The sequence below is a fragment of the Manis pentadactyla genome, chromosome 10, assembly GCF_030020395.1.
Source record: "Manis pentadactyla isolate mManPen7 chromosome 10, mManPen7.hap1, whole genome shotgun sequence".
Taxonomy (NCBI): domain Eukaryota; kingdom Metazoa; phylum Chordata; class Mammalia; order Pholidota; family Manidae; genus Manis; species Manis pentadactyla.
Genome location: NC_080028.1, coordinates 31,316,658 through 31,388,746, shown reverse-complemented (window position 1 = coordinate 31,388,746; position 72,089 = coordinate 31,316,658). Strand labels below are relative to the sequence as shown.

The window sequence follows — 72,089 nt, the reverse complement described above, 5'->3', positions numbered from 1 at the left end:
GTAACAGCTTGGTAGGGTGATAGCTGGAACCTAGAATTATGTGTATAAATGTGTTATCACTGTGTTGTACACTTGAAACTAATGTAATGTAATACTGTGCGTCAACTACCCTTCAATAAAAAATAATTATCTAAAAAAAAAATAAATAAAGGCAGTTAGGGTATTTAAATCTAGAAGGAGGAAAATAAATCTTTTTCCTCTACCCTTTTAAGTTCATGACTGAGATCCCTGTTAACAGAAGACAGAACAAGAGAGAAGTGTATAAATTTATTTAATTTAAGTTTTATGTGACATAGGAGCCTTCATAAGGAAATGAAGATCCAAAGAAACAGTTAAAATTGAGTGGGTTTTTTTCCAGCTCTATTGAGATATAATTGGCATATAATATTGTGTAAGTTTAACCTGTACTACATATTGATTTGATTCAGTTACATACTGTGATATGCTGGGTAACACCTCCAGCAATGGGGAATGTTATCGAAAGGGTACACACCTGAGTGTTTTTATGGAAAGACTGGAAGGTCATGGGAAGATGTGATAGGACAAAGGTGAGCAGAGTTGTAGTAAAGGGCAGCAGGGGGATGATTTAGCAAGGCCTGTTGGGATTCCTCCCTGTGTCCCTTCATCTTCAGAGATAAGGATGCCCCTTGCCTCCAGGTATAGGGAGGTTGTCTCTCCTAGGAGAATTTTATGATTTTCTTCAGGGGAAGATCAGAAAATCAGTCCTTCCTGCACATGCCAGTCCTCACATTCCCTCGGCATGCAATGTGCACTGTGCCAGCATGCTGCCCTTAGGGATAGCGTTTATCCTCAGCCATAGCCTCAGCACAAGTTCCAAAAGACCTACTTAATGGAATCATTTGAGGCTCTTACAAATTTCAGCTAGTTTAGTTAATGAGTTTCCAGCTGGGCTTCCAGCTGTGGCTCCAGAGAACAAAGGACACTGGCTTCCCGGTCCCCTGGGCTGCTAGGCTCAGCCAGCCAGTCCCTGACTGCCCATTCTCTCTGTGCCCTTCTGAAGGGTTGGGTGTGTGACTCATTCACTTCATGATTCTCCTATGACAGCATTTAGAAGCAGAGAGGAAATTAAGTCAAGAGATGCCTGTGTGTTTGGGCCCATGATCATGGGAGAGAAGAGAAGCTCTCACACCTTTTGTTGAGGACTGGGTAATCCTGTGCATAACTAGTAGGAGCGAAAGGCAGGACCAGGGCGGAGCTCAGAAAATGTGAGGCTTGAAGGTTCCACCTGTAATACTATCCAGCTCTGGAGCAGTCAGGTTTCTGCTCTCCCTGTGACTTCCAACCAGAAAAAAAAAAAACAGATTGGCTGTCCTGTGACCAGGCTACAGAAATATTGGTTCCCTTGGGCATGAGGACCATCCCAGACCCGATGAGATTGTGCCATGAAAAGACTAGAGCAACAGGAGAACTTCTGAGTCATAAAAGCCTGGAACTCAGTAACATCTACAATGATTGCTCTGAAGTTTCTCCTCTCTTTGCTGGTCCCTGTCTTTCCCTCTCCTAATCCAGCCTTCTTTTCCTGTCTTTCCCTCAATGTTTTATCCGCTAGAGACTGAGCTGAAGTAGGGATCACATTTTGCCTCAGAGGGGCCTTTGTGCTCAGTTACTTGGGAAGAAAATATTTATGTTGAGCACCTGGATTGGACACAGCTGGCATCCTGGACTCAAGGCTTGCATGGCTGGGCTCAGCAGTGCAGTGAAACCTGGGACCAGCAGGTGGAAGCATAAAGGTCAGGGTTGATGGGGAGGGTATCCCAGCATAGATAGCTGGCAGGAGAGCTACACCAGAGTAGATCAGAGTAGACCAGAAAATACACCAGAGTGGACAGCAGATCGGTAAATCTCTTCTAAATGCTAAACCCCATATACCATAGAAAGCACATTCATTTGCATTGCTAACTTCTCTTGACCCCAGCAAATCCTGATGATGCGAAACACACACAGAGAGAGGTGCAGGAGTCCAAACACGTTTGAGGAAAAACATCTGATTCAAAAAGTTCTTTTGCAGTTCTATCCTACTTTCAACCCTTCTCTGCCATCCAGGTCCCTGTGCAGACATCCAGGGTCTCTTTGCCACTTTATACTGAATATCCAAATTCTTTCCCCACCTGCACCTGGTTATGCATATTCAGTGAATTGTGGAAACCCTGGACCTCTCTCTCTCCTCATTCTCAGTAATCCAGCAAGCTCACCATTTGTGCAATGAACTACTATTTTAAAGTTAAATATATGTGAGGATAACAAGACTTCAGGCACCTCGTGTTACGTATGTCCTCTCCTCCAAGGAATGACCCCAGATACCTGTCCCCTTTCACAGAATATGACAATATTATATGCCAAGCTCCTGAGCCCAAATTCCAACTCTAATTCTTACCATCTCCATGACCTTGAGAAAGTTGTCTAACTTTTCTGTGTCTTAGTTCCTCTTCTATAAAAATATCCTATGTCAGGGCTGTTTCATAAACAAATAGAAGCACAGTACACAGAATGCCTCCTATTGCTGAGTCACATGGACACTTATTCCAGGACCAAAGCTTTAAGGATTTGGATCCTTACATAACAGTTTTCTGATACCCTCTATACAGGTTGGCATGTTCTCAGGTACAGAGCTAGAAACACAAATAAACATTCAGGTCAGGTATGGGGAATCAATTGAAGCAATTATATACCTAATTCATTCAGAACATTTCAAATACTTGGAGAATTTTTCAAATTCTAGGAGAGAATGATAGAAATGAACTATTGCTGTTTGTTGTGATAGTTATTTTGCTAGTGAAGACTGATAAAGTATTCACTTTGAAAGGACTTGACAATCTCAGAGAGAAAAGAGGCTCCTTACAATAGGTTTTTTTCCCAGCAAGCCACTCTTGTTGCTGAATCAGTTAGTTTGGGCCATCCTAAACTGTAGACTTGCCTACTGGATAGGCTAAGATGCAATCTGCATCTAAATTCTAAGTGAGACTCTCTATCTGGGAATCTTTGTGAAGGTTTAGAGTTAAAAGAGGAGAAAAGATCTCCACTCTTCTGTCCAAGTAAAGGAAATGACAAGGATGGGAAATTAGCTCATTTTTTTCTGGATTAATGTATTGTCCCAACTCCTTTGTGCGATACCAACACCAAACTCTGGTGTCAGAACAAAGCTAGAGAATAAAAGGCAGACTGAGAGTTCAAGGAACTGGTCAGAAGAATGAAGTTGCCAAGCAAGGGAAGTTTCATTAAAAAGGCATAACTGACATGTATGGGCCCATATCAAGTTTCAAATTGAACAGGAGGAAAAAAATCTGGAAAGATTAGTCATCCATGGATACTGGACAAGAGTGATTTGAAGTCTAGGAGAGAAAGGGGCTTGCATACGTAAGTATATGCAAGGCTGTCTTTTCTAAGCTCAGCTTAAAACAGCAGGCAATACATGAATGAACAATCAGAGGTATGTATGGGTAGATGGAAGAATGATCAAATAAATGAATGGAAGAATAAATTAATGGAAAGAATGTATTAAAGAGTGGCTGAATAATAAACTAAATAAATTTATGTTCAGAAAAATGAATGAATGAATGAACAAGTGAATGTCATGAGTTTTAACAGCATTTCTGCTACATTCTGAAATGGGCTAGTAGGTATAGAATATGTTAAATATACTATCAGTTGTTGAAAACCGAGACAGTCTGTACACCACATGCAAACCCATATTCATACACACACACCATTTCTTTGTTGCCTTCTTAGTGCTGAATCCTTATCAAACTCATCTGAAGACTTTGCTAAAGAAGGTTAGTGAAACAGTCTGTTCAACTTCATTGCTTTCTTTTTGATCCAACCAAAAGTGATAGAGGATCCACATACGTGCTTCTCACCTGGCTGAATGGTATGGCATGAAGATACAAAGTAATTTAGAGCATAATCACCTCATCAAAGATCTGTAGTGTCATTCTTTGGGGGAAAAAGGAAAAGAAAGAAGCAGGTGATAAATATTCTAACCAATAACTGCAAAAACAAGACAGTGATTGAGCAATGGCATGAAATGAAGCAGTGCTTACGGTGAGCTAATGAGTTAGCACAGAGTGGAAGTATGTCAGCTGAGGTTCTCCTGGAAGCAACACTGTGGTAGAAGTGGATTACATGAGGTTTTTGGGGGAGGGTCCTGTGCACCATAAAGGGGAATGAATGAGGATTGGGTGAGAAAAGACCTCAGACCATGATCCACGTGACTCTGGTGACGGGAAGGAGGGAAGAAAAGCAGAATTGTCTTCGAAGGCTTCTGATCTGATAAAGATTGGTCCAACCCAGTGGGGGCTCTGGAGCAATGCTCCCCCACTGCAGAGAAGGCAGAGGTGGCCAGGACGCAGTACCCAAAGGTTTCTTAGTCACTGACTGCCTGGAGAGCCTGGCCTCTGCTACAGCTGTGGTTGATCTCAGAGGAGCTGCATCTGTGCAGCTGAATGAGAGGTTCTTTCTTCAAGGTAGACCCCAGCGGAGCACCTCAGGGCTGCCACAGGAGAAGAGCTAGTGTTCTTAAAAAACACATAAGAAATGTGGGTGTTGGGGGGCACAGGTGCCAGATGCAAACACAATAATGAAGACACTGGTGAAATCCTGGAGTTTCACTCACTCTGGTGAGGCAAGATACATATATGTAATTCTAGATTTGAAAAATTAGAATACAGTGATCTACCCAGAACGTTTTGTCAAAATTCAATGAGAAAATATCAGATTTTTAGGGTGTGTAAGGCATATCAGGCCCTCAGTAAAAAAGCTGCTTTTTAAAAAATATTAGGTATTATGGGAGTTCAGAGAAGCAACTGATAACAGACGATCTCAGAACGAGGTCAAAATTAAGGTAGAAATAACATAATAAATAGGGTTTAGATTAGTTACCTGAAAGGCAGAGCATTTCAAATAGAATAGATACTCAAGTAAAATGTACTCCTGTCGTGTGTTTAGAGGCGGGCAAACCCATTGGCTCACAGCATTGCAACCAAGAGAGTAGAGGATAGCCTAATGTAAAGCTGTTGAGATGCCATGTGTGAAGGAGGATGTAAGGGCCAAGCCTTAAATAAAAGCCACTGTATGGAAGAAAGACCTGGTGTCTCAGGTCTAACAGAGTCTAGGTGTACTAACTATGGACTGGGACTAGATATGTAATTTATGATATCCATCTTTTAATTTGCAAAATGGAGTCAGCAGTTTATTCTTTTATCCTTCTCCACACACACACACACACACACACACACACACACACACACACACACACCACACACACTCACTCACTCACTCACTCACTCACTCACTCACTCACTCACTCACTCACTCATCTTTTAATTTTGTCCCAGAGGGTCAAACTGACAAGATTTTTAATGTGTAGCACAATAAAGAAAGACAAAATGACATAAATAAGCAGTTCGGAATCTTAGGAGGGTTTTGAAATGGGGGAAGAACAGATTGGAAAACAGAGGAAAGAAGACAAATGTTGAAATAGCTTCCTAGCAACTCTGCCACAATGTACAACACATGTTGATGACGTGGTGCTCAGGTGAAGGAGATAGAATAAGTTAGTCACGGACAAGGTCTGGACAAATTAGCACATTTTTTCATTGGTCTTTAAAGTAGAAAATCAGCCATATGGAAATATAGTGAGTTTGAAACAGAGCACTAGAAGGGGAAGGCAGGCTTCTACTTAGTCAATGAGGGCATATGGGAAATCTCAGTTATTGGAGTATGTACATAAAAGTGGATGCTACCTCTGCAATCAGATGCAGTCCAGATGAGATTCAAGTCCATTCCTATATTTAATCCTAGGAAACATTCTAAATGGCCTTGAGGAGCCACCTCACCATCACTGAGTTCCTCCTCCTTGGGCTGTGTGCGGACCCCAAAGTCCTGGTACTGTTCTGAGAGCTCTTCCTGGGCATCTGCCTACCAACCATGATAGGCAGCCTGATGGCGTGATGATGTCCAGGATGGATCCCCGCCTTCTCACACCTGGGTACGTTTTCCTGAGTTACCTCTCTTCCCTGGATCTTTGCTTCTCTTCAATCACAATGCCCCAGCTTCAGGAGAACCTCTTCTAAAGGAAAATCACTTCAAAAGAGGGATGCCTGACTCAAAGCTTCCTTGCGCTTGACATCGGATGGACAGATATCTTCCTGCTCTCTGCCATGACTTATGACCCCTGTGCTGCCCTCTGCCAGCCTCTGCTCTATGGCCAGGTGACGAGCAGCCAGCTGTGTGTGAATCAGGTGTGGCCTTCATGGGGCCTCGGTTTTCTGCACACAGTTATTAACATCCCCCCCCCTGTGAACTTGAACTTCTGTGAGGCCCATACCACCTCTCACTACAGCTGTGAGCTGCTGGCCTTCCTCCCTTTGTCCTGCTTTGATATCTCCACAACGTCACTGTGCTGGTTGGCTCCACATGCTGCATGGCTTTGGTACATTCTTCCTGATATCCTACAACCACACTGTGTCCACCATTCTGAGTATCAGCTCCACGATGGGCAGAAACAGGCCTTCTCCCCTGCTCCTACCACCTCTCTGCAATGAGCTTCTCCTGTGGATCTGCTTTCCCCCATCATCTCATGCCAACCTCAGTTCACCACTGGAGCTCACCTTCTCCATACAATTCTGTGGTCACTCCCCTAGTAAATGCCCTCAACTTCAGCCGGAAAAACCATAAGTGAAGGCAGCCTGAGAATAACCTTGGGGAAATGCCTGCAGCGGCACAGGGAGCCGGCCGCAGAGATGAGAAGCTGGGAAAGAACCGCAGGCCCCAGGTATCCGGTGAGTTGACACTAAAATCTGCCTGATGATCCACTGTTGTATATGCTGAAAGACACCACAGAAAAGCTTCAGAAAAAAGCACAAAGATTCTTTGAGGGTGGGGTCAGGATAGGAGAGAGTGGCTCAGATTAAATCCTGCTCAAAGGCAGATCAACAAAATTGATAGCCAATATGGCCAAAAATTTTATTTCGTCAAAATTTATTCCTCTATTATTTCACTGACACTGAGTAAAAGTGTGTGTATAATGAAAAATTTTAAAGAATTAAGTGTACTTAGAGGCACTGAAAATCATAAGATTTTACCAAAGGGTTGATTCTCAAGGAAAGAAAAGTTATAGACGTGGGGGTTTGACTGTTGGCTGGGAAGCCCTTGCACATAGACAAAAGTGCAAAAATTCTGGAGAGAACAATGGTCAGTGAGTGACTTGGGTGACACTAAGAACTTTTTTCTGTTACTTGGGAGTTTGAACATGAGTGAAAATGTCACTCATTCTAGAGTAAGACAGGAAAATGTAGCCGTCCCCAACAATCCACTTCCTTTAAACATTGTTTTTTTCCACTCGAGAGTGCAAGGGTTCCCAGTCAATTGTTTTTGAGTAATTTCCTTTTTATGTGTTTGACCATGGGTTTATGTGCAGAACATGCTATATAAGTCACCAAATTTGTATTTTCTGAGAAAATTTTCTAGACTATTTATGATTTTCATTAAAATTGATTGTGTTTTAAAATATAACTTGCATGCTCAAAATAGACTTACCATTTGACCCAGGAATTCCACTCCTAGGAATTTACCCTAAGAGTGCAGCAGCCCAGTTTGAAAAAGACAGACACACCCCTATGTTTATTGCAGCACTATTTACAATAGCCAAGAATTGGAAGCAACCTAAGTGTCCATCAGTAGATGAATGGATAAAGAAGATGTGGTACATATACACAATGGAATATTATTCAGCCATAAGAAGAAAACAAATCCTACCATTTGCAACAACATGGATGGAGCTAGAGGGTATTGTGCTCAGTGAAATAAGCCAAGTGGAGAAAGAGAAATACCAAATGATTTCACTCATCTGTGGAGTATAAGAACAAAGGAAAAACTGAAGGAACAAAACAGCATCAGAATCACAGGACCCAAGAATAGACTAACAGGTATCAAAGGGAAAGGGACTGGGGAGGATGGGTGGGTACGGAGGGATAAGGGGGGGGGAGAAGAAAGGGGGTATTATGATTAGCATGCATAATGGGGGGGATGGGAGAAAGGGGAGGGCTGTACAACACAGAGAAGACAAGTAGTGATTCTACAACATTTTGCTATGCTGATGGACAGTGACTGTAATGGGGTTTGTGGGGGGGAGATCTGGTATAGGGGAGAGCCTAGTAAACATAATATTCTTCATGTAATTGTAGATTAATGATAACAAAAAAAAAGAGAAAGAAAAGGGGGATTACTCTCTGATAGGATAAAACTAACTGCAAATCAATGATTAATGCATGCTTTACATGTCCTTAATTTTGATCATTTAAAGGGTGTCAGATGATCAGCTATGGAAGTACATTTTTCTGATAATATTCCTTTCTCTTAAAAAAAAAAGCAGTTCATGTGTGGTGATCTCCAATAAGTTCTTCACAATGGTATAAAGGTCATATCAAAGTGTGGGCAAAGGGTTTGTTTGTGTTTATACAGAGGATCAAAGCCTAATTTGGCTACCCAGAAAACGAATTAAGATACGATATGAAGAAGAACTTCCAACATCAACATCCTCTGGAAGAGTCATTCCAGAAGATGATCATCAAAAAACTTCAACAAAGATCCTGGTGCTGTTGCAGTTGTAGCTGCAGTCATCCCACCGGTTCCTGGACTTGCCATTGGAATGCAGAAGGAGATATCTAAGCTGGCCTGTGCATACAGTAAAACAACAAACTTGACTGGATCTATACTGTTGGAACTCAACCAAGAATCAGGAGAAGTGCAAGTTGCAGTGCTCCAAAATCGTGTGACTATAGACTATCTACTGTTAAAAGAACATATGGGATGTGAACAGTCCCCAGGAATGGGTTGTTTTAATTTGTCTGATTTTTCTCAAACTATTCAAATTCAGTTAGACAATATCCATCATATCATTGATAAGTTTTCACAAATGCCTAGGGTGCCTAACTGGTTTTCTTGGTTTCACTGGATATGGCTGGTAATTGTAGGTCTGCTTTTGCTATGTAGCTGTATTCCTATTATGTTGATGTGTATATGCAATTTAATTAGTAGTTTAAAACCTACACATGCTTATGTTACTCTACAAGAAGATATGTCAAAGAAATAATCAATCTTCCCAGGTTTTCTTCCATCTGCTACTTCTATAGCTTTTCTTCTTCCTTCCTAATTACAACCCTTTAGTAGAATTCGTGCCTCATATCGAAATTACCAAGTATCATAATTCTTCCAAGTGGTAAAGATACCTCAAGACAAATGCTGGGCATAGAAGCCACAGGGCATAAATCTGCAAAGAAGTAAAAAGCTAACCTTTTCAAACGATATTGCTTCTCTCTCACTTACCAATTTTACATTTCCCTGTACGGCCCCGGAAGATGACTGGTTAGCCAGAGACGGGAAAGATTCCTCAAGGGAGGAACAACCTAAGACAGGCACAGTCGCAGGGGGTCCATCAGGTGAAAAATTGGGGATAACAGAGGTAAGGCTTAGAACCTCACCCCCCCTGTTTTGAGAGAAATCTTCTCCATCCATGGATGTTTTGCTGCCCTTGTCTAGCTTGGATTAATACTTAGTCTATAGGCATACACCTGATCATCTACATTTACCCTCTTACAGCACTAAATTATGTTTTCTACCTTTATCTTGCATCTACCTATGACTTCAGCATTTTATTAAAAAAAAAATAATAATAAGGGAGAAATGTGGGATTCACATATAAATCAAGTATAAAAATCAAACGAATAATCGTATTTGACCTGATTGTTTATAGTTCATGATGCGTGATCAAAACCGAAAGTTTCTGTGATATGACTGCCCTTGTACTGTTCACCATATAAGAACTTATTCACTATGTAAGAACTTGTTCACCATGTAAGAACCTGTTCGTTATGCTTCAGAAGATTGGAGACTGTTGAGAGTTAGGCTTGGGGTTGATTAACGATTGTGCATTGAGTCCCCTATACAGAATTTTATTGTTGTGAACAACCATTTGATCAATAAATATGAGAGATGCCCTCTCAAAAAAAATATAACTTGCACACTTTCAATGTTATTTTCTGTATAGCAATAATGACAATAATAGTGAATGTAAAGGATTAATAGATTTAAAACATTAAGTTCCATTTTTATTTTTTCATATGTAAAATATACACACTGAAACATGCACTAATTCATAACACATCTTTATATCCAATTTTTAAGAGTTATAATAAGAAAGTATATATACTAAATGGTGATGATTATAAAAAAAGAATTCCACCTTTCATATTTTGATGTATTTTCTTCCAACATTTGATGTACATAAGGATTTTAATGTAATCTTCCATTTGTTGAGCAGTCCCAACTCTATTGGATAGATGTATGAAACTATTTTGGGTTTTCACCATTTAATTTAACTGGGCTTTGTATTCTCCATTTCCAATTTTAAAAGACATACTAGGTAGGTCCTTAACATTTTGATCACTGCTTAGTGAATATGTATTCTAGTTTAAGACATATATTCCTGAAGTCTTGCTCCTCTCCTTCCCCAAATGCAGATTTCAGCTGGGATCTCACTATTTTGAAGAGGCTTATTATGGCCCAGAGACATACCCTCTACCACCTCTTCAAGGCCTGGTTCCTTCAATTTGGGACCCCAACAAGGAGACAGAGGGAACAAAGCAAGTGACTTGACTCAGAGATGCAGAGGAAAGATCAGCAAATCTACTGAACCAGGTGTTCAACAAAGGAATGATATCTCAGTCTCTTCTGTTTGCAGGCAGCCTCTGTTTTTGTGAGTGCTTCTCTAGGACCCTGTTCATGTACATGTATTCATGTATTCTAGTACCCTAATCTTTACAAAAGTAAAGAAATCCTTCCTTCCCCAATGAGAAGAGAAGGAAATGGCCTCCCACCACAAATACTAAATTCCCAGTGAGACCAATAAAATGAACCCCCTCCACCATTTGTTCTAATCCCAAACATTTTATACAGGTAGGAAAGGAGGGGTTTGATAGTAACTAATGGTAACATCATAGCTTCTGCTAACTCTTACTACACTGTGAAAAGTGTGTCTAATGCCTTAATTAGTAGACATTATCAAATGTAGGGTGTTTATGTTGTGGGAATTTAAACTGGTTCAGCCATTATGGAAAACAATATGGAGTTTCCTCAAAAAATTAGAAATAGATATACTATACAATCCAGCAATTCTACTTCTGGGTATATACCCAAAGGAAATGAAAACAGGGTATCAAAGAGAAATGTGGAATCCAAGGTTTATTGCAACATTATTCACAATAGCTAAGATATGGAAACAACCTGAGCACCCACTAACAGATGAATGGGTAAGGAAGGTGTGGTATATATACAATGGGACATTATTCAGCCATGAGAAAGAAGGACATCCTGCCTTTGTAACAACATGGATGGATCTTAAGTACCTTATGCTAAGTGAGATAGGTCAGAGAAAGGTAAGTCCTGTATGATATGACTTATAACTGGAATATAAAAAGCCAAACTCAGAAGAACAGAGTAACGTAGTAGTTACCAGGCATTGGGGTAGAGGGAGGATAGGAGAGATGTTGCTTAAGGGCACAACCTGCAACAAGAAGTAAGTAGGCCTAGAGACTAATGCACAGTATAGTGAATAAGGACAACAATGCTGTGTTTTAATCATAAAACATGCAAAGACACTATAATTTAATTATTCCAACCATTAAAAAGAAATTATAATTATGTAACATGATAGAGGTGCTGATTATCAGTACAACAGCAATCATATTACACTATATAATGTATCAAATTAACATGTTGTACACCTTAAATTTACACAGTGTTATGTGTCAAATATATTTCAATTTTTGAGAAATGAGCTGGATAGAGAACAGATTGGTGGTTGTCAGAGGTCAGGGGGTGGAAAGTGGGTGAAAGGGGTGAAGGTGGTCAAAAGGTGCAAATTTCCAGTTATAAAATAAATAAGTCCTGGAGATGTAATGTACACATGGTGGCCACAGTTAATGATAATATATGGTATATTTGGAAGTTACTAAAAGAGTAGATGTTAATGTTCTCATCACAATGAAAAAAAAAACTGCAAGTATGTGTGGTGATGGATATTAACCACATTTATTGTGGTGATCTTTTGGCAATATATACAAATATCAAATCATGTTGTACTACTGAAACAAATGTTATATGTCACTTCTATATAAATTCTTTTAACTATGTTACTTGTATTCCAAATATTCAAGCCTGACACAAAAAGTGCAAGTCAATAAACAGAATCCAGGAGCAGATGACTTCACGGGTGAATTCTACCAAACATTTAAAGGAGAATTAGCATCAATTCTTCTCAAACTATTCCAAACAACAGAGGAGGAGAAAACACTTCCAAATTCATTTTGCAAGGTCAGCATTATCCAATACCAAAACCAGTCAAGGACAGTACAAGAAAATAAAATGACAGGTTATATCCCTAATGAACATAGATGGCAAATCCTCAACAAATATTAACAAATCAAATTCATCAATACAACAAGGGGATCATACACCATGATTAAGTGGGATTTTTTCTTGAGTTATAAGGATGGCTCAACACTTGCAAATCAATCAATCATCAGCATATTAACAAAATGAAGGACAAAAAAATCATATGATTATCTCAATAGATGCAGAAACAGCCTTGGACAAAATTCAACCTCCATCCATCATAAAAAACTCTCAACAAAGTGGGTATAGAGGCAATGTACCTCAAGCAATAAAGGGCACATATGACAAACCACAGCTAACATCATATTCAACAGTGAAAAGCTAAAAGCTTTTCCTCTAAGATCAGGAGCAATATAAGAATGCCCCGACTTGCCAGTCTTATTCACATAGTATTAGAAAACTTAGCCAGAGCAATTAGTTAAAAAAAAGAAATAAAAGGTATCCAATTTGGACAGAAGAGTTAAAACTGTTCCTGTTTTTTCCTCCTGGAAAAAAACATAGGCAGTAAGCAACTTGACATTGATCTCGGTGATGATTTTTTGGATTTGACACAAAAGCAAAAATAAACAATAGGGACTATAAAAAAGAACTAAAAGTCATATGTACAGAAAAGGAAACCATCAACAGAATTCAAGTCAGCCTACTGAATGGAGAAAGTATTTGCAACTCATATGATAATTATATAATGTATTATATATTGAGAACACTAAAGATTTCACCAAAAAAATAACCCTGTTGGAACTAATAAAATAATTCAGCAAATTTTTATGACATAAAATCAATATAAAAAATCAGTTGTATGGATATGCACTAATAACAAACTATCAAAAAGAGAAATTAAGAAAACAATCCCATTTACAATTGACTCCAAAAAGAATACAATGCCAAGGAATAAATTTAAATAGATGAAAGACCTGTACACTGAAAACTATAAGACTTTGATTAAATAAATTGAAGAAAACAAAGATACATGGAAAGAGAATCCATATTCATGGAGTTGAAGAATATCATTACAATGTCCATAATACCTAAAGCAATCTACAGATTCAGTGCAATCTCTATCACAATTTCACTGGCGTTTTTCAAGGAAATAGAGCAAACAATCCTAAAATTTGTATGGAACCACAAAAAATACTGAATAGCCAAAGCAATCTTGAGAAAGAAGAAAAAAGCCAGAAGCATCACTCTTCTTGATTCTAGACTACATTACAGAAACCTGAGAGATAAAAATGTATGATACTGGCATAAAAACAGACACATGCATCAGTGGAACAGAATAGAGAGCTCAGAAATAAATCCATGCATATATAGTCAATTAATTTACAACAAAAGGACCATGTATATACAATGCAGAGAGGACAGTCTCTTAAATAAATGTTTGGGAAAACCGGAAAGCCACATACAAAGGAATGGAAATGGAATGCTGTCGCCCACCATACACTACAGTGAGTTCAAAATGAATTATGGACTTAAATGTAACACATGAAATCATAAAACTCCTGGAAAAAAGTTATAGGCAGTAAGCAACTTGACACTGGTTTTAGGATGATTTTTTTGGATTTGACACAAAAGCAGAAAGAAAAAAGTGGAACTACAAAGCTGAAAAAACCTAAAAATCTTATGTACAGCAAAGGAAACCATCAATAGAATGACAAGTCAGCCTACTGAATGGGAGAAAATATTTGCAACTCATTTATCTGATAAGGGGTTAATATCCATAATATATAAAGAAGTCATACAAGTCAATAGCAAAAAAATAAACAGTCCAATTCAAAATGGGCAGAAGATGTGAATAGACATTTTCCAAGAAAGACATACACGTGAAAAAGCACTCAACAACACTAATCATCAGGGAAATGCATATCAAAGCTACAATGAGATAGCATTTCAGACATGTTAGAATGGCTATCATCAAGAAGACAAGCAATAACAAGGGTTGGCAAAGATGTGGGGAAAAGGGAATATTGTCTTCTGCTGGTGGACCTGCAAATTGGTTCAGCAACTATGGAAAACAGCATGAAGCTTCCTCCAAAAATTAAAAATAGAACTACTATATCATCTACCAATTCCACTTAAAGGTATATATTCAAAGAAAATAAAAACAGAATATCAAAGAAATATACATACTTCCATGCTTATTACAGCATTATTCACAATAATTAAGATATGGAAACAACCTAAGAGTCCATCAATGGATAAATGAATAAAGAAAATGTGATACACAATGGAATATTATTCAGCCATAGAAAGAAGGAAATTCTGACATGTGGACAACACAGATGAACCTCTAGGGCATTGTAGTATGTGAAATAAGACAATCAGGGAAAGACAAATATTGTATGATATCACTTACATGTGGAATCTAAAAAGCTCAACTCATAGAAACAGAGAGTAGATTGGTGGTTTCCAGATGCTGGGAGGTGCAAGAAATGGTGTAACCACTAGTCCCTTCTCTGTGTTCATGGATCTACTGCTCTTTTGTTCCTTCTGTTCTGCTTTGTTTTTATACTCTACAAATAAGTGGAATCTTTTTGTATTTGTCTTTCTCTGCCTGGCTTATTTTACTGAGCATAATACCCTCCAGATCCATCCATGTTGTTGCAAATGGGAGGATTTCTTTTCTTTTTCTGGCTGAACAATATTCCATTGTTTATACATACCACACCTTCTTTATCCATTCCTCTATTGATGGACACATAGGTTGCTTCCATATCTTGGCTATTGTAAATACTACAGCAATAAACATAGAGGTGCATGTATCTAAATCAGGGATCTTGTTTTCTTCAGGTAAATTGCTAGAGTGGAATTGCTAGATCAAATAGTATTTCTATTTTGAGTTTTTTGAGGAACTTCCATATTGTTTTCCACAGTGGTCTCACCAATTTCCATTCCCACCAGCAGTGTAGGAGGGTTCCCATTTTTCCTCACTCTCTCCAGCGCTTGCTATCTCTTGTTTTTTGGATAGGGGTCACCTGAAATGATGTGAGGTGATATCTCATTGTGGTTTTAATTTGCATTTCCCTGATGATTAGCAATGTGAGCATCTTTTTATGTGCCTGTTGGCCATCTGTATTTCTTCTTTGAAGGAGTGTCTGTTCAGGTCCTCCACCCTGAACAGTAAATTTATTTGGGCATCATGGCCATTTGATGTGTCACTTATATTTCAATAAAGCTGGACAAAAATTCCTTTCTTATTCATCCTTCCCCAGTCCCTACCAGCTTAATGGGAGTTTTCTTCTAGGCTTTAAACAAGTGCTTTAATTAAGGAATTTCAAATACTCCCTTGTGCCTCTTACTATTTAATTGGATTATGTGGTTTTTGGGTGTTGAGGTGTATAAGTTCTTTATGTATTTTGGATGTTAACCCCTTACCAGATATATCATTTACAAATATATTCTCCCATACTGTAGGATGCCTTTTTGTTCTCCTTATGGTATCCTTTGCTGTAGAGAAGCTTTTTAGTTTGATGTAGTCTCACTTGTACATTTTTAATTTTATTTCCCTTGCTAAGGAGATGTGTTCAGGAAAAAGTTACTCATGTTTATATTCAAGGGGTTTTTGCCTATATTTTCTTCTAAGAGTTTTATGGTTTCATGACTTACATTCAGGTCTTTGATCCATTTTGAGTTTACTTTTGTGTATGGGGTTAAACAATAATCCAGTTTCATTCTCTTACGTGTAGTTGTCCAGTTTTCCCAACACCAGTTGTTGAAGAGGTTGTCTTTTCCCCATTGCATATCCATGACTGCTTTATTGTTAATTGACCATGTATGCGTGAGTTTACATATGGGCTCTCAAGTCTGTTCCATTGGTCTATGGGTCTGTTCTTGTGCCAGTACCAAATTGTCTTCATTACTGTGGCTTTGTAGTAGAGCTTGAAGTCAGGGAATGTGATTTCCCCCAGCTTTGTTCTTCTTTCTCAGGATTGCTTTGGCTATTTTGTGGTTCCATACAAATTTTAGAACTATTTGTTCTAATTCATTGAAGAATGTTGTTGGTATTTTGACAGGGATTGCATTGAATCTGTAAATTGCTTTTGGCAGGGTGGTCATTTTGATGTGTTACTTATATTTCAATAAAGTTGGATAAAGATTCCTTTCTTATTTTTCCCTCCCCAGGCCCTACCAGCTTAATAAGAGTTTCCTTCTAGACTTTAAACAATTGCTTTAATTCAGGAATTTCAAATACTCCCCTGTGCCTCTTACTGTTTACCTTTGTAGTTAACTGGGAACTGTGTAATTAGTGGGCCCACAATTTGGCTTTGGGCTAGACTTCAGGGAATATGGGACATTGGCCCAGCTTCCCTGGGAGCCAAACTCATGGCCTCATATGCACAGATGGCCTCCTGACTGGTTCTGTCAGATTACTTTTTCTTTAAGTCATATTCTTAAAATAGTATTCAGAATCACAGGGGAAATAAATGAAAAGATGACAGATTACTGGATCTGAGGTAATATGAGGATGTTTTAATGAAATATGAGCCAGCAGAAAATAGCTTCTTTAGAGAAATTATTCTTGTCATTCCATGTAGTGGTCTGCATTGCAGAATGACACCACTCTAGGTTAAGGTATTCAGGAGATAATTTGATATTGTGGTTTTCCCAGTATTTCTGAAGCTCAGACTATTCTAATGACCCATAATTTTTGACAGTGAGAGAAAGCTATCTGCAATCAAGAGTCAGACTCCTGGGACATAGGTTCTCTTATGGGAGACTTTACCTGTGATGTGTCTACCTGAATGGGAAATCCAGAACCCACAGCAGATGCCTCCTCCAGGAAAAGCCAGGGCTATGGTAATATCCTCCCACATATCTGATATTTCCTTTTTTTTTCCTTGAAACTTCTATATTTGTTTTAGTTTTGCTGACTATCCTGTATCTTGGTCTCATGTCCTGGAACTTCCTGACACATCCCACCAGTGCTAGATCCTGAGGCTCCTGTTCAAACCATTCACCTTTCCTGTATTGTGCTGGAAACTTCCCACTCCCTGGTGGGCCATCTCCTTCCCCAGATAGGCCCCTGATGTCTCTGTTCCTGAAAACATTGCATTTGTGCCAGCTGCTTTGTACAGCTTCTGAGAAAGGTCTCTTTTCCCTCCCTCATAATCCTGAGGACAGAGGCATCTGACAGCCTGGGCAGAAATCCTCCTATGCATCAGGTTTCTAAATGATTGCAGAAGACCTACAGCTGGAATGGAATGAGGATTCAGAGGTAAATATTGGCTTGCTGAAGCTACTTATCTCACTGCCTGCATAAAACTTGTATTACTATTTTTTCTATTATTAAAACTACCTTCAGTTCTAGCCACCACTGTGACAATGTGAATATTATAAAAGAATAAGAGAGAGGGCAAACATGAGAATAATTTCAAGTGGGTCGAGTTGACCTTTGGTTCCCTCCTGCTTCCAGCACTGATATCCTCCTCCTTAGTTCAGATTTCTCCCTCTTGCATGTAGGATGGGGTCATTGCATCCACACATGGAGAAACCTCAGGCCACCTTGGAAATTGACCTTCCAAATACTCCTTTCACTCACTTATTCCTTCCAAATATATCCAACAACCAGTGTGGGCAAGGCTTTACAAGGAAACTTCTGAAGTCCTCTTTGTCACATCTTTTACCCTTTCAATCATCCCTTCTTTAATTTTAGTCTTTTGTTCTCACCCATGTGTAATTCTGACATCAGTTCCCCCATATGTCAGTATGAAATGAAGCCAATGTCTTTCATTCTAAGTAGTGAATGAAAGCTGAGATTTTTTTTCCAGCTTAAAAATGACAAACTTCCCTGATTAGAATATAATCTAGAATTGAATGGAAGACTTTGTGGACATTAAAGAAATCCCTGGAATCAGTCTGAGATTTCCTTAGTATGTGGTGAAAGTTTGAGTTCCTTCTTTGTGATACCCTCAAGATCATATGATAGAAATAGGTGCTGCCTTCATATGGACAAAATATGGATATCAGCACATGAAAGAAAAATATTCTTCATAAATGCTACACTGCTCTTGGATGAGACCCCGAACTCCCCAAAGACACTGTGGTCAGTTCTCCCTTGTGAGTGTCAGTGGGAAAGTGGAAGCAATTTTCAGGAGAGTCCTATCCACAAAAATTTGAAACTATCCAAATTCTTGAAGAGACTAAAACAAATGTATCATTTCACTTTGCTTGAGTAGATTCCAAGTAAAATGCTTGTTTTCAACAGTATTTACAATTTTACCCCTGCAGGATCCTCAAAAGTAATTCTTCAGGCGCTTACGGTTTACCACTACTGGATCTGGCTGAAGTCACACAAAGGTGAACACTGCCCTGTTTATCTAGGCATACAGGTAACCTAGACTTGGGTCTAAGATGAACTTGAGCCTGCATTGATGGATTTGTTAACAGGATCAGTTTTTTAACTACACTTGGTGAGGAAATAGCAGGACATGACGTGAGGCTGAAAGGTAACTAAGGTTTGGGTCAGTGGAATGAAGGAGAATGTCTGGAGAGAGGACCATGTAATCAAAGACACAAGTGAATAGGTCCTTCTAGTGCCAAAAGGGGCCAAAGGCTAAATACAGTTTACAGGCAGATGGGGAGGAACTCTGAATAAATCAGGCAGGTAAAGTGGTCTTTATTCCTTGGACCAGGCCTAGACATGGATAAGAATTAGGGAAAACTATGGAATTTATTTCCTAATACTACTGGTTCTCAACATGGCTCAATATCATATTTCTCAGGGATAAAAAGGGGATAGTTTCCATCCCTAAATGCATCACAAAATTGCTGTAATAACACGTGGGGTAGTAAGTGAGAAGGTGCTCTGTACACAAAAAAATTCTATTAAAGTTTAATATGGTGTTTAGGATATAAGAAGACTTAGATTGCTTTGAACAGGAAGAATGAAGAGAAGAGAAATGGCATAGAACAAGCACCTCATATATGTCACCTAATCATCTTTGAATATGACTGTGAGGATTTCTGAACTTCAGAGCACATGGTGAAAACTGAGTAACAATGTGTGTGAGTGGGCCAGCAACATTATTTATCCAGTAAATCCCTGTGAAACAGGAATTGAATTCTCCAAAGTATGTGAAGACTGTGACATAAATTGGCAACTAACAGGAAACGACAAAAACTTACTGAGATATAGTGAGGGCAGCTGTGAGATGTCTGAGCACTTCACCCAAACAGGGATGGATAAGTCAAGGTGAAACCCTAAAGGTGGGAACAGCGAGGCAACATCACCCTCTTTGTATTTTATTCCAAGGAAACATCCTCACAAATGGCCTTGAGGAACCACAGCACCATCTCTGAGTTTGTTCTCATGGGGCTGTCTTCAGACCCCCATGTCCAAGCCCTGCTCTTTGTGCTCTTCCTGGGGATTTACCTCCTGACCCTGATGGGGAACCTGACGCTGCTGCTGCTGATCAGGGCCGATTCCCACCTCCACACGCCCATGTACTTCTTCCTGAGCAATCTGTCCCTCCTGGACCTCTGCTTCTCTTCTGTCACTGTGCCAAAGCTGCTGAAGGACCTGCTGTCAGAGAAGAAAACCATCTCAGTGGAGGGCTGCCTGGCCCAGGTCTTCTTTGTGTTTCTCACTTCAGGGACTGAAGCCTGCCTGCTCTCAGTGATGGCCTATGACCGCTATGCTGCCATCTGCCACCCTCTACTCTACGGCCAGGTGATGAGCAACCAGCTCTGTGTGAGACTGGTGCTGGTCTCCTGGGGCCTGGCCTCTCTCAATGCACTTGTCATTGTGCTCTTGGGTGTTGACCTGGACTTCTGTGATGGCCATATCATCCACCACTACACCTGTGAGCTGCCTGCTCTTTTTCCCCTGTCTTGCTCTGATATCTCCATCACTAACATTATCCTGCTGTGCTCCAGCTTATTGCATGGGCTTGGAACCTTCCTCCCCATCTTCTTCTCCTACGCCCGTATTATTGCCACCATCCTGAGCATCAGCTCCACCACGGGCAGAAGCAAGGCCTTCTCCACCTGCTCCTCCCACCTTGTTGCTGTGATCCTGTTCTTTGGTTCAGGTTTTCTTTGTTATCTCATGCCTCCCTCTGGGTCCTCTTTGGATTTACTTCTCTCTGTACAGTACAGTGCTGTCACACCCATTTTGAATCCCCTCATCTACAGCCTAAAGAATGTGGAGGTAAAGGCAGCTGTGAAAAGGACATTGGGGAAATATCTATAAATCTGTAGGTGGTGAACAAAGACACAATTAATAGGCAAAATAGCAAAGATTGTGTTCTTTCACGTTTCCTCTTTTGTCCCTACCTCTTCCGACTGCAGTGTCAGATCATTTGGAAGAAAAATTTCCTAGAATGCCTACACACCCAATTCTGTTAGTCCAAGGTAGTAGCTCTTGATTTGGGCACTCTACATGGAAAGTCTATGCTCTGTTGGTTGGAAAAGAATGTGAGGACAATCTTCCATCAAGTGAATTGATAAGACACCATAATAATTATGGTGAAATGATACAAGAATCATCTCAGAAGACTCAGCACCTGACTATGAGACTTGCAAAAAGGACTGTAAACAAGGGAGGAATTTATTAAGTGGAAGTTAAGTTTTTCAAATTCAAACTACTTGTACATTTTTTTTACATCAAAATTTACTAAAAAAATCCTAAGTCAACAAAGAAAAATTAAAACTCTACATAACATATTATGAACACAAGAACACTATATAATCAAGTTATAAAATATTACCAGTGCAGCCATAAGTAGAAACAAAATCAATTCTTAAATGAATAGATTAATAAACAAGAAAAAGTTTAAGTTTCTGAATGCTTAAATCAAAGTATTAGAAAGGTAGCAGACCTAGCATAAATAAGGAGGATAAAGGAACTAAAAGCACAGAGCAATTAATTAGAAAACAGAAAACAGAATTAAGAAATAAAGCCAGTGTCTGGTTATTCAAAAAGTTCTATACAGTATAGATATGTAAAATATATTTAGTAAAAAAACAAATAAACTGATAATATAACTCTGATGTAAAGAATGAAAATTATAAGGAAATACTAAGATTCATCTCAATAAATTTAGAAAGTAGGATTTTGTTTCAGTTTAAAGAATATGTAACTCAATAATAAGAAAACTGAGCCATTATATGGTAAAATAAAAACTGCCACCCCCAAAACCAAAGAATTAGCCCAAAAGGGCAACAAACACTGGTAGTTTTTCAGCTGACTCTTTCCAAACTTTTATACCTTATGCTTTTTTTAGAGTACAGAATAATATGGAAAATTATCAATGTATTTCCTCAGCTAAAGTAACTCTGATTCAAAATCTGAAAAATTATCCTCTGATAATAGACAACAATTCTGAGCAAAATATTAATCCATTGTGTCCAAAAGTATACTGAAAGAATAATAATCTAAATAATAACCCATGATTAAGTAAACATTACTATTAGTTTGATCCTCAAATTAATAGGTTAAAATGAGAATAATCATGTGTACCCTAAAAGCTTCTTAATAGGCACAAAAGTAAAAGTCGACAAATACCTTGATCTCAAATATTTAATAAAAAATTAAAAAAATATCTTTATCTCAAATATTTAATAAAAAATTTTAATTATTATTTCTTTAAGTAAAACAGATTTAATGTTAATAATGTCAGCCAAATATTTCATGATTTAATATCAGGTTGGAGGAATTATAGTTAAACTAAGGAAAATAACACTATTACTCATATTACTTAACAAGATGATACAATTTCCCCCCAATGCAGTGAGGTGAGATTAAAATATGATATTTAAATTTGGAAGGGAAGGATCTACAAATATTTGGAGGTTACAATGATTATCTTCTCAAAAATCTAAGAAATCCCTGCTAGAAATGAGAAGTTATATGTCTTCCAAGAGAGTTTAGTAAGGAAAAAGTTTTTAAATATTCCTACAATCAGCAGTTTTCAATATACCAACAACAATAGCTAAACAAAAATATGTATGTTGTAGAAAAAATCCATATGCTATGGCAAATCAATATAAAAACCTCAGATTAAATTTAAAAAGCACTCACCACCATAGGAACAAAGCAACAAAACTGAACTAAGTGACACTAAAGGTGCCTGAATCAGTGGGGAATGTATTCATTAGGCATGCTTTCATCTTCAAGCAACCAAAATGTGATTGACAGTAATGTAAACCACAAAAAATACTTATCATTGATTTAATAAGAGGTCTGGAGATAGAGCGTCTCGGCATTGGTTCAGTAGCTCAACAGAATCACCAAGCATTCAGGCTCGTTCCGCCCAGTGGCTGTGCCATCCCTACTGATTTTCGTGTCCCTGCTGCTGCTACTCTGGACATGACAGTCTTCAACAACTAAAGCTAAAGGACAGGGACATACTAGTTTTGCCTGCTCCTGAACTGTATAAAAATGGAATCACTCTAAATGGAAAATACTGAAAGTATTAAACCTTGACGAGGAGAGGGAGCACTGGACTCAGTATACTCTTGTTCAGCCACTTCAGAAAACTGCCTGGCAGTATCTGTTAAATCAAAACCATACAACCGACTACTCCAAGGCCCAAGAGTTACACTCCTAGGTGTACACCCAAGAGCAATCATGTGTATATCCAGCAAAGACATTCCCAGATTGCTCATGAGTACAGCCCGAAAACTGCAAATGACCTAAATGTCCATCAACTGGAGGATGGATAATAAATTGTAGTTCATTCATACAACATAATATTATAGAGCAAAAAAAAACAAGCTACAGATAACAGAAGCCAGACACATTTAATATGATTTCATTTATATAAAGTTCAAGACAAAAAAATTAACGAGTGATGTGAGGATAGTGGCTGCCAATGGGAAATGGGTTTACAAGAAAGAAGCATGAGGGAATATTCTAAGCTGATGAACGTTTCTGCATCCTGATCTGCATGGTGGGTACACATGTTTACATATTGGAAAAAGTCCATTGAGCACTACCTTTAAGATGAAGACACCTTACACACTTGAATTGCATATTTTATGTTACAAAAAAGAGGAAAACTTAACCGAAAGATCCATTCCCAGGCACGTTTTCCCAGTTCCCATGAGTACAGATTTCCCTGTGGTACAGCTGGCAGGGTAAATAATCCCCGTCCTCCCAAAGCAGGCAGCACTTCCCCCGACCAACCGTGCTGAGACTGACCCCAGCTACTGGTCTAGACACCACCGGGGCAGGTAAGGGCGGGTGAGGGACACTTCACTGGACAGCTGCCTCTGGTGAGGCTTCTGCACGGCATCGAAAAGAGGGAAAAACTGCTATAATCTCACCAGGGCTGGTGGGCCAATTCTGTGGGCCCTGGTGATTCAAGGATTCGGAAACTGAAGTGTATCCACCCAGATGTACAAATCCCAAGTCTTGTGGTCTCACTCCTTTCCTATTAAGACTCTAAATATGGTATATTTGCTGAACTGTGAATTAAGCCTCCTTTTGAATTCAACTGCTCTAATAATCAGGTCCCAGGCCCTATTTTAAGCCCAGTCTACCCTTTGGTTACAGGAGACAGTGTTTCTTTTAAAATTCTCATAAAGGCCTCTGGCCATTACACCACACCCTAGGCTGGTGACTGGCTGACCCAAGCCTGTCATTTTGTCCTTTAACACACCAACTACATTTCACAATGGCAAACCAGAGGCACACTTTTTTAAATTGCCATTGTGCTCGCATCTCTCAATTGCTAAAGATAGCGCATATGCCAGTGCATCCCCCTCTGCCCGTATCTCACCCCAATCTACCGCGAGTGAGAGTTGTGCAGCTGTGATGCGGGAACAAGGTGGCCAACAGTAACAGAGAGGCCTCAAGAAAGCAGTCCAGAGACTGACATTTTGAAGCTGGGCCCGTGAGCATTTGTTGGATAGGTTCCATCAACAGCTGCTACACTATGAAATGAAGTATGAGAATGATAAATGTATAAAAATCCCAGGGAACATTCAGTCCAATATTTAGCACAAACAAATAATGTATTTAAGAAAGTGAATAAGCATAGTAAGATGGTAAAGGTTTCCTCCATTAACAAGAAAAATAAGACAACTGGCATGTACACCAAAGAATATAAAGGAAAGGAGAGGACCTGGTAGGCTTTTCTGCTACTGAAAGAGGGATGGAGGGCTAAGAACGAGTTTGGCCTGGCAGACTACGTGCAGATTCCTTCATCCACCATACTCTTTGGAGGCGGGCGGTATCCAGGGACTCCTGCATTCCCTGCTCCCTGACTGCTCCTCGCCTGCCTGCGAGGCCCCTGCATTTTGTGCAGCCTGAGGTGAGTCTGTGCTGCCTCCTGAAGGAATGCCTCGCCCCGGGTACCTGGGGAAGGGGCCAAGGTGAAGCATGTTAATAGAGGGATTTTTCAGGGTATTAAAACTTAACTCCTTTTTTCCCTGTGACCTGAAGAAAGCCTGAAATTATACATAAATGACATAAATAGCCATTCTAGAAGTCAACAAGAAAGTAGACCTTTTTTACAGCCCAGTGTAATGAATTAACCATGTTAATAGTGTTGGCACTTCTTCCAAAAACACTCGGGGACAAACTCTTAAATTCTGGCCATAAAGTACAGAATAATGCTTTCTAACTCAATAATCATCTTCAGTCACCCTTTAACATATACGGCAAGACCTTTAAACAAGTTAAAACACTGGTCCTCCTTTGCAAAATAAAAGCCCAAGTCCAGCCCCCAGGCAACAATGTTCTGGGGCCTGATTACCTTAGAAGTGCTCCCTTTCCTGGCCTCCCAAAAATCCTGTCTGATGGTGGAGAAAGTGAAATTTCCATAAGGAAGGTATTTTGGGGTGACAAACTGGTTGCTAAGTGGTGAGTTTATGCAGTATTTCATGAAAGATTGAGAAAACAACGAACTTTCTATTAAAGAATGAAGTTAATGAGAGATGCTCAGGCTACAGCCTTCAAGCCATCCACTGGCTCCCTCAGGAGTGACCTGACAGGAAATGGAGCGCGTTTGGAGAAAGGTGCCAAGTTTTATGGTAATGCTGAGTGTGGGAAGGGAAGGAAATGGAGCAGGAGATCAGGGTCCCACCTCTGTCCGTGTCTTCCTATGTACAATACTAGTGATTGTGGGCACAGAATTCAGTGGCTTCTACAAAGCACCAGGCTTTTCCACCGTAACTCTGATGTATTGGATTAGACCCAGTCCTCAAGTGGTTGAAATAATCGCCATTTCAGATTTACTAACATTGACAACCTTTTGCTACACCCAGAAAGCATCAATCAAACCCCCAGAGTGAAGGTGAACAGTGGAAAGGCTGAGGTAACCTCACTAGCAATGGTAAGCTTTCTCTTGCCCCAACCATTCATGAGCCTATCCCCACTGAATCTGTACTGCCAACATCCCCTGTGAGTCCTGGCATCTTGTCAGCTTGTTCAGAGCTAGGCAAAAATCTCCTTACCCATATGCCCATTTGTGTGTGTGTGTGAGCGTGTGTTGTATGAATCTTTATCACCTTTCCTGGACCCTACTTTATGAATATTTGCAATTTTGTCCATGTTTTTAACCTCCCCTTCGTCTTAATCTTCTGTGTTGATACAGTCAGGCACTGTTTATGGTGGTTTTCTCTTGACACTTTGCTTGTTGGACCTCCTGGCTGGCTCTCCTGGATCATAAGACAAGTCCACTTTTGCCTATTTGCAGTTTCTACTTCCTCAGCTACCTCTTTAAATGATGCTATCCTCCTCTATTCTGTCTTTTGGAATCTTGTCTATCTATCGTACATTTTTTTTTCTGGCATTGTATTATTCACCACCACAGTTTCAACAACCCCACATATGGTGATGACTCCTTAATCTTTATCTTTAGTCAAATGAACCTCTGACTATAGACTCATACGTCCTACTGGATGTTCTAAGTGAACCTCAAATGCAACACACACAAAACAGAATACATTTATTCAAACCTAAAGGCAACAAATATTTATTAAAATACCTATTATGAACCTAAAATACCTATTATGAAAGTATTCTGTAAAATCTACCCCCAATTATGTCATCCCCGTATACTTTTCACATTAATACTGCAAAACTCTCATAGTCCTGTTTGTTTGCACTGGACTGGCAGCATAAATTAAATTGTGAGTAACAGAAAATTTATTACATGAATATCATGTTCTGCAACCAACTGTCTCATCTTCTGTAAGTCATTTTCATTTCCTGATTTAATAAAAAGAGGTTAAATCAGACTGTATGTTTACAAACATATTTTAGCCTTGAATACATTAAAAAAAATCCTGTGTGTATGACTGAGAAGAGGGTTAGCACTTCTCTTGACAAGAATCAAAGAGGCCCTGGGCCCTGTTCAACACACATACATTTAAAGGATTGCCTCCTACTTCATGACATCATCCATGACATTATTAATGTTTTACATTATTTCTTCTAATGACCAGTTAGCCATATATGTTTTTATTATCATTTCAGTTGTTTCTCCAGGGAAAGCATATGCATTCTTTACTTATCAATTTATTTAGCATTAAAATCTTATGACTTCCTTGTTTACACATGATCACATATACCTCCTTCTTCCTGTTTCACTTCACATCATACAATGTACTTCTCCTATTTGCACAGATAGTAAACTACAACATTATATTTTCAAAACTTACATAAAAGCATAAAGAAATGGAAGTGATTAAAATAGAACTGCTCTGGACTAAGTGGAAGGCTGAGAAGAAGTACCTTCACTCACCTAAGTTCCCCTTCCTCTTACTCCCAATAAGGCTACATAAAATGGCTAGTGCTCAGTCATCTGTTTCCATAACAACTACAGAAAGAGCTCTCCCATCTCTCACCGATTAGTATGAAGTCCAAAATGGCCAGAAATTCTAAAGCCTCTTACCTTATTTACGCCTCATATGTTAGAGATGCAATGAAGTCAATTAGCAACTTTTCCCAAACAACTAAAAAATCATGATAAATTGGCCTCTATTACAAGGAGAGATGTTAGGTTCCCATATTGAAACATCAATTGGTTAACATGCCATGAAATATTAAGAAACCATTAAAGATTGCTTCTAAGATTTAACTTCCCTTGAAGGATGAAATTTCAAAAACAATGCCTATTTTTACTTAGGAGGGCTTAGATGGGTGAAAACTAACGTTTATTATTTATCTTCAAGCTCATCATCTCTCAGACCTAGTGCACACATCATAAAGCTGAAACACAAAGGAATAAATTTTATGGGGCTCTCATTAAATTAATACAGGCTTTGATTAAATGAAATCAGGCACATCCTCTTTGCCTTTTGGTTATAAGTAAATTCCATTTAAATGTTGATGACACTGTATCTGACTTATGTCAGGTAAATATGTATATATATATTAACTTTAGATATTTGAATAGCATAGCAGGAATTATTAATAACAACTCATATTCTCAAATTATTAACTCTTTAACAAATTATTTCTATTTTTATCATATTCTTAGAATATAGAAACTCTACAAAACAAAGGCCCCCAAATTCTTCCAGGGTGGGGACATGTCCTCTAATTTAATCAATATAAGGGACAATTTCATTGTATAAGAAAATTATTTATCTAACTAGAATATGCCCTGGAGCTCAGTAATGTGTCACAGCTCACAGCCCTCGAAAATTCCTAAAGGGTGTTCTCAGACCCATGTGGCCATGAGGAAATTGTCCTTCTACCAGTAGATATGGTTTTTATTTTTTTATTTTTTTTTAATTTTTATTTTTTTAGATAATTATTTTTTATTGAAGGGTAGTTGACGCACAGTATTACATTACATTAGTTTCAAGTGTACAACACAGTGATAACACATTTATATACATAATTCTAGGTTCCAGCTATCACCCTACCAAGCTGTTACAATATCTTGACTATATTCCTTATGCTATACATTGCATCCCGGTTACTTATTTATTTTACCATTGGAAGTCTGTACTTTTTTTTTTTTTGTGAGGGCATCTCTCATATTTATTGATTAAATGGTTGTTAACGACAATAAAATTCTGTATAGGGGAGTCAATGCTCAATGCACAATCATTAATCCACCCCAAGCCTAATTTTCGTCAGTCTCCAATCTTCTGAGGCATAACAAACAAGTTCTTACATGTAGAACAAATTCTTACATAATGAGTAAGTTACATAGTGAACAGTACAAGGGCAGTCATCACAGAAACTTTCGGTTTTGCTCATGCATTATGAACTATAAACAGTCAGTTCAAATATGAATACTCATTTGGTTTTTATACTTGATTTATATGTGGATACCACATTTCTCTATTATTATTATTTTTAATAAAATGCTGAAGTGGTAGGTAGATACAAGATAAAGGTAGAAAACATAGTTAAGTGTTGTAAGAGGGCAAATGCAGATGATCAGGTGTGTGCCTGTAGACTATGTGTTAATCCAAGCTAGACAAGGGCAATAAAACATCCACGTATGCAGAAGATTTCTCTCAGAACGGGGGGGTGAGGTTCTAAGCCTCACCTCTGTTGATCCCCAATTTCTCACCTGATGACCCCCCTGCGACTGTGCCTGTCTTAGGTTGTTCCTCCCTTGAGGAATCTTACCCGTCTCTGCCTAACCAGTCATCTTCCGGGGCCATACAGGGAAATGTAGAGTTGGTAAGTGAGAGAGAAGCCTTATTGTTTGAAATGGTTAGCTTTTTATTTCTTTGCATATTTATGCCCTGTAGCTTCTATGCCCAGCATTTGTCTTGAGGTATCTTTACCACTTGGAAGAATTATGATACTCGGTAAATTTGATATGAGGCACGAATTCTATTTAAGGGTTGTAATTAGGAAGGAAAAAGAAAAGCTATAGAAGTAGCAGGCAGAAGAAAACATGGGAAGATTGATTATTTCTTTGACATATTTCTTGTAGAGTAACTTCAGCATGTATAGATTTTAAGCTACTACTTAAATTGCGCACACACATAAACATAATAGGAGTATAGTAACATAACCAAAGCATATCTGTAATTACCAGCCATCTCCAGTGAAACCAAGAAAACCAGTTAGGCACCTTAGGCATTTGTGAAAACTTATCTATGATATGGTGGATATTGTCCAACTGAACTTGAACAGTCTGAGAGAAATCAGACAAATTAAAACAACCCATTTCTGGGGAATGTTCACATCCCTTATGTTCTTTTAACAGTAAATAGTCTGTAGTTGTAAGATTTTGGGGCGCTACAATTTGCACTTCTCCTAATTCTTGGTTGAATTTCAACAGTATAGATCCAGACAAATTTGTTGTTTTACTGTATGCACAGGCCAGCTTAGATATCTCCTTCTTCATTCCCATGGCAAGTCCAGGAACCGGTGGGATGAGTGCATCTACAGCTGTAGCAGAGCGTGGATCTTTGTTGGGGTTTTTTGATGATCATCTTCTGGCATGAGTCTTCCAGAGAGTGCTGATGTTGGAAGTTCTCTTTCATATCGTATCTTAGTTCATTTTCAGGGTAGCCCAATTAGGCTTTGATCCTCTGTATAAACGCAAACAGAGCCTTTGCCTACACTTTTATATGCCCTTTATACCCTTGTGTAGAACTCATTGGAGGTTACCACACAGGAACTGCCCTTTTTTTTGTTTTTGGTATCACTAATCTACACTTACATGATGAATATTATGTTTACTAGGCTCTCCCCTATACCAGGTCTCCCCTATAAACCCCTTTACAGTCACTGTCCATCAGCATAGCAAAATGTTGTAGAATCCCTACTTGCCTTCTCTGTGTTGTACAGCCCTCCCTTTTCTCCTACCCCCCCATGCATGCTAATCTTAATACCCCCCTACTTCTCCCCCCCCCTTATCCCTCCCTACCCACACATCCTCCCCAGTCCCTTTCCCTTTGGTACCTGTTAGTCCATTCTTGAGTTCTGTGATTCTGCTGCTGTTTTGTTCCTTCAGTTTTTCCTTTGTTCTTATATTCCACAGATAAGTGAAATCATTTGGTATTTCCCTTTCTCCGCTTGGCTTGTTTCACTGAGCATAATACCCTCCAGCTCCATCCATGTTGCTGCAAATGGTTGGATTTGCCCTTTTCTTATGGCTGAGTAGTATTCCATTGTGTATATGTACCACATCTTCTTTATCCATTCATCTATCGATGGACATTTAGGTTGCTTCCAATTCTTGGCTATTGTAAATAGTGCTGCGATAAACATAGGGGTGCACTGATCTTTCTCATACTTGATTGCTGCATTCTTAGGGTAAATTCCTAGGAGTGCAATTCCTGGGTCAAATGATAAGTCTGTTTTGAGCATTTTGATGTACCTCCATACTGCTTTCCACAATGGTTGAACTAACTTACATTCCCACCAGCAGTGTAGGAGGGTTCCCCTTTCTCCACAGCCTCGCCAACATTTGTTGTTCTCTATCTTTTGGATGGCAGCCATCCTTACTGGTGTGAGGTGATACCTCATTGTAGTTTTAATTTGCATTTCTCTGATAATTAGCGATGTGGAGCATCTTTTCATGTGTCTGGTGGCCATCTGTATTTCTTTTTTGGAGAACTGTCTGTTCAGTTCCTCTGCCCATTTTTTAATTGGGTTATTTTTTTTTTGTTTGTTGAGGTGTGTGAGCTGTTTATATATTCTGGACGTCAAGCCTTTATTGTATGTGTCATTTTCAAATATATTCTCCCATACTGTAGGGATCCTTTTTGTTCTATTGATGGTGTCTTTTGCTGTACAGAAGCTTTTCAGCTTAATATAGTCTCACTTACTCATTTTTGCTGTTGTTTTCCTTGCCCGGGGAGATATGTTCAAGAAGAGGTCACTCATGTTTATGTCTAAGAAGTTTTTGCCTATGTTTTCTTCCAAGAGTTTAATGGTTTCATGGCTTACATTCAGGTCTTTGATCCATTTTGAGTTTACTTTTGTATATGGGGTTAGACAATGGTCCAGTTTCATTCTCCTACATGTAGCTGTCCAGTTTTGCCAGCACCATCTGTTGAAGAGACTGTCATTTCGCCATTGTATGTCCATGGCTCCTTTATCAAATATTAATTGACCATATATGTCTGGGTTAATGTCTGGATTCTCTAGTCTGTTCCATTGGTCTGTGGCTCTGTTCTTGTGCCAGTACCAAATTGTCTTGATTAGTATGGCTTTATAATAGAGCTTGAAGTTGGGGAGTGAGATACCCCTACTTTATTCTTCTATCTCAGGATTGCTTTGGCTGTTCGGGGTCTTTGGTGGTTACATATGAATTTTTGAATTATTTGTTCCAGTTCACTGAAGAATGTTGCTGGTAGTTTCATAGGGATTGCATCAAATCTGTATATTGCTTTGGGCAGGATGGACATTTTGACGATATTAATTCGTCCTAGCCATGAGCATGCAATGAGTTTCCATCTGTTAGTGTCCCCTTTAATTTCTCTTAAGTGTGACTTGTAGTTTTCAGAGTATAAGTCTTTCACTTCTTTGGTTAGGTTTATTCCTAGGTATTTTATTTTTTTTGATGCAATTGTGAATGGAGTTGTTTTCCTGATTTCTCTTCCTGTTGGTTCATTGTTAGTGTATACAAAAGCCACAGATTTCTGTGTGTTGGTTTTGTATCCTGCAACTTTGCTGTATTCCGATATCAGTTCTAGTAGTTTTTGGGGTGGAGTCTTTAGGGTTTTTTATGTACAGTATCATGTCGTCTGCAAATAGTGACAGTTTAACTTCTTCTTTACCAATCTGGATTCCTTGTATTCCTTTGTTTTGTCTTATTGCCGTGGCTAGGACCTCCAGTACTATGTTAAATAACAGTGGAGAGAGTGGGCATCCCTGTCTAGTTCCCGATCTCAGAGGAAATGCTTTCAGCTTCTCGCTGTTCAATATAATGTTGGCTGTGGGTTTATCATAGATGGCCTTTATTATGTTGAGGTACTTGCCCTCTATTCCCATTTTGCTGAGAGTTTTTATCATGAATGGATGTTGAACTTTGTCAAATGCTTTTTCAGCATCTATGGAGATGATCATGTGGTTTTTGTCTTTCTTTTTGTTGATGTGGTGGATGATGTTGATGGACTTTCGAATGTTGTACCATCCTTGCATCCCTGGGATGAATCCCACTTGGTCATGGTTTATGACCCTTTTGATGTATTTTTGAATTCGGTTTGCTAATATTTTGTTGAGTATTTTTGCATCTACGTTCATCAGGGATATTGGTCTGTAGTTTTCTTTTTTGGTGGGGTCTTTGCCTGGTTTTGGCATTAGGGTGATGTTAGCTTCATAGAATGAGTTTGGGAGTATCCCCTCCTCCTCTATTTTTTGGAAAACTTTAAGGAGAATGGGTATTATGTCTTCTCTGTATGTCTGATAAAATTCCGAGGTAAATCCATCTGGCCCGGGGGTTTTGTTCTTTGGTAGTTTTTTGATTACCGCTTCAATTTCGTTGCTGGTAATTGGTCTGTTTAGATTTTCTGTTTCTTCCTGGGTCAATCTGGGAAGGTTGTAGTTTTCTAGGAAGTTGTCCATTTCTCCTAGGTTTTCCAGCTTGTTAGCATATAGGTTTTCATAGTATTCTCTAATAATTCTTTGTATTTCTGTGGGGTCCATCGTGATTTTTCCTTTCTCGTTTCTGATACTGTTGATTTGTGTTGACTCTCTTTTCTTCTTAATAAGTCTGGCTAGAGGCTTATCTATTTTGTTTATTTTCTCGAAGAACCAGCTTTTGGTTTCATTGATTTTTGCTATTGTTTTATTCTTCTCAATTTTATTTATTTCTTCTCTGATCTTTATTATGTCCCTCCTTCTGCTGACCTTAGGCCTCATTTTTTTTTCTTTTTACAATTTCGATAATTGTGACATTAGACCATTCATTTGGGATTGTTCTCCCTTTTTAAAATATGCTTGGATTGCTATATACTTTCCTCTTAAGACTGCTTTTGCTGCGTCCCACAGAAGTTGGGGCTTAGTGTTGTTGTCATTTGTTTCCATATATTGCTGGATCTCCATTTTGATTTGGTCATTGATCCATTGATTATTTAGGAGCGTGTTGTTAAGCTTCCGTGTGTTTGTGAGCCTCTTTGCTTTCTTTGTACAGTTTATTTCTAGTTTTATGCCTTTGTGGTCTGAAAAGTTGGTTGGTAGGATTTCAATCTTTTGGAATTTTCTGAGGCTCTTTTTGTGGCCTAGTATGTGGTCTATTCTGGAGAATGTTCCGTGTGCACTTGAGAAGAATGTATATCCTGTTGCTTTTGGATGTAGAGTTCTATAGATGTCTATTAGGTCCATCTGCTCTACTGTGTTGTTTAGTGCTTCCATGTCCTTACTTATTTTCTGCCCAGTGGATCTATCCTTTGGGGAGAGTGGTGTGTTGAAGTCTCCTAGAATGAATGCATTGCAGTCTATTTCCCCCTTTAGTTCTGTTAGTATTTGTTTCACATATGCTGGTGCTCCTGTGTTGGGTGCATATATATTTAGAATGGTTATATCCTCTTGTTTGACTGAGCCCTTTATCATTATGTAGTGTCCTTCTTTATCTCTTGTCACTTTCTTTGTTTTGAAGTCTATTTTGTCTGATATTAGTACTGCAACCCCTGCTTTCTTCTCACTGTTGTTTGCTTGAAATATGTTTTTCCATCCCTTGACTTTTAGTCTGTACATGTCTTTGGGTTTGAGGTGAGTTTCTTGTAAGCAGCATATAGATGGGTCTTGCTTTTTTATCCATTCTGTTACTCTGTGTCTTTTGATTGGTGCATTCAGCCCATTAACATTTAGGGTGACTATTGAAAGATATGTACTTATTGCCATTGCAGGCTTTAAATTCGTGGTTACCAAAGTTTCAAGGTTAGCCTCTTTAGTATCTTACTGCCTAACTTAGCTCGCTTATTGAGCTGTTATATACACTGTCTGGAGATTCTTTTCTTCTCTCCCTTCTTATTCCTTCTCCTCGATTCTTCATATGTTGGGTGTTTTGTGCTGTGCTCTTTCTAGGAGTGCTCCCATCTAGAGCAGTCCCTGTAAGATGTTCTGTAGAGGTGGTTTGTGGAAAGCAAATTCCCTCAGCTTTTGTTTGTCTGGGAATTGTTTAATCCCACCGTTATATCTGAATGATAGTCGTGCTGGATACAGTATCATTGGTTCAAGGCCCTTCTGTTTCATTGTATTAAATATATCATGCCATTCTCTTCTGGCCTGTAGGGTTTCTGTTGAGAAATCTGATGTTAGCATGATGGGTTTCCCTTTATAGGTGACCTTTTTCTCTCTAGCTGCCTTTAACACTCTTTCCTTGTCCTTGATCTTTGCCATTTTAATTATTATGTGTCTTGGTGTTGTCCTTCTTGGATCCTTTCTGTTGGGGGTTCTGTGTATTTCCGTGGTCTGTTCGATTATTTCCTCCCCCAGTTTGGGGACGTTTTCAGCAATTATTTCTTCTAAGATACTTTCCATCTCTTTTCCTCTCTCTTCTTCTTCTGGGACCCCTATAATATGGATATTGTTCCTTTTGGATTGATCACACAGTTCTCTTAATATTGTTTCATTCCTGGAGATCCTTTTGTCTCTCTCTATGTCAGCTTCTATGCGTTCCTGTTCTCTGGTTTCAATTCCATCAATGGCCTCTTGCATTCTATCCATTCTGCTTATAAACCCTTCCAGAGTTTGTTTCATTTCTGCGATCTCCTTTCTGGCATCTGTGATCTCCCTCCGGACTTCATCCCATTTCTCTTGCGTATTTCTCTGCATCTCTGTCAGCATGTTTATGATTCTTATTTTGAATTCTTTGTCAGGAAGACTGGTTAGGTCTGTCTCCTTCTCTGGTGTTGTCTCTGTGATCTTTGTCTGCCTGTAGCTTTGCCTTTTCATGGTGATAGGAATAGTTTGCAGAGCTGGGACGAGTGACGGCTGGAAGGACTTCCTTTCTTGTTGGTTTGTGGCCCTCGTCTCCTGGGAGAACAGCGACCTCTAGTGGCTTGTGCTGGGCAGCTGCGCGCAGACAGGGTTTCTGCTTCCTGCCTAGCTGCTATGGAGTTTATCTCCGCTGTTGCTGTGGGCGTGTCCTAGCTCGGGCAGCTACTCCAAAATGGTGGAGTCATGTTGGAGCAGGAGCGGCTCGGAGGCTATTTATCTCCGTAAGGGGCCTCCCTGCTCCCTGCAGCCCAGGTGTTAGGGTGCCCAGAGATCCCTGGATTCCCTACATCTGGATTAAGTGTCCTGCCCTGCCCCTTTAAGACTTCCAAAAAGCACCCGCCAAAACAAAACAACGACCACCAAAAAAAAAAAAAAAAGAAAAATATTTTTTAATTAAAAAAAAAAATTTTTTTTAATTAAAAAAAAAGGTGGTCGCTCGTTTTTCTTTATTCTCCGGTACCAGCCTCAGGCCTCTGCTCACCAGTCTTGCTGCCCTGTTTCCCTAGTATTGGGGTCCCTACCTCTTTAAGACTTCCAAAAAGCGCTTGCCAAAACAAAACAGAAAAAAAAAAAATGGTCACGCGCTTTTCTTATGTCCTCTGGCACCCGGCCTCCAGTGCCCGCTCACTGTTCTTGCTGCCCTGTTTCCCTAGCATCCAGGACCCCCTGGGCACGTACTGTGTCTGCACTCTGGCCCAGATGGCTGGGGCTGGGTGTTCCGCAGTCCTGGGCTCCGTCTCCCTCGCGCTCTGCCTGCTCTTCTCCCGCTGGGAGCTGGGGGGATGGGCGCTCGGCTCCCGCCGGCCGGGGCTTGTATCTTACCCCCTTCGCGAGGCGCTGGGTTCTCTCAGGTGCGGATGTGGTCTGGATACTGTCCTGTGTCCTCTGGTCTTTATTCTAGGAAGGGTTGTCTTTTTTATATGTTCATAGATATATGTGGTTTTGGGAGGAGATTTCCGCTGCTCTACTCACGCCGCCATCTTCCGCCCCTCCTCTAGTTACGGTTTTTAATTCCCTTTCTTATTCTCCCCTCCTAAGTCCCAACTAACCTAATAATAGTTTCTTCTAGGCTTTAAATAATTGCCATAAATGAGAACTTTCAAATACTGTCCTGGAGAAATTCCCATGTGCCTCCTACTAAGTTTACCTTCTAGTTAACTGGAAACTGTGAGGTAGGTGAGACCAGAGCTCAGCCTCAGGCAGGGACTTCAGGGAATCCAGGGCAGTGGCCCAGCTTCCCCTGGGCGCCCGACCCAGCCCATGGCTGCCCAAGCACAGACGGCCTTCTGATTGGTTCTGCTAGATTGTTCTTTCTTGAAATGAAGCTCTCAGAATCATACTCAGAATCACAGATAAATGAATGAAGAGAAGGCATGTTACTGCACCTGATGTCATGTGAGAGGATTTTAAAGAAATAATATGCCAGTTGTGCAGAATATGAGCTTCTGCTTCTTTAGTGAGATTGTCTTTGTGATTCCGTGTAGTGGCCTGCATTACAGAATGACATCACGCTAAATTAAGATATTCTAAGGCATTTATTCAGAAGAATAATCCTGAATCTGTGACATTTCCAGTGCTTCTAGACCTTGGACTATTCTAATTCCCAGCACTCACTGGCAGCAAAGAGAAAACTCTGCCTGGCATGTGGATGCCAAGCTCTGGGGACAGGGGTTCTCTTAGGTGGAGACTTTACCAGTGATGTGTCATCCTTGACAAGGCACACAGAAAGCTATCTGTACCCTCCAGAAAAAAATGAGAACATGGTAAGGCCTTCCTTGTTTTCCTCATATTCCCCTATTCTTCTTCCTGGGAAGTTCTGTGCCTTCATCTGCTGACTCCCCTCTCCTGCACCCCACCCACTGCCGCTTAGGGATGCCTTCCATTCACTCCCTCCCCACCCCTGAGCTGGAGATGGAAACTTCCCACTCCCTGCCCTGCCATCTCCCCTCCTGAATGGGACCCCGATGTCTCTACACTCCCAAGCAAGGGCTTGCTCCAGCTCCCTTGCACAGCTTTTCGGAAAGGTCTGGTTTCCCTCCCTGCACAACACTGGGGACAGGCACCTCTCACAGCCTGGGCAAAACCCAAAACATTGCCGAAAACTGACACCTGGAATGAAATACGGGTATCAGAGATAGAGTGGATTTTTGTACCTACTTATTTCCTGCTTGGCCAGAATTCCATTGACTTAATGGAAGTAAATATTTTCTATTATTAATACTGCATTCGCATCTTCAGACCCAGTCCCACTGGGACAGTGCAGGGAGCAGAGAGGACGGCTCTGAGAAGAATCCCAGGTGCTGAAGTCCGTCCTGCGGCCGCCTGCTGCCAGCGCTGCCAGCCTTCTCGGCTGAACGGCTTCCCTGGGGAAGGTCTGAATGTCGCCCTCAGCCTCTGGGTTCGCTCCAGCCAACCTGTCCAGCCTGACCTTCCAACACCCCATTAGCCCATTTATTCATTCCAAACACAGCTTCAAGCAACCACTGTGGGCAAGGCTTGTCTAGAAGACTTCTAAAATCTTCCTTTCACACGCTTCCCCTTCACCATGGTAACCAGCCCATCACTGGCTCGCGTGTTCCCTGCTCTCACTGAGGGTGAGGCGGACAGCAGTCTGCCCTGTGTCAATATGTAGTGAGGCCAATGTCCCCCATTCCATATGGCAAATAAAAGCTCAGATTTATTTCCCTCAGAACCCTGTCTCATCTGTGTAAGGTGTTTAGGGCAGGAAGGGTGGTGGGCTCCTTTCTCTGTGATCCTCCTAATCACAGGACACACTTAGTTGCTGCCAGGATGCACACAGGTTAGGTAAAGAAAATATTATCTGGAATAGAAGATATTCCAGAAATACTCTTTTAATGTGAGACCTGAGCGCATCAGGAAAACTGTGGCCAGGTCCCCTTGCCCGTGAAGGTGGAAGAAGGGAAGCGATATTCAGAATACCTTGATAATCCTAATTCCTTCAAATATGTTAAACTGTATAAGTCTTAATGAGAATGGAATGAATTTATCATTTTACATTACCTCTAAAGATTCCCTGTAAAATGCTTACTTTCCTTAGCAAGTACGATTACCCATGCAGGACCCTCAAAAGGAAATTCCCCAGTGCGCACGCTTCTACCTCCCCGGATCCAAGTCCTGCAGGCATGCAAGAGGGGACAGCGCCCTGTCTGTCCAGGCTCGCAGGTCACCTGGGGTTGGGTAAGATGAGCTGAAGCTTGGACGCATGCGTTTGGTGCTGTGATCAGAATCAAGCGCCTCTCATGGGTTAGTATGGGGTCATAGATTGCTGGCAAGAGTAGAATGGCCAGAAACAGGTACTCTGTGAAAAGTAGTATTAAAATTTTTCAACAGTCTACCTGGGATCAGGTAGTTGAGTGCAAACAAAGGCAGAAGACTGGTTAGTTAGCCTAACTGCTAGTCATGCAGGAGTCTTCACATAGGACATGACCTACCACCTAGCCCCATCAATTAGGCTTCAAAATGATTCTAAGTCCAGCACCACCACTCACTTGTGCTGCCCACCATCCTGGTCCCTTGGACACAACTGAGACTGAGGGCAAGATTTTGAAAGATATAGTAAGAGAAAATATATTAATTTTTCACTCTGACTCTTATAAGACAACAGAACATTAATAGACTCACACCAAAACTGTAAGGTCCTCCAGATGATGGTGGCAAAATGCCTGTGGCCTCTACAGAAATGAGATCTCACCAGAGATATTGCACACATGAGGTGACACAATCCATGTAGATAATAGCATCCTTAAAATTCAGCAGGGACAGCCCAGTGCATCCTGGGTAGGCAGCATGGGAACCTTATGGGGAACAGTTCAGCAGTACTTTTTCTGGGTGTTTGTGCTGTTAGGAGCATCAGCATAACAGGAGATTGTGCTGGAGTGGTCAGGAGGTCTTGTGGGAAGCATATGTGAGATGTCTTCTGGAAACTTCCAGAATCATTTAAGAGGTATCAGCCCTGAAGCTAACACAGAATTGGTGCAAAGTCAAAGAACTGGTGACTTACGATGGTTGTCGTTGAGATGTGGTCCATGTTCTCAAGGAGCTCACAGCCTGGAGGGGAAAACTCAATATATGTCTAACATTAAATGAGAAAAGAAGCAGATTTCAGACTATGACATAAGACAAGGGACCCAGAAAGCTGTGTGTTTGGGTGGGAGCAGTTGACACAGGCACAAGGGGAAGGTGAGGCTGAAAGGCCCCTGAGAATTTGGGTTGATGCAATTAAGGAGGAGGACACTGAGGTGGAGAAAAATGTGAACACAGAACATATAGGCCCATTTGGCATCAAAAACAGACAAAATGGGTGAAAGATTAGGAAAGATGAGGAACTTCAACTGTAAGAGTAAAAAACTAGTCTGTACTCTTGTGACCAACCTAGAACTGATTTTTAAAACATTTGAATTTATTTCCTCATTCTTATACCTTTTGGCAAAATGGGATCTTTAAATCTCCCTGAATATCAGTTTTCTCATAAGGAAAATGGATATAAGAGTGCCTGCCGTAAAGAATCACAAAACTGCAGTAAGGACAAACTGAAAGAGTGATTGAGAAATGGCCCTACATACAAAACTTACTAAAATAGAATATGTGGTTAGGATGTTAAAAGCTATTGGATGACTGTGAACAAACAAATAATGACTGGGAATCAAAGGAGAGAAGATTTAGAACAACTGCTGCAGATATGTGCTATAATGTTTTTTTAAAACTAAATGTTTATAAGTATTTTTAAAATATAAGAAGAATGCAGTAGAATCTCAATAGTATCAATGTGTAATGGAGGCAGAGATATTCATTTTTCCAGTTAAATCCCTATGGAAGAAGAGTAAGAGTCTCTGAAGTATGTGAATTGTGATCCAAGATCAGTAATGATAAAACAATAAAAATTCTTACTGCCATACAGTGAGGACAACTTGGAGATGCTCCAACACAAGAGTGTAGACAGAGAAGGAAGGATGATAAGAAGGGGTAGTGAGCTGCAGGAGATAAGAGAATTATAGAACTTCTCATCCTCTTTCTATTTTATTAAAGAAGATATCCTCCACGAATGGCCTTGAGGAACCACAGCACCGTCAACAAGTTTGTTCTCACGGGGCTGTCTGACGCCTCCCACGTCCAGGCCCTGCTCTTTGTGCTATTCCTGGGGATTTACCTCCTGACCCTGACCGGGAACCTGACGCTGCTGCTGCTGATCAGGGCCAATTCCCGCCTCCACATGCCCATGTACTTCTTCCTGAGCAATCTGTCATTCCTGGACCTCTGCTTCTCCTCTGTCACGCAGCCCAAGCTGCTGAAGGACCTGCTGTCGGAGAGGTAAACCATCTCAGTGGGGGGCTGCCTGGCCCAGGTCTTCTTTGTGTTTTTCACTGCAGGGACTGAAGCCTGCCTGCTCTCAGTGATGGCCTATGACTGCTATGCCACCATCTGCCACCCTCTGCTCTAGGCCAGGTGATGAGCAACCAGCTCTGTGTGAGGCTGGTGTGGGGCTCCTGGATCCTGGCCTCTCTCAATGCACTTGTCATAGTGCTCTTGGGTGTTGACCTCGACTTCTGTGATGCCCACACCATCCACCACTACACCTGTGAGCTGCCCTCCCTCTTCCCTCTGTCTTGCTCTGATGTATCAATGAATGTCAGCATCTTGTCCTTCTCTACTGTACTACTTGGGCTTGGAAACTTCCTCCCAATCTTCTTTTCCTATGCCCGTATAATACGCAACATCCTGAGCATGAGCTCCATCACAGGCAGGAGCAAGGCCTTCTCCACCTGCTCCTCCCACCTCATTGTAGTGATCCTGTTCTTTGGCTCGGGTTTGATTGATTCGTTACCTCCTGCCTCCCTCTGGTTCCTCCCTGGATTTGCTCTCTTTTCTGCAGTACAGTGTGGTCACACCCATGCTGAATCCCCTCACCTACAGCCTAAAGAACAAGGAGGTAAAGACAGCTGTGAAAAGATCATTGGAGAAATATTTACCATATTTTAGGTGGTGAACTAAGATGAATTTACTCAATAAAATTGCCAAGCTTAAATTTCCTCTTATGTTCCCTCTTGGCTCTGGCTGTACAGGTAATTCGGGTGCCTGAAAGACCCAAGAGCGTTCTTGAACATCCCAGTGTAATGACTGAGAAGTAGGGGCTCTTGATTTCAGAGGCCAGTTTGGGAATACTAACCTCCATTGATTGGAAATTGTGAAAACATTTTTACAAAGTACATCAATAAGATAACAAAATAATCAGGATGAAAAGATTACATGCAGAGATGATTTGATTTCTCAAAAGGCACAAAAAACACTCGTATGATTTCTACCTGAATTGTTTAACAGTAAAAGATTTAAATGATTCTTTCTGTATTTGTAAGTGCTTCATGATAAATTGTCAGATTGGAAGAATTACAGTTGAAATAAATAACCAGAAAAGAGCAGTTACTATTGCTTATATTACTTAGCACAATTATGTACTTTTTCCTCAGTGCAGTTCGTGAAGATAAGATTTGAGATTTAAATTTTGGTAGGGAGGAGAAGAGTCTGTATTTGGAAATGACAGGATTACCCAGAAAGCCTAAGAAAACTCTTTTAGAAATGAAAAGGAATTGACACTCCAAGATGCATTCTTGAGAATTCCTTTCTCTTTGGGAGACTACAGTCTTTGCTCTTACAAACTTCAGCTGATTGGATGTGACCTGCCCACATAGTGGAGGGTAATCTGCTCTATGCAGTCAACCAGTTTAAATGTTATTCACATTAAAAAAATACCTTCGCAGCAACATCTAGCCTGGTGTTTGATCTAATAACTGAGCACATCATAGCCTAGTCATGTTGACACATAAAATTAACCATCACAATCTCTGAGCAAAAAGAAACAGATATTATCTAGCAGGGATATAAGAATTCCAGAGAGGATTAGGTCCATTAGTAATACTCAACAAATAATAGGATTAAGAAAGTGTGTAAATGTATGGATATGTTAAAGAAGGCATGGGTTTCTTCTATCAACCATAAAAATTAAGTCAACTAGAATACGTAGGAAAGATAACTAAATCTATGCCAGAAAGTGATGGCCAACCAGGAAGATGTTCAATGTAGCATGATTTTGAGAAACTGGTGGAATGGAAAGAAAATGTTAATTTAAACTTGATTCTTTGAGTACCGCCCCATAAGCAGCACAAATCCAGTGTCACTAATAGATGAAATCTCACTACTGTTCTTCAGGGAATAATGTGTCTGTTATTCCATTACTTTTGGCTTTCAATTTTCCAAACCAATCCATAAACACACATAAGCACAGTTACAGTTATAAAATCCAGGGTAAATATGAAAGTCCCAAACAATGTAAAATATTGAGAAAGAAGAAAAGTGTTGAGAAAAGAAACAAATAAAAGAATAGAACCAAAGAATAGAAGAACTAATGCAATCATATTTCATTGCACAAAGATATGCTGTCTCAAATGGAACAACTAGAAATATAGTTGTGCTAGATATTGTCTGTTGATTTTTAGCATCATCTCAGCTGTCCTGAGACCTCCCTCCAATTACAAGAGCTGAAAGCCTGGACACTGCATTTCCCGTACTTCTTTGCCAATTGCATTTCAGTTTAGATCCTGCCAAGACGATCTGCCTCTTTCTAACTGCCTGTTATTGGCAGGACCTAAATTGAAATGTATGGACTTAGAGGGTATTATGTTAAGTGAAATAAGCCAGGCAGAGAAAGACAAATACTGTATGATCTCACTTTTATGTGGAATCGAAAAGCAAAACAAAACAAAATGAACAAAACAGCAGTAGATTTGTAGACACTGAGAAGTGACTGGTGGTTACCATAGGGGAGGGGTTGGGGTGTGTAGGTCAAATAGGTGAAAAGGGTAAAGAAGGATACAGAATATAAATTAGTCATGGGATGAAAGTACAGCATAGAGAACAGAGTCAGTAGTTCTGAAACATCTTTCTATGTTGACAGATAATAACTACACTAGTTGGAATGACCATTTAATAATGTAATGAAATGTCGAAACACTATGTTGTATACCTGAAATAAATATAATATTGCATATCAACTATACTTCAATTAAAAAAAGGATAGAATTCATCACCACCACCAACACAAAAAAGAGGTAGTCAGTCATAGAAGGTCAAGTAAAAGATGATGTCGTCACTGTCTTTCGGACATTGTTGAACAGATATGTGTGTTTTCAAATATATAGATTAGATTTTACAGCCTCTGACAAAAATTAATGGAGCATGACAAAACTAATTTTGACAGCAGATCACAACTAAATTTCTACATGCACCACAATGTTTGGGGACAGCCCTACCTGTGGAACTCTTTGTTCCTTCTTTCTTGATGGCTGCCCTGCCTGTGATGGCTTGCCTTTGCATTCTGCAGAGTTTAACCTAAGCCTGCACTGCTTTCTCAATGGATACCTTGCCCAAATGAGCTTGTCTAAGAGACACAGAGGAAGCTTCTTAGAAGAGATATTTTACAGGTTCTGAACCCTAGGCCCCTACTTCTTTGAAATCTGAGGGAAGGCAAGAACTGAATATGTAAATGCCCAGCCAACCACTCCTGGGTCCACAAGGGAGTAGTCCTTTCTTACAGCTTAGCACAGGTGCTTCCAAATTATCAGGCTCAAAATAATGATGGCACCCCTTCTGGTAACATCTTGAAATTCTTAAACTTCTCTCACAGAATAGAAAAAAAATGTCTCCAAAATCAACAATCATCTTCAGTTACCCTTTTGTGTATACTGAAAGACCTTTAAAACAAGTTAACACTGTATTCCCTGGTCTGCCAATGCAAAAAGGCCAAGCCCGGTCCCCAGACAGCATGGTCATCAGACCTCAGGGTGTTAGAAATCTTCTCACTGGCCTCCCAACATCTTGGCTCACAGTGGAGAGTCCAAAAATTCCATATAGAAAGGATTTGGGTCAGGCAAACTAGCTGGGAAGTGTGAGATTTTGCAGTATTGCTTGAAATATTGGGAAAAAAAAATTCTATCAAAGAATGAAGATGCTGGAAAAAGGTCTAAAGGATTTCAAGCCACTCCCAGGCACCCTCCTTTATTTGGGATCTTGCCCTATGTCTCTCTTCATCTGGCTTTGTTAACTTGTATCCTTTGTTAACTTGAATTCTTTATTAAACTGGTAAACCTACATGTTTTCCTGAGTCCTATGAGCCACTCTACTAAGTTAATTGAACCTAAGGAGGAGGTCACTGGAACCTCCAATCTGTAGCCAGTAGCTCAGAAGCACAGGTAACTGCCTGGAGTTTGGGACTGGCATCTGGAATTGGGGGTGGGAAGGCAATCTTACAGTATGGAACCCTTAACCTGAGGAATCTGGTGCTGTCTCCTGGCAGATAGTGTCAAAACTGAGCTGAGTTCTTGGGCACTGTGCTGTGTTCGAGAATTGCCTGGTGTTGTCTGTGCAGGAAGACCCACCTTCCCCCCGAACCCCCACACATTGGAATCATGTCCCAGAACCTGAGAGGAGTTATACTGTTAACCATGGAATAATATAATAATGCTATTGTTGTAATAGAAGAAAAAGCAACAACATCTAATTCTCAAAACAACAAAAGGGACCAAACAAAATATTGAGTCCCCTTTTGGGAAAGATTCAAGTGTTCAGAGTGGGGTTAAGCATGAAAAGGAAGAGGGAATGGGCCAGAGATTCACTGTCTCATCCCTGCCCCATTGATATTATTCAATACGTAATGCATGTGGTTTGAGGTCAGAATTCAATGGACCTTTCAAGAAAGGTCAGATTTCCTATGTTAACTCTGATTTACTGTTTAAAATCCAAAGCCCAAGCAGTTGACTAATCAATAATTCAAATTAATAACTGAGATATTTTTTCCCTCTACTAGAAAGTATCTAACAGACACCAGGGAGGGGATAACGCAGAAACCTGAGATAACATGACCAGCAGTGGTGAGATTTCTCTTCCCCCCAACCCTCCCCAGTCCTTGGCCTGGCCATCGTTCTCACTCAGCTTGGCCCCACCAAAGGATAGGAATAGAAAAAGAGAGATGGTGTTGGGCAGAAAAATACATGTAAATGAGCTGGTGTGTGCCGGTCCTGCCATCCTCTCGGCATCCTAAGATTAGCTGCTATTTCATTTTGTTTTGGTTTGCCTGGCAGTACGAAACTAGTAACCACAGCGATTGCAGTTTTCAGCCTTCCTAGCATGAGTCAATCCATTCGGTCCATTTCCACTTTGGAAAGTGACAACCACTCTGAAGAGATAATGATCACCCAAAACTATTTTAGAATTTTTATCTATTGGAAAGGGCAAGGTTGTGGAGAATAGAAAGTGTAACATAAAGAGCAGAAAAGGGATAGTATTGCCTCAACCAGTTTTGTAAATGGATTAGGAAAAGCAAATGATATCTATATCAGTTTTAAATACATGGAAGAAAGGAATGTCACAGCAAGGGTGCTTAGTCAGGGAGATGAGCTCCTGTGTAATAAGTCAGAATCCCAGTGTGAGATGGTGATGTCTGACGTGTCACCATCATGGAGACGGTGAGAGGGTCCAGGGGCAAAGGACGCCAGGGAAGCGTCTGTGACAGGATGTATGGAAGGTGACTGGAGCTGTGATGTTTCCTCCCACCCTGTGCTTTATTCTCTTGCTCATTCCCACCTGGCCGGGCTTAGAGGAACCAGAGAACAAAGACACCAAAATCCTTAGATTCAAAGTTGAAAATGCAAGAAAATACTGTCTAAACATTCAACTAGACTGACCCTCACTAAGCTGTGGAGAAGGAGCAGAAGGAAATTCAGGAGAGTTGATTGTGAGCAAGTGGGACCCTGCCATCCTGCCATCCAATCTCTGCTCCACATTTGCTGTGTGTTTATGGGTACTCAAAATTAACTCTCTCCTTAAGTATGAAGTTGTGAAAGCAAGGGAGAATTGAGTCTTGTTTCTATGTGTGGCTCAGGAAGATGGTAAGCCTTCTGAAATTCCCCTGTGAACAATGATGCAGCCACCACGGGCCTGAGAAAGTAGTATGAATTATGTAGCTATAAGTAGCTCAGAGACATCTCTGAGTTTCTTTTGGACTTACAATGGCCTGGGAGAAGAAGATTTCAGCGTCTCTACTAGAGGTGGGAGGATATTATTTTACAGTGAGAGAGCTAGTGCTACAGAGTGTCGCATGCGAGGAATAAGATGTCGTTGAATAAAAGGATTCAATGTGGGCAGGACTGCCAGCAACAGGATGAGGCTGCTTCATGTCACATGGAGTGCCAAGAGGCATACCTGAGGACAGTCAGGGAAGGAATAGAAAAAGAGAGATGGTGTTGGGCAGAAAAATACGCATAAATGAGCTGGCGTGTGCCAGTCCTGCCATCCTCTTGGCATCCTAAGATTAGCTGCTATTTCATTTTGGTTTGGTTTGCCTGGCAGTACAAAACTAGCAACCACAGAGGGAGTTACACCCGTCACATAGCTAAGGTCACACAATCAGTCTCCACACCCACGTCTTAACCACAATGCGCCTCTGTGGTCGGGTTGGAGAGGAGATTATTTTGCCCCCAACCCCCACTACACGCATGTCACTTGACAGCCTGGGGCTGGGAGCAGAGGACTCAGGGCCATACAGACGCCTCCATTCCCCCGACCCCCAGCCTAGCCGCTCACACAGGGGATGTACACCCAGGGGCTCAGGGCGCCCTCCTCCCAGCTCCTGGCCCTCCTCCTGAAGGCGAGGTGGGGTTGCTGGGACTGCGGTTGTCACCCTGAGGGGCGTTGGCTGCCCTGGTGCAGGCGATGCGGCTGCCCAGACCGGGAGATGCGTGTGTCCATCGGTGAGTCCTGGCTCTCCTCCCCCCAACATCAGCCCTCCTTGGCCCCTGGGGAGCACTCACCACCCTGAGAGGTGTCAGGGAGCTGTACCTGGGCATCTGGGAGACTGACAGAGGCCCCTAGGTTGAGGTCATGCCTGGGACCTGGGAGCACCTGTGGACACAAAAAACAAGTGGATGAGCCGGGGCCCTGCCACCCGCCCCAACCGTCCCCTCTCCCTACACGATGCTGAGCTGCTCAGGCCCACTAGCATGGGCTGGCTGGTGGCGTGTAGCCCCACATGGGGGGGAGCCCTGTGGCCTTCTACACCACACCATTGAGGCCTGGTGGGGACATGGAAGTCAGGGGACCAGGCTCCCCCTCTTCAGCTCCTCCCCAGGCCTTTCCGTGGCCTCAGAGGTCACCTTCACAGGGCCTCTGGGAGATGTGCAGGGTGTGGCGGAAGAGCTTATTGTCTCTCCACCCCATCCCCTTCATGTGCTCTGACACATGTAGAGATGCTAAAATCTTCATCTCCCAGGCCATTTAAGTCCAAAAGAAACTCAGAGATGTCTCTGAGCTACTTATAGCTACATAATTCATACTACTTTCTCAGGCCCATGGTGGCTGCATCATTGTTTGTGGGGGAATTTCAGAAGGCTTACCGTCTTCCTGAGCCACACATAGAAACAAGACTCAATTCTCCCTTGTTTTCACAACTTCATACTTAAGGAGAGAGTTAATTTTGAGTACCCATAAACACATAGCAAACGTGGAGCAGAGATTGGATGGCAGGATGTCAGGGTCCCACTTGCTCACAACCAGTTCTCCGCCCTGAGGAGGGAGGAGAGGTCACTAGTCCCCAAGGCCACACCAGCCCACTCTCATGCTGTGCCTTCAGCCAGGCCACCCAAACCCCTCTTCACCTCACTGACTCCCAGCCAGACCCCTGGGCTCTTCTACCAAAGCCCTGCCCACTCCTGGCTGGCACTGTGGGGTGGGGTCTGTGAGCCCCCAATGGCAGTGCCAGCCCAGAGCCAGAGCTCAGGGATTGTGGGCTGACCAACCAAAGCACCTGCTTACCTTCCCCCTTTCCCAGGCACATCCCTGTCCAGCTCCTACTCACCTCCAGTGTTGAGGTGTGGGGGTCTCCTGTTCGGGAGGCTCACAAGGGCCAAGGCTCACTGTCACATGGCCAGAGGAAGGGCAAGAAGTGCACTGGCAAGCAGGGCTGGGTGTCAGTCTCCCAGCTCCCGTGCCACACTGCTTGCCTCCATTTGGGAACAGCTCCCACTTGAACCTGCTGAGCAGCCACCCCACCCTTCTTCTGGTGACAATGCCAGTTTCCTCCCCTTTTGGTAAACACATCCCTGTGCCACTGTGGACCTGTGAGTCAAGAGGCCAAGGAGTGGGACTACAAGGTGGTAGCCAGGAATTTAAACCCCTAGTGACACAAAAATTGTAAACCACAGGATTTCATTATCCCACCCCCAGGGCCCTGAGAAAACCCAGTCTTGATTCCTTTCTGATACTTGGTTCTGTACAACTTTCTTACAAATACCACCTCAGGGCCTTTGGACTTGCTATTCACCCATGGTATTCCCTTGGTTCTCTGTCCTTTCATCAGGTCTCTGCTCAGATGTTGCCTCCTCAAAGAGGCCTTTTGTTAACCCCCTCTGTCTAAAGCAGCAGCCTCCATCACACTCCATCTCCTTATCCTGTTTTAGTTTTCCTCATTGCACTTGCCATCACCTCACGTTGTGCTAGGTATGTATTTATTTATCTCCAGAGTAGCAGTTTTAGGAGGGCAGAGATTTTTGCTTGTTCAGTACTGCATCTCCAGTGTCTGGCACCTACCAGATGCTCAGTAAAAATGAATGAATGAAAAAAGCAAAAACAAAGGATGACATTAAAGATAATGCCTATCCCCATGTAGGAGGGCTTAAGAGGATGAGCCAGAACACATTCATTCTTCCTGGGGTCTCTCATCTCCCTCCATGCCTGGCATTTACTTTTTTCCTGAAGAAAGGGTAATGAATAATTGTTTTATTGATGTTTGCATCATTTGGGTTGATTTAAGGGTAACAGGTTCTCTGTGTTTGTTACTTATATATGAACTCCTTTAAAATGTTGATGACTCTTCTCTGTCTCAAATAAGAAATAAAAAAGTTTGATTTAGACATTGTATGATTTATTAAAAGTAATTAATTACAGACTTGAATGGTTACTCTTTGACAAACTCTTTCAAAAACGTATTATATGCTTAAAATAGAAACTCTAGAAACTTAAAACTCAATAATATTCCCTGGGCATATTTATCTTCTGTCCTTTAATTATTACAATGGACAATCCTACTGTAGAAATAAGGAAAACTCAAATGTATACTAGAAAATGACTTGGAGCTCAGGACTGTGTCACAAGTCGTCTCCCACAACCATTCCTAAAGGGTGTTCTCAGCCTCTTGTTGCTATGAGGAAAATGTTCATTTTTTCAGTAGTTAGGTTTTTCTTGAAATCTCTCTCTTATTCTCCCCCTTTCCAATCCCCCAAGCCTAATAATCATCTCTTCTAAGCATTGTACATTTGTCTTAGTTTAGAAACTTCAAATACTATCCTGGAGAGAATCCCTGGTGCCTCTTGCTAAGTTTAACTTTCTGGTTAACTAGAAACTGTGAGGTTAGTGAGTCCAGAACTTGACTTCCGGCAGGGACTTCAGGGAATCTGGGGAAGTGGGCCAGCTTCCCCTGAGTGCCTGACCCAGTCCACAGCTGCCTAAGCATAGATGGCCTTTGGATTGGTTCTGCTGATTGTTCTTTCTTGAAGTGATGCTCTTAAAAGAGTCTTCAGAATCACAGAAAAAATAAATGCAGAGAAGGCACATTACTGCACCTGAGATCATGGGAGAGGTTTTAATGAAATACATGCTGTTGTTCATTCTATGAGCGTCTCTTGGAAAATTGTCCTTGTCTTTCCATAAAGTGTCCTGCATTGCAGAATGACACCCCTCTAGGTTAAGGTATTGAGAAGAATAATCCTGATTCTGTGACACAGCCAGTGCTTTCAGAGCTTGAACTATTTTAACTTCCTTTGTGCACTGAAAGCAGAGAGAGAAAAGGCTACCCACTCTGCTGCTCAGCGATCCTTGTGACAGTCTCTGCCTTACAAGGGAGAATTGCCTATGATGGCTCCCCCCGTGTTGGGAAAGACACAGCCTGTGGAGCTGCCTCCTCCAGGAAAGGCCACGACAAAGGTAGTATCTTTTCTGATTTTCATTCCTCCCTGTTTTTCTGTCTGTAGAGTTCTGTGTATGTTTTTTTTTTCAAGCAACCTACTCTTTTATTATTTTTATTTTGATATCGTTAATGTACAATTACTTGAACATCATTATGGTTACTAGACTCCCCCTATTATCAAGTCCCCCCCACATACCCCATTACAGTCACTGTCCATCAGAGTAGTAAGAGGCCGTAGAATCATTACTTGTCTTCTCTGTATATACTGCCTTTACCGTGTCCCGCCCCGCTACATTATGTGTGCTAATTGTAATGCCCCTTTTTCCCCCTTATCCCTCCCTTCCCACTCATCCTCCCCAGTCCCTTTCCCTCTGTGTGTGTTTTAATGATGCTGTGTATTCTTTCCCCCACCTCCACCTCTTGATCCATCCCATCTGTCCTAAAGCCTGAGGCTCCTGCTCCACCCGTTCCTTGTTTCTAAACTCAAGTGGGAACGTCCTTCTCCTTGGCAGACCAGCTCCCCTAGATGGGATTCTGGAATCTCTCTTTCTCCAAATGGGGCATCTGTGCCAGCTGCCTTGGGCGCCTTCTCAGAAGGTCTTTCTTCTCTCCCTGTTTAGCACTGAGGGCAGTGACACTTTAAAGCCTATGCATAAATCCTCTCATGCTTCAGGGTCCTGAAAGAGTGCCAGAAGCTGTTGCCTAGAATGAAAGGAGGGAACCAGAGATAGATATTCGGGGTACTTATTTTCCTGCTGGCTCAGTACTCCAGTAGGAAAACTGCTGTATATTTTTTTCTGCTGGTGAGATCACCCTTAGGGCTAGTCACCACTGGGTCACTGTGAATAGTGCAAGGAGCACAGGAGAGGACAGCTCTGAGAGTTCCAAGTGGATGAAGTCCGTCTTTGCTCCTTCCTGCTTTCAGAGATGATGTCCTTCTCCCCCGTTCAGATTCCTCCCTCAGGCACCGAGGGTCTGAAGTTAACCCCTCAGCCAGCTCAAGCTACCTCATCCAGCCTGACCTTCCACACACATCCTTCACTCATTTTTTTCATTCAAAACTGCAAGACAAATTGATTGAATTAATTTAAGCAGTCAGTGTGTGCAAGGCACTTTGCCAGACACCTAAAGAATCTCTTATTTAATAGAATCCTGCTGTCAAATTGCTGATCCTTTGGGGTCAAGATTAGGTAACTAAGATAATATCTCTATCACAGTTGTTTTTCTTAACTTTGGGTTTGATCCTTAAGTCAGTGAAACAAATCTGTGACTTTTTGTATTAACAGCTGAATTGGGAAAGATGCAACATTAGTTAACTTTCTGAGAGCCATAAAATCATAAACACACCCAATATCCTGCTTCATCTCTTTGTAAGAGAAATTGATCATTTGATCAGTTATGCCATGGACATGAAATGTCGTGTTGGCAGAATGGTGACACAACTGTTTATCTAAGACATTTTTGAAGCCCTCTTTATATCACCTACTCCTCTGTGACCAACTTCTCTTGTTTTCTAGTCTTTGCCTGCTCTTACCCTATATTCTAAATCAGTCTTTAATACCTCAGGATTAAATGAAGCCAGTATCTGTCCTTCCAAAGAATGACTGCAAGTTTGATTTATTTGTAAGCTTAACTGATCTCAGATTTAAGTGAAAAGATTTATCCCTAATTATTAAAGAAATGTCAGGCATCAGTTTGAGGTGTTTAAGTGTGGTGAGGAGAGAGGGAGGTTCCTTTCTTTGTGATAACTTGAAAAATACATGAGAGAAGTAGCTTCTGCTTTCATTCATACAAAATGTGGATGTAAGGCAGGACAGAAATTATTCTCCACAAATGCTACAGTGTTCCTAAGATGGCAGCTTGAAGCTCTTCTGTGCATTGGCCAGGTGTCCTTTGAGTGAATGGAAGAATGGAAGCAATTTTCAGAATAGCTGTATCTATAAATATTTTGAAATATATAAATCCTTGGAAAGAATGGCTTCCATTCATAAAATTTGCTTTGCTTGTGTAGATTCACAATAAAGTTGTTCACTTTCAATAGCACTTACAATTTTATTCATGCAGGATCCTCTGAAGTAACTTTTCCAGCCAGTTGTGCTTCACTATGACTGGATCTAAACTAATGTCCTGCAGGCACACAAAGGTGAACATTGCCTTATTTGTCCTAGTGCACAGGTAACCTAGACTTGGGTCTAAGATGGACTTAAGCTGGGCTAATGGCTTGTTAATGGGATCAGAACTTGAGATTCTCTTAATGTAAGTTAGCACATGGCCATAGACTGCTGGCAAGGCTGGAACGGTGAGAAACAGGGCTCTCTGAATTAGCAGGATTAAATTTTTTTTTTTTTTTTTACAACAGGGGAAGGGCCTGGGAAATGATTTGAGGTTTTCTATGGCTGTGCTTAAGCAGAGCCTCCTTTTTTTTTTTTTTTTTTTTTAATAATTATTTTTTATTGAAGGGTAGTTGACACACAGTATTACATTACATGAGTTTCAAGTGTACAACACAGTGGTAGAACATTTATATACATAATTCTAGGTTCCAGCTATCACCCTACCAGGCTGTTACAATATCTTGACTATATTCCTTATGCTATACCTTACATCCCGGTTACTAATTTATTTTACCATTGGAAGTCTGTCCTTTTTTTTTTTTTTGTGAGGGCATCTCTCATATTTATTGATCAAATGGTTGTTAATGACAATAAAATTCTGTATAGGGGAGTCAATGCTCAATGCACAATCATTATTCCACCCCAAGCCTAATTTTTGTCAGTCTCCAATCTTCTGAGGCATAACAAACAAGTTTTTACATGTAGAACAAATTCTTACATAATGAATAAGTTACATAGTGAACAGTACAAGGGCAGTCATCACAGAAACTTTCGGTTTTGCTCATGCATTATGAACTATAAACAGTCAGTTCAAATATGAATACTCATTTGGTTTTTATACTTGATTTATATGTGGATACCACATTTCTCTCTTTATTATTATTATTTTTAATAAAATGCTGAAGTGGTAGGTAGATACAAGATAAAGGTAGAAAACATAGTTTAGTGTTGTAAGAGAGCACATGTAGATGATCAGGTGTGTGCCTGTAGACTATGTGTTAATCCAAGCTAGACCAGGGCAATAAAACATCAACGTATGCAGAAGATTTCTCTCAGAACGGGGGGGTGAGGTTCTAAGCCTCACCTCTGTTGATCCCCAATTTCTCACCTGATGGCCCCCCTGCGACTGTGCCTGTCTTAGGTTGTTCCTCCCTTGAGGAATCTTACCCGTCTCTGGCTAACCAGTCATCTTCCGGGGCCATACAGGGAAATGTAAAGTCGGTAAGTGAGAGAGAAGCCTTATTGTTTGAAAAAGTTAGCTTTTTACTTCTTTGCATATTTATGCCCTGTGGCTTCTATGCCCAGCATTTGTCTTGAGGTATCTTTACCACTTGGAAGAATTATGATACTCGGCAAATTTGATATGAGGCACGAATTCTATTTAAGGGTTGTAATTAGGAAGGAAGAAGAAAAGCTATAGAAGTAGCAGGCGGAAGAAAACATGGGAAGATTGATTATTTCTTTGATATATCTTCTTGTAGAGTAACTTCAGCATGTATAGGTTTTAAGCTACTACTTAAATTGCACACACACATTAACATAATAGGAGTATAGTTACATAACCAAAGCATATCTGTAATTACCAGCCATCTGCAGTGAAACCAAGAAAACCAGTTAGGCACCTTAGGCATTTGTGAAAACTTATCTATGATATGGTGGATATTGTCCAAATGAACTTGAACAGTCTGAGAGAAATCAGACAAATTAAAACAACCCATTCCTGGGGACTGTTCACATGCCATATGTTCTTTTAACAATAAATAGTTTGTAGTTGTAAGACTTTGGAGCGCTACAATTTGCACTTCTCCAAATTCTTGGTTGAGTTCCAACAGTATAGATCCAGTCCAATTTTGTTGTTTTACTGTATGCACAGGCCAGCTTAGATATCTCCTTCCTCATTCCCATGGCAGGTCCAGGAACTGGTGGGATGAGTGCATCTACAGCTGTAGCAGTGCGTGGATCTTTGTTGGGGTTTTTTGATGATCATCTTCTGGCATGAGTCTTCCAGAGGGTGCAGATTTTGGAAGTTCTTTTTCATATCGTATCTTAGTTCATTTTCGGGGTAGCCCAATTAGGCTTTGATCCTCTGTATAAACACAAACAGACCCTTTGCCTACACTTTTATATGCCCTTTATACCCTTGTGTAGAACTCGTTGGAGGTTACCACACAGGAACTGCCCTTTTTTTTTTTTTTTTTTTTTTTTTTTTTGCTATCACTAATCTACACTTACATGACGAATATTATGTTTACTAGGCTCTCCCCTATACCAGGTCTCCCCTATAAACCCCTTTACAGTCACTGTCCATCAGCATAGCAAAATGTTGTAGAATCACTACTTGCCTTCTCTGTGTTGTACAGCCCTCCCTTTTCTCCTACCCCCCCATGCATGTTAATCTTAATACCCCCCTACTTCTCCCCCCCTTATCCCTCCCTACCCACCCATCCTCCCCAGTCCCTTTCCCTTTGGTACCTGTTAGTCCATTGTTGAGTTCTGTGATTCTGCTGCTGTTTTGTTCCTTCAGTTTTTCCTTTGTTCTTATATTCCACAGATAAGTGAAATCATTTGGTATTTCTCTTTCTCCGCTTGGCTTGTTTCACTGAGCATAATACCCTCCAGCTCCATCCATGTTGCTGCAAATGATTGGATTTGCCCTTTTCTTATAGCTGAGTAGTATTCCATTGTGTATATGTACCACATCTTCTTTATCCATTCATCTATTGATGGACATTTAGGTTGCTTCCAATTCTTGGCTATTGTAAATAGTGCTGCAATAAACATAGGGGTGCATCTGTCTTTCTCAAACTTGATTGCTGCATTCTTAGGGTAAATTCCTAGGAGTGGAATTCCTGGGTCAAATGGTAAGTCTGTTTTGAGCATTTTGATGTACCTCCATACTGCTTTCCACAATGGTTGAACTAACTTACATTCCCACCAGCAGTGTAGGAGGGTTCCCCTTTCTCCACAGCCTCGCCAACATTTGTTGTTGTTTGTCTTTTGGATGGCAGCCATCCTTACTGGTGTGAGGTGATACCTCATTGTAGTTTTAATTTGCATTTCTCTGATAATTAGTGATGTGGAGCATCTTTTCATGTGTCTGTTGGCCATCTGTATTTCTTTTTTGGAGAACTGTCTGTTCAGTTCCTCTGCCCATTTTTTAATTGGGTTATTTGTTTTTTGTTTGTTGAGGTGTGAGAGCTCCTTATATATTCTGGACGTCAAGCCTTTATCGGATGTGTCATTTTCAAATATATTCTCCCATACTGTAGGGATCCTTCTTGTTCTATTGATGGTGTCTTTTGCTGTACAGAAGCTTTTCAGCTTAATATAGTCCCACTTACTCATTTTTGCTGTTGTTTTCCTTGCCCGGGGAGATATGTTCAAGAAGAGGTCACTCATGTTTATGTCTAAGAGGTTTTTGCCTATGTTTTCTTCCAAGAGTTTAATGGTTTCATGGCTTACATTCAGGTCTTTGATCCATTTTGAGTTTACTTTTGTATATGGGGTTAGACAATGGTCCAGTTTCATTCTCCTACATGTAGCTGTCCAGTTTTGCCAGCACCACCTGTTGAAGAGACTGTCATTTCGCCATTGTATGTCCATGGCTCCTTTATTAAATATTAATTGACCATATATGTCTGGGTTAATGTCTGGATTCTCTAGTCTGTTCCATTGGTCTGTGGCTCTGCTCTTGTGCCAGTACCAAATTGTCTTGATTACTATGGCTTTATAGTAGAGCTTGAAGTTGGGGAGTGAGATCCCCCCTACTTTATTCTTCTTTCTCAGGATTGCTTTGGCTATTCGGGGTCTTTGGTGTTTCCGTATGAATTTTTGAATTATTTGTTCCAGTTCATTGAAGAATGTTGCTGGTAGTTTCATAGGGATTGCATCAAATCTGTATATTGCTTTGGGCAGGATGGCCATTTTAACGATATTAATTCTTCCTAGCCACGAGCATGGGATGAGTTTCCATCTGTTAGTGTCCCCTTTAATTTCTCTTAAGAGTGACTTGTAGTTTTCAGAGTATAAGTCTTTCACTTCTTTGGTTAGGTTTGTTCCTAGGTATTTTATTTTTTTTGATGCAATTGTGAATGGAGTTGTTTTCCTGATTTCTCTCTCTGTTGGTTCATTGTTAGTATATAGGAAAGCCACAGATTTCTGTGTGTTGATTTTGTATCCTGCAACTTTGCTGTATTCCGATATCAGTTCTAGTAGTTTTGGGGTGGAGTCTTTAGGGTTTTTTATGTACAGTATCATGTCATCTGCAAATAGTGACAGTTTAACTTCTTCTTTACCAATCTGGATTCCTTGTATTTCTTTATTTTGTCTGATTGCCGTGGCTAGGACCTCCAGTACTATGTTAAATAACAGTGGAGAGAGTGGGCATCCCTGTCTAGTTCCCGATCTCAGAGGAAATGCTTTCAGCTTCTCGCTGTTCAATATAATGTTGGCTGTGGGTTTATCATAGATGGCCTTTATTATGTTGAGGTACTTGCCCTCTATTCCCATTTTGCTGAGAGTTTTTAACATGAATGGATTTTGAACTTTGTCAAATGCTTTTTCAGCATCTATGGAGATGATCATGTGGTTTTTGTCTTTCTTTTTGTTGATGTGGTGGATGATGTTGATGGACTTTCGAATGTTGTACCATCCTTGCATCCCTGGAATGAATCCCACTTGGTCATGGTGTATGATCCTTTTGATGTATTTTTGAATTCGGTTTGCTAATATTTTGTTGAGTATTTTTGCATCTACGTTCATCAGGGATATTGGTCTGTAGTTTTCTTTTTTGGTGGGGTCTTTGCCTGGTTTTGGCATTAGGGTGATGTTAGCTTCATAGAATGAGTTTGGGAGTATCCCCTCCTCCTCTATTTTTTGGAAAACTTTAAGGAGAATGGGTATTATGTCTTCCCTGTATGTCTGATAAAATTCCGAGGTAAATCCATCTGGCCCGGGGGTTTTGTTCTTTGGTAGTTTTTTGATTACCGCTTCAATTTCGTTGCTGGTAATTGGTCTGTTTAGATTTTCTGTTTCTTCCTGGGTCAATCTTGGAAGGTTATATTTTTCTAGGAAGTTGTCCATTTCTCCTAGGTTTCCCAGCTTGTTAGCATATAGGTTTTCATAGTATTCTCCAATAATTCTTTGCATTTCCGTGGGGTCCGTTGTGATTTTTCCTTTCTCGTTTCTGATACTGTTGATTTGTGTTGACTCTCTTTTCTTCTAAATAAGTCTGGCTCGAGGCTTATCTATTTTGTTTTTTTTCTCGAAGAACCAGCTCTTGGTTTCATTGATTTTTGCTATTGTTTTATTCTTCTCAATTTTATTTATTTCTTCTCTGATCTTTATTATGTCCCTCCTTCTGCTGACCTTAGGCCTCATCTGTTCTTCTTTTTCCAATTTCGATAATTGTGACATTAGACCATTCATTTGGGATTGCTCTTCCTTTTTTAAATATGCTTGGATTGCTATATACTTTCCTCTTAAGACTGCTTTTGCTGCGTCCCACAGAAGTTGGGGCTTAGTGTTGTTGTTGTCATTTGTTTCCATATATTGATGGATCTCCATTTTGATTTGGTCATTGATCCATTGATTATTTAGGAGCGTGTTGTTAAGCCTCCATGTGTTCATGAGCCTCTTTGCTTTCTTTGTACAGTTTATTTCTAGTTTTATGCCTTTGTGGTCTGAAAAGTTGGTTGGTAGGATTTCAATCTTTTGGAATTTTCTGAGGCTCTTTTTGTGGCCTAGTATGTGGTCTATTCTGGAGAATGTTCCATGTGCACTTGAGAAGAATGTATATCCCGCTGCTTTTGGATGTAGAGTTCTATAGATGTCTATTAGGTCCATCTGCTCTACTGTGTTGTTCAGTGCTTCCGTGTCCTTACTTATTTTCTGCCCAGTGGATCTATCCTTTGGGGTGAGTGGTGTGTTGAAGTCTCCTAGAATGAATGCATTGCAGTCTATATCCCCCTTTAGTTCTGTTAGTATTTGTTTCACATATGCTGGTGCTCCTGTGTTGGGTGCATATATATTTAGAATGGTTATATCCTCTTGTTTGACTGAGCCCTTTATCATTATGTAGTGTCCTTCTTTATCTCTTGTTACTTTCTTTGTTTTGAAGTCTATTGTGTCTGATATTAGTACTGCAACCCCTGCTTTCTTCTCACTGTTGTTTGCTTGAAATATGTTTTTCCATCCCTTGACTTTTAGTCTGTACATGTCTTTGGGTTTGAGGTGAGTTTCTTGTAAGCAGCATATAGATGGGTCTTGCTTTTTTATCCATTCTGTTACTCTGTGTCTTTTGATTGGTGCATTCAACCCATTAACATTTAGGGTGACTATTGAAAGATATGTACTTATTGCCATTGCAGGCTTTAAATTCGTGGTTACCAAAGTTTCAAGGTTAGCCTCTTTAGTATCTTACTGCCTAACTTAGCTCGCTTATTGAGCTGTTATATACACTGTCTGGAGATTCTTTTCTTCTCTCCCTTCTTGTTCCTCCTCCTCGATTCTTCATATGTTGGGTGTTTTGTGCTGTGCTCTTTCTAGGAGTGCTCCCATCTAGAGCAGTCCCTGTAAGATGTTCTGTAGAGGTGGTTTGTGGAAAGCAAATTCCCTCAGCTTTTGTTTGTGTGGGAATTGTTTAATCCCACCGTCATATTTGAATGATAGTCGTGCTGGATACAGTATCCTTGGTTCAAGGCCCTTCTGTTTCATTGTATTAAATATATCATGCCATTCTCTTCTGGCCTGTAGGGTTTCTGTTGAGAAATCTGACGTTAGCCTGATGGGTTTCCCTTTATAGGTGACCTTTTTCTCTCTAGCTGCCTTTAACACTCTTTCCTTGTCCTTGATCTTTGCCATTTTAATTATTATGTGTCTTGGTGTTGCCCTTCTTGGATCCTTTCTGTTGGGGGTTCTGTGTATTTCCGTGGTCTGTTTGATTACTTCCTCCCCCAGTGTGGGGAAGTTTTCAGCAATTATTTCTTCTAAGATACTTTCCATCTCTTTGCCTCTCTCTTCTTCTTCTGGGACCCCTATAATACGGATATTGCTCCTTTTAGATTGGTCACACAGTTCTCTTAATATTGTTTCATTCCTGGAGATCCTTTTGTCTCTCTCTATGTCAGCTTCTATGCGTTCCTGTTCTCTGATTTCAATTCCATCAATGGCCTCTTGCATTCTATCCATTCTGCTTATAAACCCTTCCAGAGTTTGTTTCATTTCTGCGATCTCCTTTCTGGCATCTATGATCTCTTTCCGGACTTCATCCCATTTTTCTTGCGTATTTCTCTGCATCTCTGTCAGCATGTTTATGATTCTTATTTTGAATTCTTTGTCAGGAAGACTGGTTAGGTCTGTCTCCTTCTCTGGTGTTGTCTCTGTGATCTTTGTCTGCCTGTAGCTTTGCCTTTTCATGGTGATAGGAATAGTCTGCAGAACTGGGACGAGTGACGGCTGGAAGGACTTCCTTTCTTGTTGGTTTGTGGCCCTCCTCTCCTGGGAGAACAGCGGCCTCTAGTGGCTTGTGCTGGACAGCTGCGCGCTGACAGGGTTTCTGCTTCCTGCCCGGCTGCTATGGAGTTAATCTCCGCTGTTGCTGTGGGCGTGGCCTGGCTCGGGCAGCTACTCCAAAATGGTGGAGTCGCGTTGGAGCAGGAGCTGCTGGGAGGCTATTTATCTCCGTAAGGGGCCTCCCTGCTCCCTGCAGCCCAGGGGTTAGGGTGCCCAGAGATCCCGGATTCCCTACCTCTGGATTAAGTGGCCCGCCCTGCCCCTTTAAGACTTCCAAAAAGCACCCACCAAAACAAAACAACGACCACAAAAAAAAACAAGAAAAAAAATTTTTTTAATTAAAAAAAAAAATTTTTTTTTAATTAATTAAAAAAAAAAAGGTGGTCGTTCGTTTTTCTTTATTCTCCGGTGCCAGCCTCAGGCCTCTGCTCACCGGTCTTTCTGCCCTGTTTCCCTAATATTGGGGTCCCTGTCCCTTTAAGACTTCCAAAAAGCGCTCGCCAAATCAAAGCAGCAAAAAAGCAAAAAAAAAAAAAAAAAATGGTCGCGCGCTTTTCTTATGTCCTCCGGCGCCCAGCCTCCAGTGCCTGCTCACTGTTCTTGCTGCCCTGTTTTCCCAGTATCGAGGGCCCTGCACTCTGGCCCGGATGGCTGGGGCTGGGTGTTCGGCAGCCCTGGGCTCCGTCTCCCTCCCGCTCTGCCTGCTCTTCTCCCGCCGGGAGCTGGGGGGAGGGGCGCTCGGCTCCCGCGGGGCCGGGGCTTGTATCTTACCCCCTTCGCGAGGCGCTGGGTTCTCTCAGGTGTGGATGTGGTCTGGATATTGTCCTGTGTCCTCTGGTCTTTATTCTAGGAAGGGTTGTCTTTGTTATATTTTCATAGATATATGTTGTTTTGGGAGGAGATTTCCGCTGCTCTACTCACGCCGCCATCTTCCGCCCCTTAAATATTTTTGTCAGAACAGAAGCTTACCATGGGATCAAACTGTGGACTGACAGACAAAAACAAAATACTGGTAAACTAGCCACAAAACATCCAACTGAGGCAGGAATTTTCACATAGGACAGTGACTTACTGTATAGTGCAAGAAACTAGGGTTCAAAATTATTCTTAGTATCATCATTTATATAAGTTGCTCACCATCTGGTCTTCTTGGACACATGACTGATACCTGGAGCAAGAGGATGCAAGAAAAATTTAAAACTGTTGGATTATTTGCACTCTGACTCTCAAGGGATGGTAGAAGAATAATGCATCCACACACAAATGCGAGCAGCTTCTTGCAGAGATGGCATAAGTGCTTATGGGTTCTACAAAAAGAAGATATTGCAGTGACATGAGGCAGTATGCTTTGGACAGATAAAAGCATCCTTGAAATTCAGCAGCAGTAACCCCTATGCAACAGGCAGGATGGCACTGTGATGGACAGCAATAATACCAATCCTTCTGCTGGGCACTGGAGCTCTTGAGACCAATGGAGTGAAAGGATGAGATTGTGTTTAGAGTAATCAAGAGTTCTTGTCTAAGGCACACATGAGATGTCCTAGAGAGACTTCTCAACAAACCTAATACAAATCTGAGAGGTAATCAGAAGCTAACAGGGTGGGGACAGAGCCAGAGAAATGCTGACTTGTGACTGTTGTTAAGCTGTGGTCCCTGTTCTCAAGGAGCTCATTATCAGGAAAGGAAAACCCCAGACAGATGTTTAACATGAGAAAAACTGAATTCAAACTATGATGTAAAGCAAATGAGGGCAAGGAGCCTGGTGACTTGAACAGAGGGCTGTGGGTTAGAGGAGGAAGGAGTTGGGACAGGAAAGAAGCAGATGAGTAGGTGACATTGGAAGGCCCGTGAGAGTGGATCTGTGGAACTAAGAGAACACTGAAGTGGAGAAGAACGTGAGCAAATACTCAAATAAATAGACCTCTCTGGTATCAAGAGCAGCCAAAAAAGCTGAAAGGTTAAGGGCAGATGAGGAAGAAATCTGAATCTCAAAGTAAGAAAAGTGTTCCTTATTTCTGTGGATGAAGCCTAGACATTATGCTGATAATTAGAAAAAAATGATGTGATTATTTCCTGTTTCTTCTACTTGTTGTCAATATAATATTACAAAATATCCTTTAATTTCAGACTTTTCACAATAAATTTCCTTATCCCAGGGATAATAACTCCCTGTCAAATCTCACAGAATTGCCTTGAAACAATTGAGACAGTGATTAAGAAAGTGCTTTGTACTCAGCAATGTCCTATTCCAGTTAAATGTGCTGTTTATGAAGGAAGGAGCAGTAACACATTCACCTCTTATGGGCCCTGGACACTTTAGCCTTTATAGGCCTCTTTTATGTAAACTACAGTAAAACCTATAACTGCAGTTATAAAGACAAATATAATCTAGTATGTATTATATTCATTTTGTTCTTTTGACCTTAAAAGAAATGTAAACAATTTCACCAGCCACAGAAGAATCATGGCTCTAGGCACTGTATCTACTATGCCTAATGGACATCAACTCTGGTAAGGAGCCACTGGATGATTCTGAACAAATCTTGAGGAATCGAAGACAGAAGGTCGAGAAAATCATGGCAGGTATGTGTTGGAATCTTTAGGATTTCTAAATTAGAAGAAGAAGAATGCAGTAGAACCTAAAACCCTATGGATGTTTAGGGAAACCAGTGACATTCATTTTTCTAGTTAAATCTCTATGGAGAGGAATGGGACTCTCTGAAGTAAGTGAACACTGACCCGAGATCAGGGAGAACAAAACAGGACAAAATCTTACTGAGATACGATGAGGGCAGCTTTGAGATGTCTGAGCAGAGTGTAAGCAGAGCAGGGCAGATGTGTGAGAAGAGTGGTGATGCTCTGAAGGAGACAGGAGGTCTCATCCTATTTCTATCTTATTCCAGGGACACATCCTCACGAATGGCCTTGAGGAACCACAGCACCAACTCCGAGTTTGTTCTCACGGGGCTGTCTGACGACCCCCACGTCCAGTCCCTGCTCTTTGTGCTCTTCCTGGGGATTTACCTCCTGACCCTGATGGGGAACCTGCTGCTGCTGCTGCTGATCAGGGCCGATTCCCGCCTCCACACGCCCATGTACTTCTTCCTGAGCAATCTGTCCCTCCTGGACCTCTGCTTCTCCTCTGTCACTGTGCCAAAGCTGCTGAAGGACCTGCTGTCAGAGAAGAAAACCATCTCAGTGGAGGGCTGCCTGACCCAGATCTTCTTTGTATTTATTACTGCAGGGACTGAAGCCTTTCTGCTCTCAGTGATGGCCTATGACCGCTATGCCGCCATCTGCCACCCTCTGCTCTATGGCCAGGTGATGAGCAACCAGCTCTGTGTGAGGCTGGTGCTTGCATCGTGGGGTCTGGCCTCTCTCAATTCAGCTGTCATAGTGCTCTTGGCTGTTAACCTGGACTTCTGTGACGCCCAAACCATCCACCACTACACCTGTGAGCTGCCCTCCCTCTTCCCTCTGTCTTGCTCTGACATTTCTATCAATGTTGAGATCTTGATTTGCTCCATCATACTGCATGGATTTGGAACCTTCCTCCCAATCTTCTTCTCATATGCCTGCATTGTGTCCACCATCCTGAGCATCAGCTCCACCACAGGCAGGGTCAAGGCCTTCTCCACCTGCTCCTCCCACCTCATTGCAGTGATCCTGTTTTTTGGCTCGGGTTTGATCCGCTATCTCCTGCCTCCCTCTGGTTCCTCCCTGGATTTGCTCTCTTCTCTGCAGTACAGTACGGTCACACCCATGCTGAATCCCCTCATCTACAGCCTCAAGAACACGGAGGTGAAGGCAGCTGTGAGAAGGACGTTAGGGAAATTTCTGCAACATTTGAGGTAGTGAAGGACATAGAATAGTAGGAGAGGAGTTTGTGTTGCCAGGTGCTTGAGCTTAAGGCAGAATTCTGGACCATGAACTTGAAGGGTCTCTGTACCACCATCTCCCTGGCTTTATTGACAATGAAAAGTAAAACATAAATTATATCTAGTTTATATCTGTAGATATAGAGGTCTAATCTCATTTCTACTTCCTCACAGCAGCACCACCACTTCCTTTCTAGAAATCAGAGTTAGACATTTTATCTCCTGAATTAATCATTAATGTATCTTATTGTCACCTGTATTATTTTTTGTCTTATTGATTTACTTCTTAAAGATTTTATACAACTTATTATCTTATATAATATTTAGACATTTTTTATTTCTTCTTTATAACTTCAAACAAGTCTTAAAGTATTTATGAGTTTCAACTTTAAAAACAAAGTATGTTGACACCTGCCATGAAAGAGTATAAATTTATTTTACTTTAACAATCTCCCTCTCCCTCTTCCACTTCTATCCACTCTTCTTCCACCCTTTCTTTTTTTTTTTTTCCACATTCTTGGATTTTTGTACCTGGAGAGTACCAATAAATTATTACCTTTACATTCTGTGATTTCTGAATCAATTAAATTCTGGAACATAGTCATAAACTGTAGCTATTTAGGTTTCATTCTATATTTAAATTTTATTTAATATTCACTGACATCCCTTTCACAGCACCCTTTCCCATTTTTACTCCCCTTTTGCCACAGTTGAGCACAGTGGTTAGATGCACATTCTTTAGAGCCTGTTCATACCCTGGTTCTGCTTATGTAAGGTTTATGACCCTGACAAACTGCTTACCTTTTCTGCATCCTGATTTCCTATATGTAAACTTGGAATAATATTAATATCTGCATTACATAGTCCTTCAGAGGATTAGATGAAATGGTACAAAGAGCACTTAAACACTAATAGTCACCATCTGAATGTTACCCACCATTATTCATGATTCTTTATTTCATTCACTTTTATTTTGTTGTAATGTGCACTTATCTAGATTTTTTAAAGAAATAGGTATGATGAAGTAGTCCAAGAACTTGCATATCTGAAATCTCTTAATTTTGTCCTATGTATGAATGAAAACGTGCCTTATTATAGGAATTTGGGGCCCCATCTTTTTCCCTCTGTATATATTATGTATTGTCATCTGGTTGCTAATGTTCTTCATAAGTGTAAGGATGGCATGACGTTGCCACAAACAAAAGAAAGAAAGCAAAATAGCACCAAGAGAGCACAAAAACAACACTAAAAAGAAAAAAAAGAAAGCTTTTTAAAAGTGATAACATCATAGAAAAATTCAATAAGCATATATTTTAACAATGATGGAAATATAAACTCATCAACTAAAAGGAAAATACTTTATGACTGGGTTATTGAAGCTTCATGCTAGAAACAAAATAAAGATGTCAAACAAAGTGATTCATGAAAGTTGAAGGTTTCTTTTAACTGTTTAAAGATCTCAACTAGCGAATGCATGCAGAGGAAAAGCAGTTGTCAAGGTAAAACTGTCAATCAAAATAGAATTGAAGGCAAAAAAATTAGACAAAAAATCCAGCACAGTAGTCAAGCATGTAACAAATGGTCAATAAATATTTGCTGATTGAATGAATAGTACTCTCAGATTTGCAAGTGTACAATCCATAATGGTGTCTACCAGCCACAAAGAAGATACGACCATGAACCTTAACTTCTAAAGTTTTCATAGCATAAAATGCTGTAGAAAATAACAAGGGAATGAACAAATGTATAAGAATTGTGAAAGACTTTTATACAGTTTTGGAGTTCTTAACAAACTAAATGGACAAAAATAATGGTCAGTCACTGTTGAGAAGTAGATGCCCCTGGTCACCAATACCACAGTTACTTTAGCATCAGACCCCAGGACATAACATTGACCACCTAAGAGACAAGGAGGGGATAATCTTTTTTCTTTAATTTTTAAGGTTTTTAAATTGATGTACAGTCTTATTTTGTTTCAAGTATACAACCAGTTGTTCAATAGTTACCCATATTATTAAATCCTCACCCCCGACTAGTGTAGTTACTATCTGTCAGCATAGGAAGATGTTACAGAATCATTGGCTACATTCTCCATGCTGTACTCCCATCCCCATGACCAATTTACATTATGATTGAGAATTTTTGTGCCCCTTTATCCCCCTCACTCTCCCTTTTCACCCCTGCAATCCCTCCCGCATAGTAACCACCAGTCCCTTCTCACTGTCTGTGAGTCTACTGCTGTTTTGTTCAAGAAGGAGATAATTTTGAATGTGAATAGCTACTAAACTTTAAATGACTGAGAAATCACTACATTTCACTGAGTTCATCATGAGGTGACTGGATTAAATTTCTACATCAGACATAAATGGAAGCTTGAAAGAGAAATTAATAATGGCTATATAAAATAAAGTTATATTTTTGCATATTTGAGTCTGTGGGTTGAAAATTAGAACATATCACCCAACAAGAACATACAAGAGTGTGGACATTATCTGAACTCCATGAGCCTTCTGTGCCTATAGACAGGAGACAAAAATAATGAGCAACCTGGGGTTCCTACAGTTTGTCAGAGCCAAAAGTTATTTTTTTGTTGTTTGACTTGCACAGTTATCAAGCTAGAGATCATAAAGTTCAAAGGTGTTATAATGTGGTACTGCAAAGGCCTGTTACACACAGAGATTGAAGAGGGGCAGAGGAAGCTGATTAAGCTTGTCCTGTATAATCGAGTTCAGCACAGTTATCTGGAGGAACAGACGGAGAAGGCCTCACTCTTGCCCTGAGGTCCGCTATGGGTAAGGGTGGAAGGGAAAGATGTAAGATTTAGGTATATGAGAAAAAGATGAAAGAGTCAAATGCAGTGATAACCACTTCAGTGACAAAAATAACTTTACTGGGGACAAATTTGATTCAGGAGAGAAGGGTCATGTCAGAGGCCATGGCAGAGAAAACGAACACTACCTAACCTGATTTATGATGGCCACAGCAAGTATTCCTCGCATATGGCCTGTGGTGACTACATCGGGATGGTCAGCTCATGCTCAGCCCCTCACTGTTGCTGTGGCCTGGTTTCCATGCCTCTAGCCTCATTTACTGTTACAGCTGTTCTTGGCTGGGAACTTGCAGATAATGCCGTCATCAAAAAGGATTCTCAGCTTTCCATATCTATGTACTATTTCTTATTGATTTTACTCCTTATTGACATTGTTTATTCTTGAGTCATAATACCAAAGTTAATCCAGACCATCTTAGATGAGAAGAAAACCATATTAATTACTGTGTCTACTTCGCAAACTATCCTAGTGGTGATTTTCAAGGCTCATCTGATTTTTGCACAATGTACCAATGATCGATATATGAAGGATTCTTTTTCACATAGAATAATGCTGTTGTGATAAGTGAAAAACAAATTCATTTAAGAGCTTTGCTCAGGTTCTAAGTTTTGGTCACCATAGATGTAGTAGTAGATCAACGAATAATATGCAATGACTATAATGCAGGTATCTGAATGTTTTTCTGTGAAAGAGATGCTCCATCTCTTGCTAAGGGGTTGGTAGTCACTGCCCTGTCTTATGAGTCCAGTCCTATGTCAGATAATCATGATGTATGCATAAGATAGAAACCTTACTGGACACAGCCATGCTCTTCTTCATATTTCACCTGAAGCTCCACAGATCATTTGCTTTGAGTCCAAGGAATAGAATAAGGGACACAAAAGGCAAATGCACACATTCTATGTCTTCCAGAACAGGGTTTCCCAACCGCAACACTCTTGGTGTTTGGTGCTAAATAATTCTTTGCTGTGGAGGAGGTAGGGGCAGTCCTGTGTACCACATGACGTTTAGCACCATCCCTGGCCTCTATTTGCTGGGAGCTAATAGAAACCTCCTCCCACCATCCACATCATTATGACAAACAAAAAGTCTCCGGATATTGACAAATATCTTTTGGGGAGGCAAAGTTGCCCCCATTGAGAATCACTGTGGTAAAGTATCTAACCCAAATTTCAGTCTATGTTCCTACTGGTCTGAGCTCATGGAGGCCCTGAAACAACTCCAGAAGCTTATTTTACCCTGTTTTCTAGAGCCTACGACTGCATCTGCCTAAAGGAGTCTTTTCTATGCTTCTCCCTTGTGACTCACCCTCCGTGGGGCCTCATGGCTTCAGCTAAGAGACACCCAAGCCAGCCGTACTGAACTTACCACCCCTCCTGTATAGGAAGAATTGGGGGGGCCCACTCCCTTGAGGTCTAGAGTGAGGCAAGGTCCAAGGGCCTTGGCTTTGTATGTCCTCCTGAGAGAGGCAGTCAAGCTACAGGACGAAGCAGTAGAACTTGGGCACCTGTTGCACCTGCACCACAGGGCCCACACCTGCCGTGGAGCCCTGTGTGTCTCGCGTGGGTTACTGCCTCAGCTCAGAGCTCCTGGCTTAGGGATGGGGTGACAAGAGGGAAGGCCTGGGCCTCCTTTGTATGGTTGGAGTGTGTGACCTTCACTGTTTTCTGAGCTTTCTTGAGAGACTGTGGTAGTGATGTGAAGGAGCAAAAATTATCTCAAAGAGACACTATTTCAAATCCTTACTCAAACATGTAACATCTGTGTGACCTCAAATAAGTTACTTAATTTCTGTGAGTTTCTTTTATGCCTAAAATGAGTGTCGTAATTTATATGTCTTGTGGATTTTATAAGGACTCAGGGATATTACGTAGAGACCTAAGCATATATCTACTATTCCTAGAACTATATCTAATCTGAGCATGTAGACAGACTGAGTTAAACTCACTTTTAGTAAATACTCACAGAGAACGTGCTGTGGGTCGGAATATTAGGTGCACATTTTCCTGATGGCTGCACCAAGGCATCCCCATGTGGCAGGGAGCAAGCACTTTGCTGATATCTACTACGTAGCATGGATAAAAGGCAGGCACTACAGCAGAGAACCCAGCTGGGAGACTGGGAGCATTAGAGAGGAGAGGTAGGGATGAAAAATAAGACATATCTCAGCCTTCCAGGAGTTTATGATCTAAGCATGGAGTAAGAACTGAAACATTTAACTCAAAAACTGTGACTAATTGTCCAAATGTCCCTGATACAGAAAATATACACTGAAGGGAAAAAAGAAGGGCAATACAAATCCATCAATCAAAGCCTGGGTTTGCAAATTCTGGTGATTCTTTTACTGACTCATCCAACATGTGTATTATGAGCATCCAGAATGTGTGGGGCACTGTGCTTATTGACAGGGGTTTAATACCGCAGAAGTGAAGTGTGCCATGAGGTGTAATTACAGCAGAAATGAAATTGGCCTGAACTTTTTCCGTGAAGTAAGAGACATATCTGCCAGGCACTGAACCCTGGACAAAGTGGAAAATGCACTGATCAATAGTGTTGCTTTGTGCCCAAAGCTCCAAGCTGAGTTCAGAGGCGGCTTATCCCAGTGTGTCGGCAATGATGCTTGATAACAATGAGCTTGATGTTCTGCATGTGGTCCCAGTGACAACGCCTCACTGGAGGTCTCTGCTGGGAGGGGGCTGCTTACGTAGCAAGAATAGCCTACGTAATCAACAGAGTATAAGAACAGCCCAGACTCCTTTAGGGCTTCCTGGTTCCAAAGTGTTCTATGGACGCATCAGAGATTCCAGATCTGAGAAAGAAGTTATGTCCCGGCACGACCTGGCACAGCCCGGCACAGCCCAGCAGAGAGAGGACAGCTGGAGCTTGTGCAAGGTCTCTCAGGATGCCTCGCTGGGGGCAGCCTTAGGCTGAGGTTTCTCCTGGCTTGATGTCATTGCTATGCTGTATCCTCTTCCTGCAATAATCATAGGTTTGTAAGCGTTATTATTTGGGATCCGGTGAGTGTCCTTTAACAATTTAAGACCGTCTAACTGCTTCCGTTAGTTCAGCTGGTATCAGGAAAGGGATTAAATTCCATCCATCATGACTAATTTTTACCTAAAAGCAAAGGCATTACTTAGATGGAAAAAGGGTGATTCTGATGCAGAGGTGAAAATGAATCATTGGTGCCTGATGGTTGCCAAGTCACCCCTGGTTTGATGTAGCTCATGATTTTAAGTCAGCTACTCATAATAACATTTCCAGTGGGATCTGAAAATGATAGAACCTAAGCCTTGGAATCTAGCAAAATGGATTAGCAGGAAATTTCAAACTGATGCAAGTCCTCTAAAACTCAGTTCCATGAGCAAACTGAATATAAGCAAAAATAAAAGTCAGAATCTCCTTTGGGTGAGCTTCACCCTCTCTGGCCAAGCTGGCAAGCATACCCTAAGTTAGCTGTACACCTGCTAGACGAGTTACTACTAAAAAGAAAATTCAGTGGGACAAGGGGACAATGTAGGGCAAGAAACCATGAAAGTAAAAGGCTGTTGAGTGAAAGAGTTGAGACATTTTGTAGTGTGTTAAAAGCAGCTCCCTGATGAGCCCCTGCTGCAATGGCTACAGAGGATTCTAGACAAAGGGGCCGCGTCCCCACCCGTGGACACCGCTGAGCGGAGGAGACCTTGAGCGAGCTCCAGGGGGAGTGTTTGGGCTCACCCTGGGTCTTCCGGAGGCTGCTGCCCCTGCAGAGGTGTTTCGAGGGGCAGCAGCTAGTTTACCAGACCAGTCAAGGTAGCAGCCTGTCCCACACACCCAGGTACGTCTGAGCTCCTGGTTCTGATGTGTCTCACTCAAGTCTTCGTGTTTTCTAACCAAGTTAGAAAGCAGGGGTAGGTGGCCCTGCAGAGGGAAGGCAGCTGAGCTCCCTCCAGTCCTCTCTGGACCTCTTGCTGTGAGGTAGCCTTTGGCTGTGGGGCCTCCATATTTTAATGCTGTTGTTATATTGTGTCCTTTTCCTGCAAATCACGGATTTGTGAAAATTGTCAGTTTGGAGCCTTTGAACCTTCTTTCTCCATGGAAACCTGTGTGACTCTCACCATCCGCACCATAAAGCTTCTCGCTCTTAGGGATTTGCAGCTTAGTGGGAGTGGGATAGAGAGCACGGGGTCAGCAGGGAGGCCCGGCTCAACTGGCAGGGATGTTTTCTCATGAGGCATTGGGAGGAATGATCAGGTGGTCATGCAGTAAAGTCTGAATGAGCAAGGATTATTTTGCCCTATACCCATAACTGAAGAGAAAACTGGTGGTTTTGGAAAGGGGAAAATAGAAAATATCTGGGCTTGGGGAAATTTTTTCTGGAGAAAGATTACATTATAAGTACTCGAGGACATGACTGAAGTTCCCACAAGAATTTGTAAGTGAAAGCAACAGGCTTCTCTCTCTGAGCATGCAACAAGATCAACACTTAATGGATTAGGCCAGTGATGTGCAAAATCAACTGGAGGCACAGCCCGGCTGACCATTAATATATCCAGTGTGTCACTGTATCTAAAAATGTACAAAGTTGGCAGCTGGAACATGTCTCCCCATACTCTCTAGTGCCAAGTTCAAACACCCCGGCTCTCCTGAGCAGAATGGCAGACGGAGACATCAGGCCCGGGGGCGTCCTGGTAGGAGGACAGCCTGCAGGCCCTTTGTCAGGGGCTGCATGTGGATGTTCCTGGGAACATCAGCATGCAGGTGATGGACCTGTGGGTGAAAGCTTGGTATTACCCCATCCAAATGAATCTTTCCATCTGATTGCCAAGCATATGGGGCAGAACTGGTACAGAGCTTTCTTCCCTCCCGAGGGTAGGAAAGCATGCAGGGACTGGAGTGCAGATGTCTGGGTCCAGAAGTGAGTCGAGCAACGTGCCTCTACACTACAGGTCCCCAGGTGGAGACTCCCTTCTCTCATGAGACTGTTGTCGCTGAAGGGACTCCAATAGCCAGGCTTCAGCCACGCGAGCCAACCAAAACAGTACAGAGAGACAGACAAGTAAACATCAAATAGGAAAATCAAAACAACACATAAAAATGTCGAAGGAGATAGACATGGACCTAAAACCACCATAGGATAAACAAATCAAAACAGTGAGGGCATTTGAAGAGATTCAAGTGCAGTGCAATATGACATTCTGGAACCAAGAGCCATGATTTTCTTATTTAAAAACTCAGACCTTTGGTCTCAGCCCAGAGATGCAGAGGGATGGAGTGATACCACACCCACTCTTACAACAAAAAAACACTGGACATAGACTAAAAACCAGCAACTTATACTGGACCATCAGAAAGCTGTTACAGGGCAGACGGCCATTCAGAAATCTGGGGAAATTGGTATCTTGTAGGCATGTGCTTACCTAGGACAGAAGCTGCCAGATGTCATATAAAGCAGTAGGGAGATTAAAC

General features: G+C 41.1%; 2 protein-coding genes, 1 non-coding gene and 1 pseudogene across 3 annotated transcripts; all 4 read left to right on the top strand.

Annotated features, from left to right (window-relative positions):
* The first annotated feature begins 19,732 nt into the window (after positions 1-19,732).
* On the top strand, positions 19,733-20,656 carry LOC118914950 (olfactory receptor 8S1-like). The gene has a single exon (XM_036890316.2). It carries the CDS (start codon positions 19,733-19,735, stop codon positions 20,654-20,656), a length of 924 nt encoding a protein of 307 aa, XP_036746211.2.
* Positions 20,657-26,702: 6,046 nt separating this feature from the next.
* Positions 26,703-26,829, top strand: LOC118916059 (U6atac minor spliceosomal RNA). The gene has a single exon (XR_005026275.1). It is a non-coding gene; the product is annotated as a U6atac minor spliceosomal RNA (small nuclear RNA).
* Positions 26,830-40,343: 13,514 nt separating this feature from the next.
* On the top strand, positions 40,344-41,285 carry LOC118915020 (olfactory receptor 8S1-like; annotated as a pseudogene).
* A 21,566-nt stretch (positions 41,286-62,851) lies between these two features.
* LOC118915023 (olfactory receptor 8S1-like) lies at positions 62,852-63,787 on the top strand. Its single transcript, XM_036890427.2, has one exon. The coding sequence runs from the start codon at positions 62,852-62,854 to the stop codon at positions 63,785-63,787; it is 936 nt and encodes a 311-aa protein (XP_036746322.2).
* The last annotated feature ends 8,302 nt before the right edge of the window (positions 63,788-72,089 follow it).

Excerpts from the sequence above, each read along its gene's own strand:
- LOC118914950 (XM_036890316.2), top strand. The coding sequence starts at position 19,733 with ATGGCCTTGAGGAACCACAGCACCATCTCTGAGTTTGTTCTCATGGGG.
- LOC118915023 (XM_036890427.2), top strand. The coding sequence starts at position 62,852 with ATGGCCTTGAGGAACCACAGCACCAACTCCGAGTTTGTTCTCACGGGG.